The sequence below is a fragment of the Helianthus annuus genome, chromosome 17 (assembly GCF_002127325.2).
Source record: "Helianthus annuus cultivar XRQ/B chromosome 17, HanXRQr2.0-SUNRISE, whole genome shotgun sequence".
Taxonomy (NCBI): Eukaryota; Viridiplantae; Streptophyta; class Magnoliopsida; order Asterales; family Asteraceae; genus Helianthus; species Helianthus annuus.
Genome location: NC_035449.2, coordinates 44,307,811 through 44,377,901, shown reverse-complemented (window position 1 = coordinate 44,377,901; position 70,091 = coordinate 44,307,811). Strand labels below are relative to the sequence as shown.

The 70,091-nt window shown below is 41.1% G+C and overlaps 1 long non-coding RNA gene across 3 annotated transcripts; it reads right to left on the bottom strand.

Annotated features, from left to right (window-relative positions):
* Positions 1 to 24,110: 24,110 nt before the first annotated feature.
* On the bottom strand, positions 24,111 to 32,978 carry LOC118489269. Of its 3 annotated transcripts, XR_004886958.1 has the most exons (4): positions 32,892 to 32,978; positions 32,312 to 32,378; positions 25,325 to 25,391; positions 24,111 to 24,369 (listed from the first exon to the last, which is right to left on the bottom strand). It is a non-coding gene; the product is annotated as an uncharacterized LOC118489269 (long non-coding RNA). The 3 variants fall into 3 exon arrangements; XR_004886959.1 differs by lacking the exons at positions 32,312 to 32,378; positions 32,892 to 32,978 and adding an exon at positions 25,905 to 25,991; XR_004886960.1 differs by lacking the exons at positions 24,111 to 24,369; positions 25,325 to 25,391 and adding an exon at positions 31,098 to 31,356.
* Positions 32,979 to 70,091: the final 37,113 nt, after the last annotated feature.

Sequence of the window (70,091 nt, the reverse complement as noted above, 5' to 3'; positions counted from 1 at the left end):
GGCTGTTGAAGCCTTCAAAATGGGACTGCTTAAGGATTCATTATTCTATGGTGATCTTGTTATGACACCATGCAGGAACCTAGATGAAGTAAGAACTCGGGCACTCAGGTTCATCCGGCTAGAGGATGACAAGAGGATCCAGGAGAGACAAGTAGGATCCTCAAAACAGGAGAAGAAAGGATCCTCCTTCAAGAACAACAAATTCAAATCCTACCATAGAAATGAGAACCAGAATGTGCATGCTGTTGACCAAGAAGAGGATGATGAAGATTATCCTCCAATCTCAGAATATTGTTTTTCCGTTGATAATCATGAACTAATCCTTGCAATGCAGAATCTAGGTGAAAAAGCTAGGTGGCCCAGGAAGAATGATAAACCATCCGGGACTAAAGACAAGTCAAAATGGTGTGCATACCATGAGGATTTCGGGCATCTAACTGAAGAATGCATAGCTTTAAGAAAAGAGATTGGATATCTGTTAAGCAAGGGGCACCTAAAAGAACTGTTGGGAAGAAAAAAGCAAAGGACTCAGGATCCTGAAAGGATCCCTGAAAAGGCTCCAGCACCTCCGGCAAATGCACAAGTGATCAACTTTATTTCCGGAGGATCAGACATCTGTGGTACATCCTTCTCGGCGGCCAAAAGGCATGCAAAGGAGTCAAAAATGGATAATGGAGAAAGACCTATTAGAACATCAAGTGTCTCAGGGGGGAAGATGATAACGTTTGATGAGGATGATCGCATTAACATTCAGGATCCTCATCATGATAGTTTGGTTATTACTCTCTTTATCTCTAACCACTTTGTCCGCAGGATCCTTATCGATGGAGGAAGCTCAGTGAACATTATCCAGCTTGATGTTCTGAAGAAAATGGGTATTCCAGAGTCAGACATCACACCAAGATCCTCCGTGCTTGTAGGATTCAGTGGAGAAACAAAGAAAACTCTGGGGGACATCAAACTCCCAATCTACGTGGAAGGATTACATAATTATCAAAAATTTTGTGTTATTGACTGTTTATCTTGTTGCAATGTTATCCTTGGCAGGCCCTGGATACATGATATGAAAGCAGTCCCATCCACCTATCATCAATGTGTGAAACTCCCTAGCCCATGGGGGATAATCAAGATCGACAGTGATCAGCAGGAGGCTAAGGATTGTTATACCTCATCCATGAAGCCAACCTCGAAGCCAAGGGAGCAATAGCAATTACAGTATCCTCCGAGGAATGTCTTGGAGGCAAGGGAACAAGATGTGGACGAAATCCTCTTGGATCCTAGTGATCCTGAATCAAAAATCTATATCGGATCAGGGATCCTTGGCAAGATGAAAGAAGACTTAATATCCTTCCTCAAAAGAAGAAAATCTACCTTCGCTTGGAAACATGAAGATATGACAGGTATATCTAAGGATATTATTACTCACAAACTTGGCATTGACAGGTCTATCAAACCAATCCATAAAAAAAGGAGGAAGTTTGCACCAGAAAGGAATGCCATTATCCAAGAAGAAGTAGAGAGACTACTTCGAGCAGGTATGATCAGAGAGGTAAAGTATCCAAAATGGTTAGCCAATGTGGTCGTTGTCCAAAAGAAAAACGGAAAGTGGAGGGTATGTGTCGATTTCACCGATCTGAATAAGGCATGTCCCAAGGATCCTTTCCCATTACCCCACATTGACTCCATGGTGGATGCAACAGCGGGGCATGAACTGTTAACCTTTATGGATGCATCATCTGGATTCCAACAAATTCAGATGGAACCATCTGACCAAGAGGATACAGCCTTTATGACCCCAACAGGTTTGTATTGTTATATTGCCATGCCTTTTGGATTAAGAAATGCAGGTGCAACATATCAAAGGCTGGTGAATATGATGTTCAAAGATCAAATTGGACAAACTATGGAAGTATACATAGATGATATGGTAGTCAAATCAAAGAAAGCTGAGGATCACCTAAGGGATTTGGAAGAAGCATTTGATATCCTTGATAATTATAACATGAAGCTTAATCCTTCAAAATGCCACTTTGGTGTTAAGGCAGGCAAATTCCTAGGATATATGGTAACTCAGAGGGGCATTGAGGCAAGTCCGGAGCAAATTAAAGCACTAGTGAACATCAAGTCCCCTGCCAATGCTAAGGATGTGCAAAGGCTAACAGGCAGGATAGCAGCTCTGAACAGGTTCATATCAAAATCCTCAGAAAAATGTAAAGAATTTTACGATATCCAAAGGAAGAACAAGAAGTTTGAATGGACTGAGAAACATGAGAATGCTTTACAAGCCCTTAAAGAATATATGTCCTCAGCACCAGCATTATCAAAGCCCGAAAAAGGAGATGTGTTATCCTTATATTTGGCGGTATCCTCAACCGCTGTAAGTGCTGTCCTTGTTAAGGATCATGAAGGTACACAATTTCCTATCTACTATGTAAGTAAGAGTTTACTTGATGCCGAATCCAGGTACTCACACCTCGAAAAACTTATTCTTGCATTAATCATGGCATCAACTAAGTTAAGGCATTATTTTGAAACCCATACTATTGTTGTTAGAACTAACTTTCCAATTAAGAATGTCCTCAGGAAACCAGAGATGTCAGGAAGAATGGCTAAGTGGGCAGTAAAGCTTAGTGCCCATGATATAAGATATGAGCCAAGAACAGCCATTAAATCCCAAGCATTAGCTGACTTTGTGGCTGATTTCAGTAGTGATCTACAAAAAGAAGCAGAATTGGAAGTCCAGCAGCTGGATGAGACCAAGGATCCTTGGATACTACACACTGATGGATCCTCAAATGTCAAGGGCACAGGGCTCGGGATACTACTAAAATCGCCACAGGGGGACATAATACCCCACTCCATAGCCTGTGAGTTCCAAGCAACTAACAATGAGGCTGAATATGAAGCCTTAATTGCTGGCTTGCAAATTGCTAAGGATATGGGGGTGAAATATCTTAAAGTATATGTAGACTCATTATTGATCACCAATCACTTTAAGGGATCCTATGCTGTTAAAGGTGAAAAACTAACCAAATATTTAGAGGTAGTCAAAAAATTGGCACTTTCTTTTGTTTCTTTCAGCTTAACACAGGTACCAAGGGAGGATAACACGGAAGCTGATGCATTGGCCAACCTAGGATCATCCTTAAAGATTCCAGAAGATATAAGTATCCCTATCATCCATATCCTGGCTCATGCTATTGAAAATCAGGTGGCCATGGAAATAGAAGAAGATACTGCAGTAATCCCTAGTGAAGAAGATCAATCTTATGCAGGATCATGGATCTCACCAATCATGAGATACTTGCAAAACGGGGAGATTCCGATGGGAGAAAATCCTAGAGCTTTCAGGATTAAGGTATCTCAATTTACAATCTTAAATAATGTGCTATATAAACGATCTCTTGCAGGACCATATTTAAGATGTATCGAGGATCCTGAAATTGAAGAAGTGTTGAGAGACTTCCATGAAGGAGATTGTGGAAACCACACTGGGGGCAGGGCATTGTTCTCAAGGATCCTTAGAACAGGATACTACTGGCCAACCATGAAAAGGGATGCTGTAGAATATGCTAGGAAATGTGATCCTTGTCAAAGACACAGCAATATCCTTCATCAACCAGCTGAATTGCTACACCCCATACCATCCTCTTGGCCATTCATGAGATGGGGGATGGATATAGTTGGCAAGCTCCCTAAAGCACCTGGTGGAAAAGTATTTATGCTTGCCATGACTGACTACTTCTCTAAGTGGATAGAAGCTGAAGCCTTTGCTCAAGTCAGAGAAAAAGAAGTTATATCCTTTATCAAAAGAAACATTATAACTAGATTTGGCATTCCCTCTGAAATTGTATGTGATAATGGTTCCCAATTCATTGGAAGTAGAACTACTAACTTTTGTGACAGTTGGGGAATCAAGATGATAACATCAACACCAGTTCATCCACAGGCCAATGGCCAAGCAGAATCATCCAACAAGATCATCATCAACAATCTGAAGAAGAAGCTAGGATCTAAGAAGGGAAAATGGGCAGAGGAGTTACCTTATGTGCTATGGGCTGACAGGACAACTCCCAAGAATGCCACTGGTCAAACACCTTTTTCTTTAGTATTTGGGGCAGAAGCAGTGATCCCAACAGAGATGGTAATCCCAACCGCTAGAACAAGTGCTCGTGATCCTAAAAAGAATGCTACAATCCTGGCTCAGGATTTGGAAACTATTGAGGAAATCAGGGACCTGGCTAGGATAAGGATGGCAAGCTACCAACAAAGAATGGCTGGTGCTTACAACAAAAATGTTAGGATAAGGAAGTTCCAAGTCGGAGATATGGTGTTGAGAAAAACATTCCAAAACACTATTAATCCTGCTGACGGAAAGTTAGCACCAAAGTGGGAAGGCCCTTACTTGATTGAGGCTGAAGCAGGAAAGGGGGCATACAGATTGCTAACCATGGAAGGAAACTTATTACCAAGAGCCTGGAATGCTGTTCACTTAAAGAGATACTTTATGTGAACGTGATCCTTCAAGCATGTGATCCTTACATTGAAGTATCCTCAAAGGATCCCGGTGATGTCAGTGATCCTTACTCTGGTAATGTCCTTATCTTAAAACTATTACATTTCCTTACTTTTTACCAAAGGATAAGGATCTTGTATCCTTCATCCTCTTCTCACGAACCATTTGAGTTATGATAGTTCAGGTATCTACAGTATATCGTCAAAGATCTTCAAAAGCAACGCAGATCCTTGGGTCTAACCCCAGTAATCCTTGGGATTATCCCCAGTTTCCGCCAGCAGCGCACGATGATCCTGATATAGTTCACGTCTTTGGGACCAGTACCCACTTCCGGGGCTGACAACCTCATCGCACTGGCTATACCCAGGATCCTACGTATAATGGTAGACGTACCATACATCCGTTCATAAGGTTTCTAACGTTTTCACGTTAGCTAAGGTTTTGACATTTTCATGTCACTAAGTTTGGATAGTCGCCAGTAAGGGCCATACTCCAGTTTACATACGATCCTTTGGGCTTGTCCCCAGTTATCCTTCGGGCTTGTCCCCAGTTATCCTTTGGGCTTGTCCCCAGTGATCCTTTGGGATCATCCCCAGTTATCCTTTGGGCATGTCCCCAGCTACTAATTTATCTTTTACATTGGCTTAGTCCCAAGATATGTTCCATTTTTCAGGTTCTCGAAGATTAACAAATAAGGATCCTTGATCCTTATCATCCATTAAAATTTCACTTACGGTTATCTTGATTAAAGGTTAGGATCCTAACTTGGATCCTCAGGTATGATCCTTGACTATTTTGATTATACTAACCAACCCCTACACTTTGACAACTAAAACTATGATCCTTGAAAATTTTCAATGATAGGATATTTGATCTAAGATCATATCCTAAATTTATTAAACATGGTTTGCTCAACTCTTGTTACTCTAACAAATATGTTTCTAAAAACTGGGAAATAAGAAGATAAATAAAGGATAACAACACGAGATAAGCCAGAAAGATTAGAGTTATATTATTAACAAAAGGATCTTAAACCCTTTCAAAAAGTTGTCAAAATTGCCAACCCACATTTCTACCAGCAAAACGTGGCCCGTCCACATGGGTTGGCAAAGGGTGTCCATTGTCTATGCGGTCTTAGCAGGTGCAGGAAATTAAAGGCGGCAGGATCACAAAGGCTTCATCCCCCAAACAGGGGATCCCTCCACCATTTGCGATCCTACCTATTGTTCAAAGGATCCAAGATCCTTAACCCTAAAAACTATTGTTCAAAGTACAAACCATAAAATTGTTTCAAACATCACAACCACTACCAAACTCAAAAAATTGGGCTCCGGCCTAGTCTCAAAATATCCATCATTGCCCAATCCTGCAGCTCAAACCTTCGCCGCTTCATCACCACCAGCTCCACTAGCTTCTCCACCCTGACCATTGCCAGCATCACCACCCTCCAGCATTGGGATATCCTCAGCATCATCGTCATCCTCCAACTCTGCTAGCCTTGCCTTCCAACCTTCCACGTCCCATGTGCCTTTGTCAAAGGAAGGATCCTGAGCCTCCGCAGCCATCTGCAGCTGGATCTTATACATAGTTATCGCAGCAGAGACCTTAGCATCCTGGGTGATGTCACGCTTCTCGTAGTCAAAGCTGATCAGTGCTTTGACAGCTTTATCCTTGGTAGCTCGGAGCTCCTTCTCAAGATCAGCTATCTTGAGATCCTTCAGCACACCCATCTGTTGAAGGTCGGCAATCTGGCGGTCTTGATCTTCAACGTGATTAACATAAGTCTCTATTTCGGTAAATCTCTGCAAGAAAAACAGGATATGACGTCAGACACAGGTGATCCTCAAAACCATCAAGATAACCAACAGGGGCAATGATCCTTACCTCATTGACATAGTCGAGAAACTGTTGGCGGAGCAGAGGAAATCCTTGAAGATCCTCCGGAGCCTTCCTCTTCTTTCCCTTACCCCTAATGGGTAATTTAGGGGCTGAAGCAGAGGGACTGGCAACAGAAGTCTTCTTTCTTGAAGACTTGACATTGGCAAGTTCATCAATCCCGAACTTGGAGGCAGACTTGGCAGACTTAGCAGATTTCCCAGCGCCTACACAATCAAAACAAGATAAGTTCCCTTACTAACTAAACAGTCTTACATATAACTTACTTTTTAATAAGGATACTTACTTGACATAGTGGCAGATGCGGAGGATACTTCTTGTGAATCTTGGACGGTGACTTGAAAACTTCTGATTTCAGGATCAAGCTTCTTGAAAGCTAAGACCCTCTCTCTGGCAGCAGGGGTTAACTTGAGATAAGCAATGGAGATAGCTGCACAATAAACAAAAAACAAAGAAAGACATTAGTGATCCTCATCATAAGAGACAAGTCTGATGGTGATCCTTCCAGGATCCTATATCCTACCATGGGTGGCCCACTCCTTGGGCAGATCCTTCCCATTAGGGAGGGTATCCCTTCTCACAAAGAAGAAATGACGCTTCCAGTTTGTATCATTTTTGGTAACCTTTAGAACAGGGTGATCCTCCCCGGCCTTCCGTTTCAGCAAGTATCGATGAGAACCAAACGTGGTAAGATCATAAAGCTCGGCCAGCTCTGCCATCCCTAAATCAATCCCCTCATGCTCGATGATCCTCTCGAAGGTATACAAGACCCTCCAGATCATCGGCATAGCTTGGATATAAGATATGCCGGTCAAAGAAAAGAAAGATTGGGTGAAGGCCGGAAAAGGATACGAATATCCTATGGTAAACGGAGTTGCAGGAAAGACCACCCAGGCGTCTGAAACAAAGTCACTCAAAGCAGTGGATGTGAAGGATTTGAAAACAGCATTCGCCGGAAAGCAATGACGAATCCTATCTACATGAGCATCGGTAAAGCAGCATCTCTCCGTAGGAGAGTCCTTAATGATCCCTTGGCTTTTCAGGGGACTACTCTTCTCGTGATCCTTATGGGGAGAATTTCGGAGCAACATACTTGTGGCGAAACAAAAACAGAGCAGGAAAAGGAAGAAAGAAAGAGAATACCTGATCAATCTTCGGTGGAGATTATAAAGGGAGTATATCCTGAATTTAAATGCAAATCGATCCTTACCCTATCTCCTATTTATAATCATGATTTGCAGGGATGTCACTTCAGTGACGTAATGATCGCAACGGCTAGTCCGGTTATAACGGCTAGTTACCCGAGTTGTCCGTTGAAGATAAGATCAGAACAAAATATAACTCGTTAATTTACAATGAACTCCTTATATTTTGGGGGCAATTGTTAGGGCTGGATTTTTACAATACATGATCCTCACATGTGATCCTAACCAGTGATCCTTGTTTCTTTGACAGATAGTGATCCTCAGCAGAGTTCCAGGATCAGGATCACGGACCATCATAGGATCCTCATGCTAACAGTTGCTTTCGTTGAATTTAATGTTGTTTTGTAGGACATCTAGCAGGATCCGCTCTTAAGCATCACAATTAAAGGACACGTCTTTACAACTATGGCATGTGCTTAATCGGAGATGGACGTTGTGAAGGATATGGAAACATGGCATGATTTAAGGGCGATAATTTAGGCTAGATTTACTTTTATTTCTAAAGGGGTAATGAGCTGATTATTAGTCTTTTTACCTAAAATAGGTCACCTACACTTGTATATATAACACTCTTCCTCATTCGGAAGAACACACAACACAACTCTCACACGCTTAGACACTCGAAACTATAGTGATCCTTGTACTCAGCTCATTATCATCCAAAGTTGTAACTATTTTTCTTATATTGAAGTTTGGTGATCGGTAGTTGCCATCACCCGAGGTTTTTTATGCCGGAGATCATACATTGATCAAGGGCTTTTTCCTCGTATAAATCATTGTGTCTTTGCATATTTTATACTGAAGTGATCCTTTACTTTTTCTACAAACCAAGCATCATACCCCATTTACATAAAGTTTGGTTGCATTATCCTTGTGTGATTTTTGACCAAAACAGGATTCAGTGGGGAGACCAAGAATACTCTGGGGGACATCAAACTCCCAATTTATAACGAAGGATTACATTCTTATCAAAAAATTTGTTTTATAGATTGCTTATCCTGTTGTAATGTTATCCTTGGCAGGCCTTGGATACATGACATGAAGGCAGTCCCATCCACTTATCACCAATGTGTAAAGCTTCCTAGTCCATGGGGGGTGGTAAAAATTGAGAGCGATCAGCAAGAGGCTAAGAACTGCTACACTTCATCAATGAAACCAGCCTCAAGGCCTAGAGAGCAATAGCAATTAAAGTATCCTCCAAGGGATGTCTTGAAGGCAAGAGAGCAGGATGTGAAAGAAATCCTTATGGATCCTCATTATCCTGAATCCAAGATTTACATAGGATCAGGGATCCTTGGCAAAATAGAAGAGGATTTGGTATCCTTCCTTAAAAGAAGAAAATCTACCTTTGCTTGGAAACACGAAGACATGACAGGTATATCTATGGATATAATTACTCATAAACTTGGCATTGACAGGTCATTCAAACCAATCCATCAAAAGAGGAGGAAGTTTGCACCAGAGAGAAATGCCATTATCCAGGAGGAGGTAGAAAAATTACTCCGAGCAGGTATGATAAGAGAGGTTAAGTATCCAAGATGGTTGGCCAATGTGGTTGTTGTTCAAAAGAAAAATGGAAAGTGGAGGGTATGTGTCGACTTTACTGATTTAAATAAGGCATGTCCCAAGGATCCTTTCCCATTACCCCACATTGACTCCATGGTGGATGCTACCGCGGATCATGAACTGTTAACTTTTATGGATGCTTCATCTGGATTTCAACAAATTCAAATGGAACCATCTGATCAAGAGGATACAGCCTTTATGACCCCAACTGGTATTTATTGTTATATTGCTATGCCATTTGGACTAAGAAATGCAGGTGCAACTTATCAAAGGCTAGTAAATATGATGTTCAAGGATCAAATTGGACACACTATGGAAGTCTATATAGATGACATGGTGGTTAATTCTAAAAAAGCTGAGGATCACCTTAAAGACTTGGAGGAAGCATTTAATATCCTTGATAAATTTAATACGAAACTAAATCCTTCCAAGTGTCACTTTGGTGTTAAAGCAGGTAAATTCCTAGGCTATATGGTGACTAAGAGGGGCATTGAAGCAAGTCCAGAGCAAATTAAGGCCATTGTAAACATTAAATCACCTGCCAATGCTAAGGATGTGCAAAGATTAACAGGCAGGATCGCAGCCTTAAACAGGTTCATATCCAAATCCTCAGAAAAGTGCAAGGAATTCTATGACATCCTGAGGAAAAACAAGAAATTTGAATGGACTGAGAAGCATGAAAGTGCCCTTAAAGCTCTTAAGGATTACCTATTCTCAGCCCCCGCTTTGATGAAACCAGAAAAGGGGGATATGTTATCCTTATACCTAGGAGTATCCTTAAAAGCAGTGAGTGCGGTCCTTGTGAAGGATCATGAAGGTACACAACATCCTGTTTATTATGTAAGTAAGAGTTTGCTTGATGCTGAATCCAGGTATTCACATTTAGAAAAACTTATCCTTGCTTTAATCATGGCATCCACTAAATTAAGACATTATTTTGAAACTCATGCCATTATTATTAAGACTAATTTTCCAATTAAGAATGTTCTCAGGAAACCTGAAATGTCAGGAAGGATGGCTAAGTGGGCAGTGAAACTCAGTGCTTATGATATAAGATATGAGCCTAGAACCCCTATCAAATCCCAAGCCTTAGCTAACTTTGTGACAGATTTCAGTAGTGACTTGCAAAGGGAAGCTGAATTAGAAGTCCAACAGCTTGAGGAGACTAAGGATCCTTGGATACTCTTCACTGATGGAGCCTCTAATGTCAAAGGAACCGGGCTTGGAATACTACTAAAATCGCCACAGGGGGACATAATACCCCACTCTATAGCTTGTGAGTTCCAAACTACTAACAATGAGGCTGAGTATGAAGCCTTGATAGCTGGTTTGCAAATTGCCAAGCATATGAGGATCAGGTATCTTGAGGTACATGTAGACTCATTATTAATCACTAATCACTTTAATGGATCCTATACTGTTAAAGGTGAAAAGCTAATCAAATACTTAGAGATAGTCAAAGAGTTGGCACTCTCTTTTGTATCTTTTAGTTTGACACAGGTACCAAGAGAAGAGAATGCAGAAGCTGATGCACTGGCCAACTTATGATCATCCTTGAAGATCCAAGAGGATATCAAAATCCCTATTATCCATATCCTGCTATAGAGGATCATGTGGCTATGGAAATAGGAGAAGATTCTGCGATCATACCTAGTGATGCTCCGCAATCAGGATCCTGTATCCTCCCAATCATGAGATATATCCAACACGGCGAGATCCCTACAGGAGAAAACCCTAGAGCTTTCAAAATTAAGGTATCTCAATTTACAATATTGAATAACATGCTATACAAACGATCTCTTGCAGGACCATATCTAAGATGTATCGAGGATCCTGAAATCCAAGAAGTCTTAAAGGATTTCCACGAAGGAGATTGTGGAAATCACACTGGGGGTAGGGCATTATTCTCAAGGATCCTGAGGACAGGGTACTATTGGCCTACTATGAAGAAGGATGCTGTGGATTATGCTAGAAGGTGTGATCCTTGTCAAAGACATAGTAATATCCTTCATCAACCAGCTGAACTTTTGCATCCTATATCCTCCTCTTGGCCATTTATGAGATGGGGAATGGGTATAGTTGGTAAGCTTCCTAAGGCACTTGGTGGAAAAGTATTCATGCTGGCTATGACTGATTACTTCTCCAAGTGGATAGAGGCTGAAGCCTTTGCTCAAGTTAGAAAGAAAGAAGTGATATCCTTTATCAAAACAAATATTATTACTAGATTTGGTATCCCTTCTGAAATTGTATGTGATAATGGATCCCAATTTATTGGGAGTAGAACTACTAACTTTTGTGACAGCTGGGGGATTAAGATGATAACATCAACACCAGTCCACCCACAAGCTAATGGCCAGGCAGAATCATCCAACAAGATCATCATCAACAACTTGAAAAAGAAACTTGGATCCAAGAAAGGGAAATGGTCAGAAGAGCTACCTTATGTATTATGGGCTGATAGGACAACTCCCAAGAATGCTACTGGTCAAACTCCATTCTCGTTGGTATTTGGAGCAGAATCGGTGATCCCTACAGAAATGGTGGTTCCTACTGCAAGAACAAGTATCCGTGATCCTGAAGGAAATGCTGAAAACTTGGTTCAAGACCTGGATACTATAGAAGAACTCAGGGATTTGGCAAGGATAAGGATGGCCAGTTATCAACAAAGGATGGCCGGAGCTTACAACAAGAATGTCAGGATCAGAAAATTCCAAGTTGGTGATATGGTATTAAGGAAAGCATTTCAGAATACCACCAATCCTGCTGATGGAAAGTTGGCACCAAAGTGGGAAGGCCCTTATTTGATTGAAGCTGAAGCAGGAAAGGGGGCATATCGTTTGCTGATAATGGAAGGCGATTTGCTACCAAGAGCTTGGAATGCTGTCCATTTGAAAAGATACTTCATGTAATAAGGATTCATGATCCTTAGCCAATGATGATCCTTGATCAACGAAGGATCCTCGTTATGGTAATAATTTAACCTAAAACTTTTAACTTTTTATATATTATATACTTAAGGATAAGGATCCTGTATCCTTTATCCTCCTTTCACTTGTTTCTAAGTTTTGCAGAAGGTTTGAGTATCCTTGGCAGAGGATCAGTCTCCACAGAAGTATCCAGTTATTTGGGCTTGACCCCAGTTTTTTGGGCTTGACCCCAGTTATTTGGGCTTGACCCTAGTTTTTTGGGCTAGTCCCCAGTTTGGGCCTGTCCCCAGTATCGTCAGCAGCGCACGATGATCCTTTAGGGGCTGACAATTTCATTGTACTGGCTGTATCCGGGATCCTACGTATAATGGTAGACGTACCATACATCCATTCCTAAGGTTTCTAACGTTTTCACGTTAGCTAAGGTTTTGGCATTTTCATGTCACTAAGTTTAGATAGTCGCCAGTGAGGGCCATACTCCAGTTTACACAAGATCCTTTGGGCTTGTCCCCAGTTATCCTTTGGGCTTGTCCCCAGTTATTCTTTGGGCTTGTCCCTAGTTATCCTTTGGGCTTGTCCCCAGTTTATTGGGCTTATCCCCAGAATTTTTGGGCTTGTCACCAGTCACTAACTTGTCTTATGTGTTGGCTTAGTCCCAAGTAATATTCTATTTCAGGTTTTCGAAGTTAAACAAGCAAGGATCCTTGATCCTTATCTTCCACTAAGGTTTGTCTTTTTTGATTATCCTGATCATAATTAAGGAGTTAGGATCCTAACTTGGATCCTTAGGTATGATCCTCAAATTACTTTGATTTTATCATTTATATAAGTAACCCTTATTCTTTGACAACAGGCCCAATGATCCTAAAACGGCATAATCTTTCTAAAGTTTTTCGACTATAGGATATTTGGTCCTGGATCATATCCTAAAATTATTAAACATAATTTGTTTAACTTTTCTTATTCAAACAAAGTATATAACAACACAGGATAAGTCAAAAAGTTAAAGTTTTATTTATTCACAAAATGTTCAACCCTTTAAGGTTGTCAAAATTGCCAACCCACATTTCTACCAGCAAAACGTGGCCCGTCCACATGGGTTGGCAAAGGGTGTCCATTGTTCATGTGGCCATAACAGTGCAGGAAATTAAAGGCGGCAGGATAACAAGTGGCTTCATCCCTCAAACAGAGGATCCCTCCACCACCTATTATCCTACCTATTGTCTGAGGATCCTTGATCTATAAACCTAGTAACTGTTGTTCAAAATACAACCCATCATTGTTCAACAAAACATCACAACCAAAACAAACTACCAAACTTAAAAAAATGGGCTCCGGCTATGTCTAGAAGTGTCCATCATCGCCCATTCATGCAGCTTACACCTTCGCTGCATCACCTTCACCAGCTCCACCTGCTTCTCTACCCTGATCCTTGCCACTGTTGGTCGCCTCAATTGCCAGAACCTCGTCAGCCTCTTCTTCATCCTCCAACTCAGCCAGCCTAGCTTTCTAGCCCTCCATGTCCCAGTTGCTCCTGTCAAAATTAGGATCCTGAGCTTCTTGGGCCATCTGCAACTTGGTTTTATACATGGCAATGGCAGCGGAGACTTTAGCATCCTCCATGATCTCGTGCTTCTCATAGTCAGCGTCGATCTGAGCTTTAACCGCTTGTGTTTGACATCGTTGAGGTCCTTTTCGAGGGAGGCGATCTTGTGATCCTTGAGCACCACCACTTGTTGAAGGTCCGAGTATTTCTCTTCTAGCTCTTCAACGTTCCCAACGTAGTCCCGGATTTCAGCAAATTTCTGCAAAAGAGAAGATACAATTCAGGATCCCTTACTGTCAGTATGGAAGGATCATGTACCAGAATCACATTTAAGGATCAACTATTCTTACATCAGCAACGTATTCCTCGAATTGATGCTGGATCAGAGGAATGCCTTCAAGGGTACCGACAGCCTTTCTCTTCTTTCCACCTCTTCCCTTTGAAGTGGTTGCTTTGGGGACTATGACGGATGGGCTAGCAGCAGACTTTTTCTTTCCAGACCGGACGGTGTCGAGATCAGTGACGCTAAAGCGAGAAGCAGACTTTGATGACTTTCCAGCACCTACACACCCAAAACAGATAAGTATCCTCATCCTATTTCTATTGAACTATTTATTTAAACGTTTAATTGTACAAAAAACAGGATACTTACTTGACATTGTTACAGAACCTGAGGATACTTCTTGAGAATCCTGGGTAATGGCTTGAAATGACCTTGTTGCAGGATCAAGTTTTCTGAAAGCATCAAGCCTCTCCTTGGTGGCAGGTGATGGTATAATGTGTGAAACAGAGATAGCTGCACAAAAGAAACGAAAACATGTTAGTGATCCTCACCAGAAGCAAGCTTATTTGGTGATCCTTCTAAGGATCCTCTATCCTACCATGGGTGGTCCACTTCCTTGGCAAATCCTTCCCGTTTGAAAGGGTATCCCTCCTGACAAAGAAGAACCTCCTTTTCCAATTGGTATCATTCTTCGTGGTTTTGAGAATGGGGTGTTCTTCAAAAGGTTTGTGTTTGAGTAAATATCGGTGGGATCCGTGGCTCACTAGGTTGTACATCTCTGCCAACTCCGACATTCCCAGATCAATGCCTTCTTGCTCAATGATCCTTTCAAGGGTGATCAAGACCCTCCACATCATTGGCATAGCTTGAATATAGGAGATGCCGGTGAGGGAAAAGAAAGATTAGGTGAATTCAGGGAAAGGGTATGTGTATCCTATGGAAAACGGAATGACTAGGAAAGCTACCCAAGTTTCAGACACGGAATCGCTCAGAGTGGCGGGGTCAAAGGTTTTGAAAACGGTACTCGCCGGAAAGCAATGACGAACTTGTTTTGGTTAAAAATCACACAAGGATAATGCAACCAAACTCTAAGTAAACGGGGAATGATGCTTGGTTTGTTGAAAAAGTAAAGGATCACTTTAGTAAGAAATATGCAAGTGACACAAGGATTTATACGAGGAAAAATCCCTTGATCAATGTATGATCTCCGGCATAAAAACCTCGGGTGATGGCAACTACCGATCACCAAACTTCAATATAAGAAAAATGGTTACAACTTCGGATGATAATGAGCTGAGTACAAGGATCACTATAGTTTCGAGTGTCTAAGCGTGTGAGAATTGTCTTGTGTGTCTTCCGAATGGGGAAGAGTGTTATATATACAAGTGTGAGTGGCCTATTTTAGGTAGAAAGACTAATAATCAGCTCATTACCCCTTTAGAAATAAAAGTAAATCTAGCCTAAATTATCGCCCTTAAATCATGCCAAGTTTCCATATCCTTCACAACGTTCATCTCTGATTAAGCATATGCCAAAGTTGTAAAGACGCGTCCCTTGATTGTGATGCTAAGAGCGGATCCTGCTAGCCATTCCTGCAAAATGACATTAAGTTCAATGAAAGCAACTGTTATCATGAGGATCCTATGATAGTCCGTGATCCTGATCCTGGAACTCTGCTGAGGATCACTATCTGCCAAAGAAACAAGGATCACTGGTTAGGATCACATGTAAGGATCATGTATTATAAAAATCCAGCCCTAACAATTGCCCCCAAAATATAAGGAGTTATATTGTAAATTGACGAGTTGTATTTTGCTTTGATCTTATCTGCAACGGGCGACTCGGATAACTAGCCGTTAAAGTCGGACTAGCCGTTGCAACCTTTACGTCATTGAAGTGACAATCCTGCAGATCATCATTATAAATAGGAGATAGAGTTAGGATCAATTTGCATTTAAATTCAAGAGCTACTCCCTTTATAATCTCGTCCAAAAGATCGATCAGGTATTCTTCCTCTCTTCTTTCCTTCTCTTTCTCTGTTTTTCTTTCTCTTTTCATTCCACCGCGAATATGTTGCTCCGGAATTCTCCTCACAAGGATCACAAGAAGAATAGCCCTTTGAAAGGTCAAGGGATCATTAAAGACTCTCCCACCGAGAGGTGCTGCTTCACCGATGCTCACATCGATAGGATCCGTCACTGTTTTCCGGCGGATGCTATCTTCAAGTCTTTCACTCCCACTGCTTTAAGCGATTTTGTTTCTGACACACGGGTAGCTTTTCCTGCAACTCCGTTCACCATAGGATATTCGTATCCCTTTCCAGCTTTCACCCAATCTTTCTTTTCCCTGACCGGCATGTCTTATATTCAAGCCATGCCGATGATCTGGAGGGTTTTGTATACCCTGGAAAGGATCATTGAGCAAGAAGGGATTGATTTGGGAATGGCGGAGCTGGCTGAGATGTATGATCTCACAACGTTTGGATACTGTCGATATTTGTTGAAACGGAAAGCTGGGGAGGATCACCCTGTTCTTAAGGTTACCAAAAATGATACGAACTGGAAGCGACGATTCTTCTTTGTTAGGAGGGATACCATCCCTAATGGGGAGGATCTGCCCAAGGAGTGGGCTACTCATGGTAGGATAGAGGATCCTGGAAGGATCACCATCAGACTTGTTCCTTATGATGATGATCACTAATGTCTTCTTTGTCTTTTGTGCAGCTATATCCGTTGCTCATCTCAAGTTGACTCCTGCTGCAAGAGAGAGAGTTCTAGCCTTCAAAAAGCTTGATCCTGAGACCAGAAGTTTTCAAGTTGCCATTCAAGATTCACAGGAAGTATCCTCCGCATCTGCCACAATGTCAAGTAAGTATCCTCATTAAAAAGTAGTTCTATGTAGGATTTTTAAATTAGTTAAAGTACTTATCTTATTTTGATTGTGTAGGTGCTGGGAAATCTGTCAAGTCTGCCTCCAAGTTTGGTATTGACGAGCTTGCCAATGTCAAGTCTACAAGGAAGAAGACCCCTGCTGCTAGTCCCTCTGCTTCAGCCCCTAAAGCTCCTATTAGGGGTAAGGGAAAGAAGAGAAAGGCTTCTGAGGATCTTCAAGGATTTCCCCTGCTCCGCCAGCAGTTTCTTGATTATGTTAATGAAGTAAGGATCATTGCCCCTGTTGGTTATCTTACTTGAATATCCTGCTTGAATATCCTGCCTGTATATCCTGCTTCTTTGAGGATCACATGGTCCTGAACTTACCCTTTTCCCTTTCTGCAGAAACTCGCTGAAATAGAAACATATATTGGCCACGTTGAGGATCAAGACCGCCAAATTGCCGACCTCTAACAGATGGGTGTGCTGAAGGATCTCAAGATTGCTGATCTTGAGAAGGAGCTCCGGGCCACCAAGGATAAAGCTGCCAGGATGCTGATCAATTTTGATTACGAGAAGCATGACATTACCCAGGATGCCAAGGTCTCTGCTGCGATAACCATGTATAAGATCCAGCTGCAGATGGCTGCGGAGGCTCAGGATCCTTCCTTCGACAAAGGCACATGGGACGTGGAAGGCTGGAAGGCAAGGCTGGCAGAGTTGGAGGATGATGATGAGGCCGAGGAGATCCCTATGCTTGAAGGTGGTGATGCTGGCAAGGATCAGGGGGAAGCAAGTGGAGCTGGTGGTGATGGTGCAGCGAAGGTTTGAGCTGCAGGATTGGGCAATGATGGAAATTTCTAGACATAGCCGGAGCCCAATTTTTAAAATTTGGTAGTGGTTTTTGTGGTTGTGATGTTTGAAACAATTTATGGTCTGTAACTTAAACAATAGTTTTTAGGGTTAAGGATCCTGGATCCTTTGGACAATAGGTAGGATCGCGAATGGTGGAGGGATCCTCTGTTTGGGGGATGAAGCCTTTGTGATCCTGCCGCTTTTAATTTCCTGCACCTGCTATGACCGCATAGACAATGGACACCCTTTGCCAACCCATGTGGACGGGCCACGTTTTGCTGGTAGAAACGTGGGTTGGCAATTTTGACAACTTTTGAAAGGGTTTAAAATCCTTTGTTAATAAAATAACTTTAATCTTTCTGGCTTACCTTGTTTCGTTATCCTTTATTTATCCTCTTGTTGTCCAATTATTTTAGAAATATATTTGTTAGAATAACAGAAGTTGAGCAAATCATGTTTAATAAATTTAGGATATGATCCTAGATCAAATATCCTATCATTGAGAATTTTCAAAGCAATTTATTTTAAGGATCATAGGTTTAGTTGCCAAAGTGCAAGGGTTGTTCACAATAATGAGTATAATCAACATAGTGAAGGATCATACCTGAGGATCCAAGTTAGGATCCTAACCTTTAATCAAGATAACCGTAGATGAGATTTTAATGGATAATAAGGATTAAGGATCCTTATCTGTTTAACTTCGAAAACCTGAAAAATGGAACATAACTTGGGACTAAGCCAATGTAAAAGATAAATTAGTAGCTGGGGACATGCCCAAAGGATAACTGGGGACAAGCCCAAAGGATAACTGGGGACAAGCCCAAGGATCGTATGTAAACTGGAGTATGGCCCTTACTGGCGACTATCCAAGCTTGGTGACATGAAAATGTCAAAACCTTAGCTAACGTGAAAGCGTTAGAAACCTTAGGAACGGATGTATGGTACGTCTACCATTATACGTAGGATCCCGGGTATAGCCAGTACGATGAGGTTGTCAGCCCCGAAAGTGGGTACTGGTCCCAAAGACGTGAACTATACCAGGATCATCGTGCGCTACTCGCGAAAACTGGGGACAAGCCCAAGGATAACTGGGGTTGGACCCAAGGATCTGAGGTGCTTTTGAAGATCTTTAACGATATGCTGAGGAAACCTAGGCTATCATAACTCAAATTCTCGTGAGAAGAGGATGAAGGATGCATGATCCTTATCCTTAGGTAAAAATAAAGAAACGGAAAAATTTTGAGATAAGGACTTTACCAGAGTAAGGATCATATGCTTGGAGGATCCTGTTCACATGAAATACTTCTTTAAGTGAATAGCATTCCAGGCTCTTGGTAACAAATTTCCTTCCATGGTTAGCAATCTGTATGCCCCCTTTCCTGCTTCGGCTTCAATCAAGTAAGGGCCTTCCCATTTTGGTGCCAATTTTCCGTCAGCAGGATTGATGGTGTTTTGGAATGCTTTTCTCAACACCATATCCCCGACTTGGAACTTCCTTATCCTGACATTTTTGTTGTAGGCACCAGCCATTCTTTGTTGGTAGCTTGCCATCCTTATCCTAGCCAGATCCCTGATTTCCTCAATAGTATCCAAGTCTTGAGCTAGGTTTGCAGCATTTTCTTCAGGATCACGAGTACTTGTTCTAGCAGTTGGAATCACCATTTCTGTTGGGATCACTGCTTCTGCCCCAAATACAAAAGAGAAGGGTGTTTGACCAGTGGCATTCTTGGGAGTTGTCCTATCAGCCCACAGCACATAAGGCAATTCCTCTGCCCATTTCCCCTTCTTAGATCCTAATTTCTTCTTCAGGTTGTTGATGATGATCTTGTTGGATGATTCTGCTTGACCATTGGCTTGTGGATGGACTGGTGTTGACGTTATCATCCTAATTCCCCAACTGTCACAAAAGTTAGTGGTTCTGCTCCCAATGAATTGGGAACCATTATCACATATAATTTCAGAGGGAATGCCAAATCTGGTTATAATGTTTCTCTTAATAAAGGATATAACTTCCTTTTCTCTGACTTGAGCAAAAGCTTCAGCTTCTATCCACTTGGAGAAGTAGTCTGTCATGGCAAGCATAAATACTTTTCCACCAGGTGCTTTAGGGAGCTTTCCAACTATATCCATCCCCCATCTCATGAATGGCCAAGAGGATGGTATTGGATGCAAAAATTCAGCTGGCTGATGAAGGATATTGCTGTGTCTTTGACAAGGATCACATTTCTTAGCATATTCTACAGCATCCCTTTTCATAGTTGGCCAGTAGTATCCTGTTCTAAGGATCCTTGAGTACAATGCCCTGCCCCCAGTGTGGTTTCCACAATCTCCTTCATGGAAGTCTCTCAATACTTCTTGAATTTCAGGATCCTCGATACATCTTAAATATGGTCCTGCAAGAGATCGTTTATATAGCATATTATTTAAGATTGTGAATTGAGATACCTTAATCCTGAAAGCTTTAGGATTTTCTCCCATAGGAATCTCCCCGTGTTGCAAGTATCTCATAATTGGTGAGATCCATGATCCTGAATAAGATTGAGCTTCTTCACTAGGGATCACCGCAGTATCCTCTTCTATTTCCATGGCCACCTGATTTTCAATAGCAGGAGCCAGGATATGGATGATGGGGATACTTATATCTTCTGGAATCTTCAAGGATGATCCTAGGTTGGCCAATGCATCAGCTTCTGTGTTTTCCTCCCTTGGTACCTGTGTTAAGCTGAAAGAGACAAAAGAGAGTGCCAATTCTTTGACTATCTCTAAATATTTGGTTAGTTTTTCACCTTTAACAGCATAGGATCCATTAAAGTGATTGGTGATTAGTAATGAGTCTACGTATACTTTAAGGTATCTGACCCCCATATCCTTAGCAATTTGTAAACCAGCAATTAAGGCTTCATATTCAGCCTCATTGTTGGTTGCTTGGAACTCACAGGCTATGGAGTGGGGTATTATGTCCCCCTGTGGCGATTTTAGTAGTATCCCGAGCCCTGTGCCCTTGACATTTGAGGATCCATCGGTGTGTAGTATCCAAGGATCCTTGGTCTCATCCAGCTGCTGGACTTCCAATTCTGCTTCCTTTTGTAGATCACTACTGAAATCAGCCACAAAGTCAGCTAGTGCTTGGGATTTAATGGCTGTTCTAGGCTCATATCTTATATCATGGGCACTAAGCTTTACTGCCCACTTAGCCATTCTTCCGGACATCTCTGGTTTCCTGAGGACATTCTTGATTGGAAAATTAGTTCTAACAACAATAGTGTGGGTTTCAAAATAATGTCTTAACTTAGTTGATGCCATAATTAATGCAAGAATAAGTTTTTCAAAGTGTGAGTACCTGGATTCTGCATCAAGTAAACTCTTACTTACATAGTAAATAGGATGTTGTGTACCTTCGTGATCCTTAACAAGGACAGCACTTACAGCGGTTGAGGATACCGCCAGGTATAAGGATAACACATCTCCTTTTACGGGTTTCATTAATGCTGGTGCTGAGGACATATATTCTTTAAGGGCTTGTAAAGCATTCTCGTGTTTTTCAGTCCATTCAAACTTCTTGTTTTTCCTTAGGATATCATAAAATTCTTTACCTCTTTCTGAGGATTTTGATATGAACCTGTTTAGAGCTGCTATCCTGCCTGTTAGCCTTTGCACATCCTTAGCATTGGCAGGGGACTTGATATTCACTAGTGCTTTAATTTGCTCCGGGCTTGCTTCGATGCCCCTCTGAGTTACCATATATCCTAAAAATTTACCTGCTTTAACACCAAAGTGGCATTTTGAAGGATTAAGCTTCATGTTATAATTATCAAGGATATCAAATGCTTCCTCCAAGTCCCTTAGGTGATCCTCAGCCTTCTTTGACTTGACTACCATATCATCTATGTATACTTCCATAGTTTGTCCTATTTGATCTTTGAACATCATATTCACCAGCCTTTGATATGTTGTACCTGCATTTCTTAGTCCAAAAGGCATGGCAATATAACAATATAAACCGGTTGGGGTCATAAAGGCTGTATCCTCTTGGTCGGATGGTTCCATCTGAATTTGTTGGAATCCAGATGATGCATCCATAAAGGTCAACAGTTCATGCCCCGCCGTTGCATCCACCATGGAGTTAATGTGGGGTAGTGGGAAAGGATCCTTGGGACATGCCTTATTCAGATCAGTGAAATCGACACATACCCTCCACTTTCCGTTTTTCTTTTGGACAACAACCACATTGGCTAACCATTTTGGATATTTTACCTCTTTGATCATACCTGCTCGAAGTAGTCTCTCTACTTCTTCTTGGATAATGGCATTCCTTTCTGGTGCAAACTTCCTCCTTTTTTGATGGATTGGTTTGATAGACCTGTCAATGCCAAGTTTATGAGTGATAATATCCTTAGATATACCTGTCATATCTTCATGTTTCCATGCAAAGGTAGATTTTCTTCTTTTGAGGAAGGATATTATGTCTTCTTTCATCTTGCCAAGGATCCCTGATCCGATATAGATTTTTGATTCAGGATCACTAGGATCTAAGAGGATTTCGTCCACATCTTGTTTCCTTGCCTCCAAGACATTCCTTGGAGTAATCTGTAATTGCTATTGTTCCCTTGGCTTCGAGGTTGGCTTCATGGATGAGGTATAACAATCCTTAGCCTCCTGCTGATCACTGTCGATCTTGATTATCCCCCATGGGCTAGGGAGTTTCACACATTGATGGTAGGTGGATGGGACTGCTTTCATATCATGTATCCAGGGCCTGCCAAGGATAACATTGCAACAAGATAAACAGTCAATAACACAAAATTTTTGATAATTATGTAATCCTTCCACGTAGATTGGGAGTTTGATGTCCCCCAGAGTTTTCTTCGTTTCTCCACTGAATCCCACAAGCACGGAGGATCTTGGTGTGATGTCTGATTCTGGGATACCCATTTTCTTTAGAACATCAAGCTGGATAATGTTTACTGAGCTTCCTCCGTCGATAAGGATCCTGCGGACAAAATGGTTAGAAATAAAGAGAGTAATAACTAAACTATCATGATGAGGATCCTGGATGTTAATGCGATCATCCTCATCAAACGTTATCGTCTTTCCTTCCGAGACACTTGATGTTCGAATAGGTCTTTCTCCATTATCCATTTTTGCTTCCTTTGCATGCCTTTTGGCTGCCGAGAAGGATGTACCACAAATATCTGATCCTCCGGAAATAAAGTTGATCACTTATGCATTCGCCGGAGGGGCTGGAGTCTTTTCAGGGATCCTTTCAGGATCCTGAGTCCTTTGCTTTTTTCTTCCCAACAATTCTTTTAGATGCCCCTTGCTTAACAGATATCCAATTTCTTTTCTTAATGCTATGAATTCTTCAGTTAGATGCCCGAAATCCTCGTGGTATGCACACCACTTTGACTTGTCTTTAGTCCCGGATGGTTTGTCATTCTTTCTGGGCCATCTGGCTTTTTCTCCTAGATTCTGCATTGCAAGGATTAGTTCATGATTGTCAACAGAAAAACAATATTCAGAAATCGGAGGATAATCCTCGTCATCCTCTTCTTGGTCAACAGCATGCACGTTCTGGTTGTCATTTCTATGGTAGGATTTGAACTTATTGTTCTTGAAAGAGGATCCTTGTTTTTCCTGTTTTGAGGATCCTACTTGCCTCTCCTGGATCCTCTTGTCATCCTCTAGCCGGATGAACCTGAGTGCCCGAGTTCTTACTTCATCTAGGTTCCTGCATGGTGTCATAACAAGATCATCATAGAACAATGAATCCTTAAGCAGTCCCATTTTGAAGGCCTCAACAGCCGTGGCCATATCCAAGTTGGGAATGTCCAAGGATTCTTTACTGAATTTAGTTATATAATCCCTTAATGATTCATTATGACTTTGAGTTACCCTATATAAATCACTAGTTAATCTTTCAAATTTTCTACTACAAGAGAATTGGTTATTGAATAAATTAACTAAATTAGCAAATGAAGTGATAGAGTAAGGGGGAAGACTTAGCAGCCATTTAAGAGCTGATCCAGTAAGGGTGGATCCAAATCCTTTACATAGGCATGCTTCCTTTAACTTTTCTGGGATTGGATTGATCTCCATCCTCTCCCTGTATTGTGCTATGTGCTCCTCAGGATCCGTTGTATCATCATACAGCTTCATAGTAGGGATATGGAACCTTTTGGGTACCTCTGCATCACAAATTGGTGGTGCAAAACGAGATACCTTATGGCTTCCATCTGCAATCTCCGGGATAGGCTTGACTACCCCTGGAACACTTGAGATCATATCCTTCAGCTTCTGTAACTCCCTGGCCATAGCATGATTGATACCTGTATCCTGCACGAATCCATGGTTAGTGGTAAGATAATTATTTAAGGTGTTACCTGTAACACCCTTAATAAATTAACATAATATATCGAAATGTTTCATGATACTTTATAAAATCAGAGTTTACAAAAGGATTTACCGTTTTAAACCATACATACTAGTGTAATTTCCCAAACATGTTTAAGATGGTACAAAATTCATTTAAGAGCCATCCTTACTAATCAACTAACAACTAGCTAAAGGATTCAAAACACCATCAACCAAAAGTATTTATGACATGTTTAAAGTTTAGACAAAATTATATTCATGCGGAAGCTTCAGTTTGCGTGTTCGGTTCTTGACAAGGTGCTTGATCATCATCCGAGAGAGATTTATTTGTACCTAGGGTCAAACACTAAAAACCGTTAGTTTCGACTTAGTATATAATGTATAAACAAGTTTGACAACACGAGTGGCCCTAAAAATACAAGTTTTTCCTGGGTTCCACCGTAAATTACGGTGTCACCGTAAGTTACGGTGGACCTGGAATGATTATGGTTCTACCGTAACTCAGGAGGTTCTCATCGTAACAGTTTGAGCTCCACCGTAAATTACGGTGGAACCGTAATTTACGGTGGGCTCTGCACATTTACTCTATTGCTATTTTTCAACTTTACAAGTTCGTAACTTTTTATTCGCTTATCCGATTTAACCGATTCTTCTTACTATGAGTCCGTAATAAAACCTCGGACTTGATCATGTAAATTTTTACATTTCGGAAACCGAGATACCCACAATTTGGTTCCCAAATTTCCTTATTTCCGTTATTCGACCCAATAGTATGAGTGCATAACATCTCTTGTCATTCTTAAAACCTTTTCAACATATTTACCCAACTACCCGGGCTCACATACTTGGTGTTTTCATGCCAATTCCTTGGCTTTGCATTTCCTCTAAAACTATTACTTGATTGTTCGGAATTCAAGCATTCCGTTTCAACAATCCCTTTTTCCTTTAACATCATTGTTCGACCCATATCCCGGGTTCTTATACTTAGTTTCACTATCACCAAATCATTAGCATGGTGCAATTTATCATTTATCTAGATATGAGACTTTCAAGTCGCTACTTCCGTGACTATTTTTAAAACATCATTTTGACCCGTTTTGCCATTTAGTGAAAACCATCACTTCAATGGCTAATCCAACTAAATACCGAGTTCTTGTTTTGACCCGTTTGATAGTCGAGTGCACTTCGGCACTTAGCGACACACCAAACGCATCCTTTATTCTACAACGTCAATTACATTTCAAACCAAAGTAAATAAACTTAATTTGACGAGACTAAAGTCGCGTACCTTCAAAGCACACCTTTTCCGCGGATATCACCTCCGGCGTGTCCACTCGATGTCCCGGATTCCTTGCCTAAAAGAGTCCAATTCATTAAAGATTAGAGCTCTTTTTCATAAACTTTAACGCATTCATTCATTACATATGTAAATCTGCGTTTTTAACAATCTTTAACATTTTAAATCCTCATTTAGGCGTTTTATCAAACACCTTGCGGGTCAGATTTTTACATGATCTAAACCAAGTTCATAACTTGAATTTACCACTCAAATTAACTTCAATTAAACATTATACACATATTTTAATATCAACAATTTCAGAGATTATCTCACAAATTTCAATTTTCACTAGAACAAGAGTCTTAATCCTAATGTTTATCAAGTTCTACCAACTTACTAATCACCCACTATAGTGATTTTGATTTCTACAACTAACATGCAAGATTTTTAACAAGAAACATCTAGGGTTTGTCCCTAGACTTCACATTACTTCCAATTTCATGTTTTACAACACATAATCAAGCTCAACCTTCGATTTCAATCTCATGTAAGAATTTGATTTGTATCAAAATAACCTAATTTGACATACCTTATGACCTTCTTGACGAGGAGATCACAATTCTATGTTCAGATTTTGATTACAACGTGATTTGAGCCTTCAATTTAGAGTTTTTGTTGATGTTAGGGTTTGGAGGTGTGGGTGTCGCCCCTCTCTGTTGTTGATCGACCAGACCCTCAAATTTGGAGGTGTTTGGTTTGATTTCTTACTATTAGTAATTAGAGTTTCATATTTAACAACTTTAGTCCCTCCACTCTTATCTAGTTTATATTTTTGGCCCTTTTAACTTATTCAAATGTTACTACAAGATTTTTAACTAACTAGGTTATTTATCCTAGTTAGCTTATTTCTTGTTTATTATGTATTTTATAATTCTAATATATAGTCCTTAAATTTCGGGATGTTACAAGTCCACCCCCCTTAAAGAGGGTTTCGTCCCCGAAACCGAATTACGTACCGAATAGCGTAGGGTAGAGCCGTTGCATTTCTTCTTCGGACTCCCACGTAGTATCCGCACCCTTCCGGTGTTCCCATTTAACCTTTACTTGGTTGATCCTTTTGTTTCTCAAACTTTTCACTTTACGATCTAGGATTGCAATTGGCCTTACCGCGTAGTTAAGGCTGTTATCCACTTCAATATCGTTGTAGTGGACACGAGCAGTTTCGTCCGCTAAACATTTACGGAGATGTGACACATGGAACGTGCTGTGTACCCCGCTCAACTCCTCAGGTAGCTCAAGGCGGTATGCTACCTTTCCAACCCGTTCCACAATTTCGAATGGCCCGATAAATCTTGGGCTCAACTTTCCTCTTTTTCTAAATCGAATTATCCCTTTCCACGGTGATACTTTCAACATTACCTTATCACCCACTTGAAATTCTATTGGCCTCGTTCGTTTATCCGCATACGATTTTTGTCGATCTTGAGCTGCTTTTAAGTGTGTGCGGATCAAGTCGATCTTACAATTTGTAGCTCGGATTATATCAGTCTGAGCTAACCCCCGTGGACCAACTTCTCCCCAACAAACCGGGGTTCGGCACTTTCTACCATATAACATCTCGTATGGAGCCATTTTAATACTCGCGTGATAACTGTTGTTATATGAGAATTCGACTAAGGGTAAATGGACATCCCAACTGCCCCCAAAGTCGATAATGCAAGCGCGTAACATATCTTCCAACGTTTGGATTGTTCTCTCACTTTGCCCATCCGTTTGGGGATGGTAAGCAGTGCTAATAAACAGCTTGGTTCCCATTTGCTCTTGGAAACCACGCCAGAAATCAGACGTAAACCGGGTATCTCTATCAGACACTATGGATATCGGTACTCCGTGACGCGTCACAATCTCATTGGTGTACACTTCGGACATCTTTTCTGATGTATAAGTCTCCCGGATCGGAATGAAATGTGCACTTTTTGTCAATCGATCCACAACTACCCATATGGCGTCAAAACCACGGCTGGTTTTTGGAAGTTTAGTCAGTAGGTCCATCGTAATTTGTTCCCACTTCCAAACTGGAATGTCTAATGGTTGCAGCTTACCGTATGGTTTTTGATGCTCTGCTTTGACTTGTAAACAAGTCAAGCACTTCTCCACGTACTTCACGATATCTCTTTTCATTCCGGGCCACCAATAATTTTGTTTTAAATCATTATACATCTTGGTCGCCCCCGGATGTATCGAATATCGAGATTTATGGGCTTCGTCAAGTAAAAGTGCTTTGGCTCCACATGTATTGGGAACCCAAATCCTCCCAAATCGAGTTTTTAATCCTTGGTTGCCGTCCTCCAAATCTTTTAACTGCCCTACTATTCTTTCCTTTTTCACATTCTCTTCTTTCATTGCTTCATCTTGGGATTTTCGAATTTGGTCGAGCAATCCCGATGTCACAATTAGTTGCATCGATCGGACTCGAATAGGCGCATAATCTGTCTTTCGGCTTAACGCATCCGCTACTACATTAGCCTTCCCGGGATGGTAATGTATATCACAATCAAAATCTTTTACCGTCTCCAACCACCGCCTTTGCCTCATATTTAATTCCTTCTGATCGAAGAAATACTTTAGGCTTTTGTGGTCGGTAAAAATAGTGAACCTTACCCCGTACAGATAATGCCTCCATATTTTCAAGGCGAACACCACCGCCGCTAACTCGAGGTCATGAGTAGGATATCTCTTTTCGTGAGTTTTCAGCTGCCTTGAGGCATAGGCTATAACCTTGCCTCGTTGCATCAGAACGCAACCAAGCCCAGAATGCGAGGCATCCGAGTAAACTATCATGTCATCCGTTCCATCCGGTAATGACAATACCGGTGCTTGTGTCAATTTTTCCTTAAGCGTTTGAAACGCCTTTTCTTGGTCCTCACCCCAAATAAATTTCTCCTCCTTGCGGGTTAGTTTGGTCAGTGGCATGGCAATTTTGGAGAAGTCTTGTATGAACCTTCGATAATAACCCGCAAGCCCCAAAAAGCTTCTGATTTCCGAAGGATTTCTCGGTGGATTCCATTTCGCCACGGCTTCTATTTTCGACGGGTCTACTAATACCCCGTTTGCGTTGATGACGTGCCCAAGAAATTGCACCTCTCGCAACCAGAAGGCGCATTTTGAAAATTTTGCATACAACTTTTCCCTTCTGAGCGTCTCCAAGACTTCGTACAAATGTCTTGCGTGTTCCGCTTCGTCCTTTGAGTATATTAAAATGTCGTCAATAAAAACTATTACCGATTTATCTAACATGGACTTGCAGACCCGGTTCATGAGGTCCATGAAGGCCGCGGGCGCATTTGTTAACCCAAAGGACATCACCAGGAATTCGTAATGTCCATATCGTGTACGGAATGCCGTCTTCGGTATATCTTCCTCCTTGACTCTCAACTGGTGGTACCCCGATCTAAGGTCGATTTTGGAGAACCATCTAGCACCTTGTAATTGATCGAATAAATCGTCAATCCTTGGAAGTGGATATCGATTCTTCACCGTGAGTTTGTTCAACTCGCGGTAATCGATGCACATACGCATACTCCCATCCTTTTTCTTAACGAATAACACCGGCGCGCCCCACGGTGACACACTCGGGCGAATAAAGCCTTTGTCGAGGAGATCTTGAATTTGAGACATTAACTCTTGCAATTCGGAGGGTGCGAGCCGATACGGTGCCTTGGCCACGGGTTTCGCGCCCGGAATCAATTCGATCCCGAACTCTATCTCCCGTTCCGGCGGTACTCCCGGTAGGTCTTCCGGGAACACATCGGCGTATTCGCGCACTACAGGCACGTCTTCAATCCTTAACGATCCTTTGTTTGGTTCATTCACGTATATCATGAATGCTCTACATCCGTGCTTCATGAGCTTGTAAGCTTTTATCATCGAGCACATAACCGGTTTTCCTTCCTTCTCACCACGTATGACAATCGACTTTCCACTTGGAGATTTTAGTTTTATCTCCTTGCGGAAACACATGACTTTCGCATTATGTCGGGATAGCCAGTCCATTCCGACCACTACTTGGAACTCTCCCATGGACATAGGAATTAAATCTATCGGGTATTCCTCATCATCTATGCTTATCTTACAATCTCGACATATATCACATACAAGGAAACTTTTGTTGTCACCTATTTCTACCTCTAAAGGCATAGGTAATTTTGTTAGTACAAAGGAAGGATGTCGAATAAGTCCATGTGAAATAAAGGACCTATTCGCACCCGTGTCAAATAGCACATGAGCAGGAATTGAGTTTATGGCAAATATACCTGAGACCACATCGGGTTCCGTTTTCGCCTCCACTGCCGTTAGCTGGAAAGATCTAGCTTTTGCTTTTGGTGCTTCAGTGTGCGCACCCTTGTCTTCCTTCTTTCCGGACAATTCCGGACACTCGGATTTCTTGTGACCCGGCTGATAGCATTTGTAGCATACCGAAACTTTCCCCGGGCACAATACAGCCGTGTGCCCTGTCTTCCCGCATATAGGACACGGCTTGTCCTTAAACCGGCACTCACCCTTGTGCCCTTTCCCACACACTTTACAGCTTGGCGTGCTATTCTTTCCTTCTTGCTTCTTTGACGAGTCACTCACGCGTGCCTTTTTCGTGGGACTTGGATTAACCACTTGCGTCCTTCTTTCACCCCTCTCTATTTGTTTTTTCAACTCTATCTCTCTTTCCCGAGCGGCGTTGATGATCTCGGTGAGGGTTTCGTATTTTGAGGGAGTCATGAACTCCCGATATTCCGCGCTTAGCATATTATAATAATAATACACCTTCTGCTCTTCGGTCGTCACCAATTCATCACAGAACCTTAATTTGTCAAGAAAAGTTCCCGTGATTTTATCAATGGACTCGCCCTTCTGCCTAAGCTGGATAAATTCCTCTTTGATTCGATTAATAACCGCCTTGGGACTGTGATGTTTAAGGAAGGGTACCTTAAACTCATCCCATGTCATCGCTTTCGCTTCTTCAATACCGATTTCCTTTGTCTTATTATCCCACCAGTCTTTTGCTTGTCCTCTCAGTTGACCCGTGCCATACGCCACGAAGTCATTTGCGTCACAGTGGGTTCTCTCAAATACCCCTTCTATATCACTTAACCACCTTTGACACACTATCGGATCCACTTCTCCGTTGTAGAGTGGTGGTTTGCATGCCATAAATTCTTTGTACGAGCAACCCTTACGCTCTACTAATTTCTCCTTGGCTGAACTTGCACTATCCTCCAATTTCTTTATCCTTTCATCCACCACTGATAACACCGTGGTTTGGATTTTATCGATAAAACCCGACAAACTATTCTCGATTGCTTTTCCTACCTCTTCGGCAATTACTTCTCTCATTTGTTCGGTGACTCTTGGCACCGCTTCGTCATTTCCTTTATCCGTCATCTTTGAAACTGAAATGTTTACATTTAAACGTTAAACATTTCGTTTATAACATTGCTTCTTTTAATTTGGTTTAGTCAAGTTCTCAACTTGCTTTAACTGTTTAAATTTAGTGCACCTCCCGGGTTTAAGTGTGTTAACACACTTTTCCCATGCACTTTAATTTTCTTCCCATTCATATATAAGACATAATTTGTTAACATAATAAGTTAATTCTTACCGGACGATCGATCAAGCTTGAACCGAACACTTTTGTTGACAACCTTAAGCTCTGATTACCAACTTGTAACACCCTTAATAAATTAACATAATATATCGAAATGTTTCATGATACTTTATAAAATCAGAGTTTACAAAAGGATTTACCGTTTTAAACCATACATACTAGTGTAATTTCCCAAACATGTTTAAGATGGTACAAAATTCATTTAAGAGCCATCCTTACTAATCAACTAACAACTAGCTAAAGGATTCAAAACACCATCAACCAAAAGTATTTATGACATGTTTAAAGTTTAGACAAAATTATATTCATGCGGAAGCTTCAGTTTGCGTGTTCGGTTCTTGACAAGGTGCTTGATCATCATCCGAGAGAGATTTATTTGTACCTAGGGTCAAACACTAAAAACCGTTAGTTTCGACTTAGTATATAATGTATAAACAAGTTTGACAACACGAGTGGCCCTAAAAATACAAGTTTTTCCTGGGTTCCACCGTAAATTACGGTGTCACCGTAAGTTACGGTGGACCTGGAATGATTATGGTTCTACCGTAACTCAGGAGGTTCTCATCGTAACAGTTTGAGCTCCACCGTAAATTACGGTGGAACCGTAATTTACGGTGGGCTCTGCACATTTACTCTATTGCTATTTTTCAACTTTACAAGTTCGTAACTTTTTATTCGCTTATCCGATTTAACCGATTCTTCTTACTATGAGTCCGTAATAAAACCTCGGACTTGATCATGTAAATTTTTACATTTCGGAAACCGAGATACCCACAATTTGGTTCCCAAATTTCCTTATTTCCGTTATTCGACCCAATAGTATGAGTGCATAACATCTCTTGTCATTCTTAAAACCTTTTCAACATATTTACCCAACTACCCGGGCTCACATACTTGGTGTTTTCATGCCAATTCCTTGGCTTTGCATTTCCTCTAAAACTATTACTTGATTGTTCGGAATTCAAGCATTCCGTTTCAACAATCCCTTTTTCCTTTAACATCATTGTTCGACCCATATCCCGGGTTCTTATACTTAGTTTCACTATCACCAAATCATTAGCATGGTGCAATTTATCATTTATCTAGATATGAGACTTTCAAGTCGCTACTTCCGTGACTATTTTTAAAACATCATTTTGACCCGTTTTGCCATTTAGTGAAAACCATCACTTCAATGGCTAATCCAACTAAATACCGAGTTCTTGTTTTGACCCGTTTGATAGTCGAGTGCACTTCGGCACTTAGCGACACACCAAACGCATCCTTTATTCTACAACGTCAATTACATTTCAAACCAAAGTAAATAAACTTAATTTGACGAGACTAAAGTCGCGTACCTTCAAAGCACACCTTTTCCGCGGATATCACCTCCGGCGTGTCCACTCGATGTCCCGGATTCCTTGCCTAAAAGAGTCCAATTCATTAAAGATTAGAGCTCTTTTTCATAAACTTTAACGCATTCATTCATTACATATGTAAATCTGCGTTTTTAACAATCTTTAACATTTTAAATCCTCATTTAGGCGTTTTATCAAACACCTTGCGGGTCAGATTTTTACATGATCTAAACCAAGTTCATAACTTGAATTTACCACTCAAATTAACTTCAATTAAACATTATACACATATTTTAATATCAACAATTTCAGAGATTATCTCACAAATTTCAATTTTCACTAGAACAAGAGTCTTAATCCTAATGTTTATCAAGTTCTACCAACTTACTAATCACCCACTATAGTGATTTTGATTTCTACAACTAACATGCAAGATTTTTAACAAGAAACATCTAGGGTTTGTCCCTAGACTTCACATTACTTCCAATTTCATGTTTTACAACACATAATCAAGCTCAACCTTCGATTTCAATCTCATGTAAGAATTTGATTTGTATCAAAATAACCTAATTTGACATACCTTATGACCTTCTTGACGAGGAGATCACAATTCTATGTTCAGATTTTGATTACAACGTGATTTGAGCCTTCAATTTAGAGTTTTTGTTGATGTTAGGATTTGGAGGTGTGGGTGTCGCCCCTCTCTGTTGTTGATCGACCAGACCCTCAAATTTGGAGGTGTTTGGTTTGATTTCTTACTATTAGTAATTAGAGTTTCATATTTAACAACTTTAGTCCCTCCACTCTTATCTAGTTTATATTTTTGGCCCTTTTAACTTATTCAAATGTTACTACAAGATTTTTAACTAACTAGGTTATTTATCCTAGTTAGCTTATTTCTTGTTTATTATGTATTTTATAATTCTAATATATAGTCCTTAAATTTCGGGATGTTACATTACCTCCCATCGGGTTCAAGTTAGGAACATTGGGTGTGAATCCATATTGCTGGGATTCTGGGATAATGGATGGACCAGTGGAAGCAATGGTCTGCATTGGAATAAATCTCCTTGATGGACATCTAGGCTTCCTGTTTGCAAATTCTTCAAGGATCCTGCTATCTGTAGGGATTCTTGAATCTGGGATGATCCTGGGATGAAGGAGGATCCTTGAACCTGGGATGATCCTGGAACAAAGGAGGATCCTTGAACCTGGGATGTTCCCGGAACGAAGGAGGATCCTTGAACCTGGGATGATCCTGGGACAAAGGAGGATCCTAAGCTCATGAAGGATCCCAAATGCTGGGCGTAGGATCCCGCCGGTTGGAAATATGATCCTGATGCCTGAGTCATTGTTGCTGGGCTGAAATGCACTCCTCTTGATCCACCCATATATTGAATGTCTGGGACCTCTGATGGCTGAGAAGTAATCATTGGAGTATCAAAATTCAAAGATTTGGGCATTAGTGGGGAATGATCCTCTGCCGTTTTCTTTTGCCTTTTGAGATCTCCGATTTCTCTAAGGATCCTGTCATTAGTTTCATCCTGCTGCTGCATACGATCCCTCATCTGCAAAATCAAAGTAAATATATCACTAGTACTGGGAACAGAAGAAGTTAGAGCAGAAGATGATGGTTTAGAGGAGATAGAAGTTGGTCTCTTCTCAGCATTTTTCTGAGATCCAGCTGGTGGTGGAGGCAAAGGTGGAATGCCAGTAGATGAATTGACTGCCGACATCGCTGTGGATGTATTCTTCAATGATGAAGCCATGTAACTCTTTGAAATGATTTCGAACAGAAAGTTTTCTTATGAATGAAGCACCAATTGCCCCACGGTGGGCGCCAAACTGTTTTGGTCAAAAATCACACAAGGATAATGCAACCAAACTCTAAGTAAACGGGGAATGATGCTTGGTTTGTTGAAAAAGTAAAGGATCACTTTAGTAAGAAATATGCAAGTGACACAAGGATTTATACGAGGAAAAAGCCCTTGATCAATGTATGATCTCCGGCATAAAAAACCTCGGGTGATGGCAACTACCGATCACCAAACTTCAATATAAGAAAAATGGTTACAACTTCGGATGATAATGAGCTGAGTACAAGGATCACTATAGTTTCGAGTGTCTAAGCGTGTGAGAATTGTCTTGTGTGTCTTCCGAATGGGGAAGAGTGTTATATATACAAGTGTGAGTGGCCTATTTTAGGTAGAAAGACTAATAATCAGCTCATTACCCCTTTAGAAATAAAAGTAAATCTAGCCTAAATTATCGCCCTTAAATCATGCCAAGTTTCCATATCCTTCACAACGTTCATCTCTGATTAAGCATATGCCAAAGTTGTAAAGACGCGTCCCTTGATTGTGATGCTAAGAGCGGATCCTGCTAGACATTCCTGCAAAATGACATTAAGTTCAATGAAAGCAACTGTTATCATGAGGATCCTATGATAGTCCGTGATCCTGATCCTGGAACTCTGCTGAGGATCACTATCTGCCAAAGAAACAAGGATCACTGGTTAGGATCACATGTAAGGATCATGTATTATAAAAATCCAGACCTAACAGAACTCTGTCTATTTGTGCGTCAGTGAATCAGCATCGTTCTTTCATGGAATCTTCGATGATCCCCTGGCTTTTAAGCGGACTGTCTTTTGTGTGATCCTTAGCCGGGGAGGATCTTAGCATCATTTTAGTCATGATGGTAGAGAAGAATATGAACAGGAAAAGAAAACGTAAAGGGAGAAGAGGAAGAGAGATACCTGCTTGATCTTCGAATGAGGATTTAAAGGGAGTCTTTCTCGAATTTAAATGCAAATTGATCTCTATCCCTAACTTCAATTTATAATAATGATCTTGCAGGGTAGTCACCTTTGTGACGTCAGGATGGTAACGGCTAGTCCGCTTATAACAGCTAGTTATCCGATTGATTTGTTGCGGATAAGAACAGAAAATACAACTCGTTATTTTCACATTTACTCCCTGTATTTTGGGGGCAATTGTTAGGGGAAGATTTTCCTGTGATCAGTGATCCTCAATTGCTATCGGGTTTAGGGATCCTTAATTCTGTCTGAATTGGTGATCCTCAGAGAGTATTATAGGATCAGGATCCAGGATCATTATAGTGATCCTTACACTAACGATTGTCTGCTTTGAATATGGGATTGTTTTGCAGGAGTACGTGCTTGGACTTAGTCATGGCGATATTCCTGGAGCATATTCTCTTTTATTCCACACGTGCTTGACCATGGTGAATGTTATGGAGATCGTGGGGAGAGGGCATGAATTGCGGATAGTTAGTTATTTAGATATTTACTAAATTTAAAAGGGGATAGCGAGCTAGATTAGAACACTTGGCTATTTTTGGCTAAAACACACACACTCATACTGCTCTCATCAGTTTACAACACTTTGCTCGGCGATTACACATCATTGTTACACATTTCACTCTAGTGATCCTTGTAACTAGCTCGCTATCATCCGAAGTTGTAACACACATTTTATTTTATTTGAGTTGGTGATCGGTAGTTTCCATCACCCGAGGTTTTTTATGCCGGAGATCAACTCTTGATCAAGGGCTTTTTCCTCGTATAAATCTCTGTGTCACTTGTTCATTGTATTTCTGAGTGATCCTTAATATTGTTCATTGATTCAAGCATTACACTTCACACATAAATATTTGGTTGCATTATCCTTGTGTGATTTTTGACCAAAACACCTGACATTTCAGGTTTCCTGAGAACATTCTTAATTGGAAAGTTAGTTTTAACAATAATAGCATGAGTTTCAAAATAATGGCTTAATTTAGTAGATGTCATAATCAAAGCAAGGATAAGTTTTTCTAAATGAGAATACCTGGATTCAGCACCAAGCAAACTTTTACTTACATAATATACAGGATGTTGTGTACCTTCATGATCCTTAACAATGACTGCACTACTGCCTTAGAAAAGACTGCCAAATATAAGGATAATATATCCCCCTTTTTCTGGTTTCATTAATGATGGAGCTGAGGATAGGTAATCCTTAAGGGCTTTGAGTGCATTCTCATGCTTTTCAGTCCACTCAAATTTCTTGTTCTTTCTCAGAATGTCATAGAATTCCTTGCATTTCTCTGATGACTTTGAGATAAACCTGTTCAAGGCTGCAATCCTTCCTGTCAATCTTTGCACATCCTTGGCATTGGCAGAAGACTTAATATTCACAATCGCCTTGATTTGCTCTGGACTTTCCTCTATGCCTCTTTTTGTTACCATGTAGCCTAGAAACTTGCCAGCCTTTACACCAAAGTGGCACTTGAAAGGATTCAATTTCATATTGTATCTATCAAGGATATCAAATGCTTCCTCCAAATCTCTAATGTGATCCTCAGCTTTCTTGGACTTAACCACCATGTCATCAATATAGACTTCCATTGTGTGTCCAATTTGTTCTTTAAACATCTATTAACTAGCCTTTGGTAGGTAGCACCTGCATTTCTTAGTCCAAATGGCATAACAATATAACAATAGATACTAGTAGCGGTCATAAAGGCTGTATCCTCTTGATCAGATGGTTCTATCTGAATTTGCTGAAATCCAGATGAAGTATCCATGAAAGTCAACAACTCATGACCTGCGGTAGCATCCACCATGGAGTCAATGTGGGGTACTGGGAAAGGATCCTTGGGACATGCCTTGTTTAAATCAGTGAAATTGACACATACCCTCCACTTTTCATTTTTCTTTTGAACAACAACCACATTGGCTAACCACTTTGGATACTTAACCTCTCTAATCATACCTGTTAGGGCTGGATTTTTATAACACATGATCCTTACATGTGATCCTAACCAGTGATCCTTGTTTCTTTGGCAGATAGTGATCCTCAGCAGAGTTCCAGGATCAGGATCACGGACCATCATAGGGATCCTCATGCTAACAGTTGTTTTCATTGAATTTAATGTTATCTTGCAGGAATGTCTAGCAGGATCCGCTCTTAGCATCGCAAACAAGGGACGCGTCTTTACAACTTTGGCATATGCTTAATCAGAGATGAACGTTGTAAAGGATATGGAAACTCGGCATGATTTAAGGGCGATAATATAGGCTAGATTTACTTTTGTTTCTAAAGGGGTAATGAGCTGATTGTTAGTCTATTTACCTAAAATAGGTCACTCACACTTGTATATATAACACTCTTCCCCATTCGGAAGACACACAACACATTTCTCACACGCTTAGACACTCGATACTATAGTGATCCTTGTACTCAGCTCATTATCATCCGAAGTTGTAACCATTTTTTGTTATATTGAAGTTTGGTGATCAGTAGTTGCCATCACCCGAGGTTTTTTATGCCGGAGATCATACATTGATCAAGGGCTTTTTCCTCGTATACATCCTTGTGTCACTTACATATTTCTTACCAAAGTGATCCTTTACTTTTTCAACAAACTAAGCATCATTCCCCGTTTACTTAGAGTTTGGTTGCATTATCCTTGTGTGATTTTTGACCAAAACAGTTTGGCGCCCACCGTGGGGCAATTGGTGCTTCATTCATAAGAAAACTTTCTGTTCGAAATCATTTCAAAGAGTTACATGGCTTCATCATTGAAGAATACATCCACAGCGATGTCGGCAGTCAATTCATCTACTGGCATTCCACCTTTGCCTCCACCACCAGCTGTATCTCAGAAAAATGCTGAGAAGAGACCAACTTCTATCTCCTCTAAACCATCATCTTCTGCTCTAACTTCTTCTGTTCCCAGTACTAGTGATATATTTACTTTGATTTTGCAGATGAGGGATCGTATGCAGCAGCAGGATGAAACTAATGACAGGATCCTCAGAGAAATCGGAGATCTCAAAAGGCAAAAGAAAACGGCAGAGGATCATTCCCCACTAATGCCCAAATCTTTGAATTTTGATACTCCAATGATTACTTCTCAGCCATCAGAGGTCCCAGACATCCAATATATGGGTGGATCAAGAGGAGTGCATTTCGGCCCAGCAACAATGACTCAGGCATCAGGATCATATTTCCAACCGGCGGGATCTTACGCCCAGCATTTGGGATCCTTCATGAGCTTAGGATCCTCCTTTGTTCCAGGATCATCCCAGGTTCAAGGATCCTCCTTCGTTCCAGGATCATCCCAGGTTCAAGGATCCTCCTTCGTCCCAGGATCATCCCAGATTCAAGAATCCCTACAGATACCAGGATCCTTGAAAAATTTGCAAACAGGAAGCTTAGATGTCCATCAAGGAGATTTTATTCCAATGCAGACCCTTGCTTCCACTGGTCCATCCATTATCCCAGAATCCCAGCAATATGGATTCACACCCAATGTTCCTAACTTGAACCCGATGGGAGGTAACACCTTAAATAATTATCTTACCACTAACCATGGATTCGTGCAGGATACAGGTATCAATCATGCTATGGCCAGGGAGTTGCAGAAGCTGAAGTATATGATCTCAAGTGTTCCAGGGGTAGTCAAGCCTATCCCGGAGATTGCAGATGGAAGCCATAAGGTATCTCGTTTTGCACCATCAATTTGTGATGCAGAGGTACCCAAAAGGTTCCATATCCCTACTATGAAGCTGTATGATGGTACAACGGATCCTGAGGAGCACATAGCACAATACAGGGAGAGGATGGAGATCAATCCAATCCCAGAAAAGTTAAAGGAAGCATGCCTATGTAAAGGATTTGGATCCACTCTTACTGGATCAGCTCTTAAATGGCTGCTAAGTCTTCCCCCTTACTCTATCACTTCATTTGCTAATTTAGTTAATTTGTTCAATAATCAATTCTCTTGTAGTAGAAAATTTGAAAGATTAACTAGTGATTTATATAGGGTAACTCAAAGTCATAATGAATCGTTAAGGGATTATATAACTAAATTCAGTAAAGAATCCTTGGACATTCCCAACTTGGATATGGCCACGGCTGTTGAGGCCTTCAAAATGGGACTGCTTAAGGATTCATTGTTCTATGATGATCTTGTTATGACACCGTGCAGGAACCTAGATGAAGTAAGAACTCGGGCACTCAGGTTCATCCGGCTAGAGGATGACAAGAGGATCCAGGAGAGACAAGTAGGATCCTCAAAACAGGAGAAGCAAGGATCCTCCTTCAAGAGCAATAAATTCAAATCCTACCATAGAAATGACAACCAGAACGTGCATGCTGTTGACCAAGAAGAGGATGATGAGGATTATCCTCCGATTTCTGAATATTGTTTTTCTGTCGACAATCATGAACTAATCCTTGCGATGCAGAATCTAGGAGAAAAAGCCAGGTGGCCCAGAAAGAATGATAAACCATCCGGAACTAAAGACAAGTCAAAGTGGTGTGCATACCACGAGGATTTCGGGCATCTAACCGAAGAATGCATCGCATTAAGAATGGAAATTGGATATCTGCTAAGCAAGGGACATTTGAAAGAATTGCTGGGAAGGAAAAAGCAAAAGACTCAGGATCCTGAAAGGATCCCTGAAAAAGCTCCAGCCCCTCCGGCAAACGCACAAGTGATCAACTTTATTTTCGGAGGATCAGACATCTGTGGTACATCCTTCTCAGCGGCTAAAAGGCATGCAAAGGAAGCTAAAATGGATAATGGAGAAAGACCTATTCGAACATCAAGTGTCTCGGAAGGAAAAACGATAACGTTTGATGAGGATGATCGCATTAACATCCAGGATCCTCATCATGATAGTTTAGTTATTACTCTCTTTATCTCTAACCATTTTGTCCGCAGGATCCTTATCGACGGAGGAAGCTCAGTAAACATTATCCAGCTTGATGTTCTAAAGAAGATGGGTATCCCGGAATCAGACATCACACCAAGATCCTCCGTGCTTGTGGGATTCAGTGGAGAAACTAAGAAAACCTTGGGGGACATTAAACTCCCAATCTACGTGGAAGGATTACATAATTATCAAAAATTTTGTGTCATTGACTGTTTATCTTGTTGTAATGTTATCCTTGGCAGGCCCTGGATACATGATATGAAAGCAGTCCCATCCACCTACCATCAATGTGTGAAACTCCCTAGCCCATGGGGGATAATCAAGATCGACAGTGACCAGCAAGAGGCTAAGGATTGTTATACCTCATCCATGAAACCAACCTCGAAGCCAAGGGAGCAATAGCAATTACAGTATCCTCCAAGGAGTGTCTTGGAGACAAGGGAACAGGATGTGGATGAAATCCTTTTGGATCCTAGTGATCCTGAATCAAAAATCTATATCGGATCAGGGATCCTTGGCAAGTTGAAAGAAGACATAATATCCTTCCTCAAAAGAAGAAAATCTACCTATGCATGGAAATATGAAGATATGACAGGTATATCTAAAGATATCATCACTCATAAACTTGGCATTGACAGGTCGATCAAACCAATCCATCAAAAAAGGAGGAAGTTTGCACCAGAAAGGAATGCCATTATCCAGGAAGAAGTAGAGAGACTACTTCGAGCAGGTATGATCAGAGAGGTAAAATATCCAAAATGGTTAGCCAATGTGGTTGTTGTCCAAAAGAAAAACGGAAAGTGGAGGGTATGTGTCGATTTCACTGATCTGAATAAGGCATGTCCCAAGGATCCTTTCCCATTACCCCACATTGACTCCATGGTGGATGCAACGGCGGGGCATGAACTGTTAACCTTTATGGATGCATCATCTGGATTCCAACAAATTCAGATGGAGCCATCTGACCAAGAGGATACGGCTTTTATGACCCCAACCGGTTTATATTGCTATATTGCCATGCCTTTTGGACTAAGAAATGCAGGTGCAACATATCAAAGGCTGGTGAATATGATGTTCAAAGACCAAATTGGACAAACTATGGAAGTGTACATAGATGATATGGTAGTAAAGTCAAAGAAAGCTGAGGATCACCTAAGGGACTTGGAGGAAGCATTTGATATCCTTGATAATTATAACATGAAGCTTAATCCTTCGAAATGTCACTTTGGTGTTAAAGCAGGTAAATTTCTAGGATATATGGTAACTCAGAGGGGCATTGAAGCAAGCCCGGAACAAATTAAAGCATTGGTGAATATCAAATCCCCTGCCAATGCTAAGGATGTGCAAAGGCTAACAGGCAGGATAGCAGCTCTAAACAGGTTCATATCAAAATCCTCAGAAAGATGTAAAGAATTTTATGATATCCTAAGGAAAAACAAGAAATTTGAATGGACTGAAAAGCATGAGAATGCTTTACAAGCCCTTAAAGAATATATGTCCTCAGCACCAGCATTAATGAAACCCGGAAAAGGAGATGTGTTATCCTTATACCTGGCGGTATCCTCAACCGCTGTAAGTGCAGTCCTTGTTAAGGATCACGAAGGTACACAACATCCTATCTACTATGTAAGTAAGAGCTTACTTGATGCCGAATCCGGGTACTCACACCTTGAAAAACTTATTCTTGCATTAATTATGGCATCAACTAAGTTAAGACATTATTTTGAAACCCATACTATTGTTGTTAGAACTAATTTTCCAATCAAGAATGTCCTCAGGAAACCAGAGATGTTCGGAAGGATGGCTAAGTGGGCAGTAAAGCTTAGTGCCCATGATATAAGATATGAGCCTAGAACAGCCATTAAATCCCAAGCACTAGCAGACTTTGTGGCTGATTTCAGTAGTGATCTACAAAAGGAAGCAGAATTGGAGGTCCAGCAGCTAGATGAAACCAAGGATCCTTGGATACTACACACTGATGGATCCTTAAATATCAAAGGCATAGGACTCGGCATACTACTAAAATCGCCATAGGGGGACATAATACCCCACTCCATAGCCTGTGAGTTCCAAGCAACCAACAATGAGGCTGAATATGAAGCCTTATTTGCTGGTTTACAAATTGCTAAGGATATGGGGGTTAGATACCTTAAAGTGTACGTAGACTCATTACTAATCACTAATCACTTTAATGGATCCTATGCTGTTAAAGGAGAAAAACTAACCAAATATTTAGAGATAGTCAAAGAATTGGCACTCTCTTTTGTTTCTTTCAGTTTAACACAGGTACCAAGGGAGGAAAATACAGAAGCTGATGCATTGGCCAATCTAGGATCATCCTTGAAGATCCCAGAGGATATAAGTATCCCCATCATCCATATCCTAGCTCCTGCTATTGAAAATCAGGTGGCCATGTAAATAGAAGAGGATACTGCAATGATCCCTAGTGAAGAAACTCAATCTTATTCAGGATCATGGATCTCACCAATCATGAGATACTTACAACACGAGGAGATTCCTATGGGAGAAAATCCTAGAGCTTTCAGGATTAAGGTATCTCAATTCACAATCTTAAATAATGTATTATATAAGCGATCTCTTGCAGGACCATATTTAAGATGTATCGAGGATCCTGAAATTCAAGAAGTGTAGAGAGACTTCCATGAAGGAGATTGTGGAAACCATACTGGGGGCAGGGCATTGTTCTCAAGGATCCTTAGAACAGGATACTACTGGCCAACTATGAAAAGGGATGCTGTAGAATATGCTAAGAAGTGTGATCCTTGTCAAAGACACAGCAATATCCTTCATCAGCCAGCTGAATTTCTACATCCTATACCATCCTCTTGGCCATTCATGAGATGGGGAATGGATATAGTTGGCAAGCTCCCTAAAGCACCTGGTGGAAAAGTATTTATGCTTGCCATGACCGACTACTTCTCCAAGTGGATAGAAGCTGAAGCTTTTGCCCAAGTCAGAGTAAAGGAAGTTATATCCTTTATTAAGAGAAACATTATAACCAGATTTGGCATTCCCTCTGAAATTGTATGTGATAATGGTTCCCAATTTATTGGGAGCAGAACCACTAACTTTTATGACAGTTGGGGAATTAAGATGATAACGTCAACACCAGTCCATCCACAAGCCAATGGTCAAGCAGAATCATCCAACAAGATCATCATCAACAACCTGAAAAAGAAATTAGGATCCAAGAAGGGGAAATGGGCAGAGGAATTGCCTTATGTGCTGTGGGCTGACATGACAACTCCCAAGAATGCCACTGGTCAAACACCCTTCTCCTTAGTATTTGGGGCAGAAGCAGTGATCCCAACAGAAATGGTGATTCCAACTACCAGAACAAGTACTCGTGATCCTGAAGAGAATGCTGCAAACCTAGCTCAAGACTTGGATACTATTGAGGAAATCAGGGATCTGGCTAGGATAAGGATGGCAAGCTACCAACAAAGAATGGCTGGTGCCTACAACAAAAATGTCAGGATAAGGAAGTTCCAAGTCGGGGATATGGTGTTGAGAAAAGCGTTCCAAAATACCATCAATCCTGTTGATGGAAAATTGGCACCAAAATGGGAAGGCCCTTACTTGATTGAAGCCGAAGCAGGAAAGGGGGCATACAGATTGCTAACCATGGAAGGAAATTTGTTACCAAGAGCCTGGAATGCTATTCACTTAAAGAAATATTTCATGTGAACAGGATCCTTCAAGCATATGATCCTTACATTGGAAGTATCCTCGAAGGATCCCGGCGACATCAGTGATCCTTACTCCGGTAAAGTCCTTATCTCAAAACTTTTCCATTTCCTTATTTTTACCTAAGGATAAGGATCATGTATCCTTCATCCTTCTCTCACGAGAATTTGAGTTCTGATAGTACAGGTATCCTCAGCATATTATCGATAGTCTTCAAAAGCATCTCAGATCCTTGGGCTTCTCCCCAATTATCCTTGGGCTTGTCCCCAGTTTTCGCCTGTAGCGCACGATGATCCTGGTATAGTTCACGTCTTTGGGATCAGTACCCACTTTAGGGGCTGACAACCTCATCGTACTGGCTATATCTAGGATCCTACGTATAATGGTAGACGTACCATACATCCGTTCCTAAGGTTTCTAACGTTTTCACGTTAGCTAAGGTTTTGACATTTTCATGTCACCAAAGTTTGGATAGTCGCTAGTAAGGGCCATACTCCAGTTTACAAACGATCCTTGGGCTTGTCCCCAGTTATCCTTCGGGCTTGTCCCCAGTTATCCTTTGGGCTTGTCCCCAGTGATCCTTTGGGATCATCCCCAGTTATCCTTTGGGCTTGTCCCCAGTTACTAACTTATCTTTTATATTGGCTTAGTCCCAAGTTATGTCCTACTTTTCAGATTTACGAAGACTAAACTTTTAAGGATCCTTAATCCTTGTTATCCTATTTCACTTACGATTACCCTGATCAAAGGATAGGATCCTAACTTGGATTCTCAGGTATAATCCTTGACTATACTCATTATTCTGAACAACCCTTACACTTTGACAACTAAGCCTATGATCCTTGAAATAGACTACCTTGAAAATTTTCGATTACAGGATATTTGATCTAGGATCATATCCTAAATTTCTTAAACATGATTTGCTCAACTCTAACAAACATGTCTCTAAAACAATTGGAAAATAAGAGGATAAATAAAGGATAACAAAACAAGATAAGCCAGAAAGATTAGAGTTATTTTATTAACAAAGCCCTTTCAAAAGTTGTCAAAATTGCCAACCCACGTTTCTACCAGCAAAACGTGGCCCGTCCACATGGGTTGGCAAAGGGTGCCCATTGTTTATGCGGTCATAGCAGGTGCAGGAAAGTAAGAGCGGCAGGATCACAAAGGCTTCATCCCCCAAACAGAGGATCCCTCCACCATTTGCGATCCTACCTATTGTCCAAAGGATCCAGGATCCTTAACCCTAAAAACTATTGTTTAAGTTACAGACCATAAATCGTTTCAAAACATCAACAACCACAAAAAAAAATTGGGCTCCGGCCAAGTCTCGAAATTTCCATCATCGCCCAATCCTGCAGCTCAAACCTTCGCTGCTCCATCACCACCAACTCCACTTGCTTCCCCCTGATCCTTGCCAGCATCACCACCTTCAAGCATTGGGATCTCCTCGGCTTCATCATCATCCTCCAACTCTGCTAACCTTGCCTTCCAGCCCTCCACATCCCACGTGCTCTTGTCAAAGGCAGGATCCTGAGCCTCCGCAGCCATCTGCAATTGGATCCTATACATAGCTATTGCGGCGGAGACCTTGGCATCCTGGGTGATCTCCTGCTTCTCACAATCCATATTGATCAGCATTTGAGCAGCTTCATCCTTGGTAGCCCGGAGTTCCTTCTAAAGATCAGCTATCTTGAGATCCTTCAGCACGCCCATTTGTTGGAGGTCGGCGATTTGGCGGTCCTGATCCTCGACATGGCCAAGATAGGTTTTTATTTCAGCAAGTTTCTGCAGAAAGGGAAAAGATAAGTTCAGAACCAGGTGATCCTCAAACAAGCAGGATCTACAATCAGGATATACAAGCAAGAGCAATGATCTTTACTTCATTAACATAATCAAGAAACTGTTGACGGAGCAGGGGAAATCCTTGAAGATCCTCAGAAGCCTTTCTCTTCTTTCCCTTACCCCTAATAGGTGCTTTAGGGGCTGAAGCAGATGGACTAGTGTCACACCCCGATTTCCACGTGTCTCACCGGTGGGCCCGGTGGGGGATTACCGTGATGATGTTGGCAACAATATAGTCAAACCACACAATTATATAATGCACAGCGGAAGCATAAGATAAATATATAAATTTCAACCTCTGATTGTAATATCAAATGTATTACAGGGGTTGAATATATCCACAGTGGATCGTAAATAAACATAAAGTATTTGTTCCATCAGATACTGCAATCAAGCTTGCGAGACTTATCACGACGCTAGGGAGCTAATACCAGCCAATTTTCGTTTAGGTACCTGCACTTAATCTTTTTGGGGAAAATACATCAGTTTACACTGGTAAATACATTCAACTGACACATTTGAAAATGTTTATTAAAATTGATTTGAATGCACAAGGCACAAACTCTTTTATAACTTGGGAAAATTATAATCAAATCTTGTGAACGTTTTACATGTTCTTTTATGCGTTCAGTAGCCCGGGTCGTGCCGGGTTAAAGATTTATAGACACACCACGTTTGCGTAAAACCGTAGTATAAAAACCAACGGCTACGTCTTTTAATTTAATGTCGACACTTTATACCGGGTGTACGCCTACACCGGGATGTCGATGGTCGTGGCCATTTCGTAAAATGATGCCAAGGATATCCGGGACAACAGTCATTAAACCCCCCAAAGGCTTATAAGCAACAAAACTGTTTAAATGAGCCGATCATATTTAATCAATTAACCACCTAAGCGATGGAATTATATAATGCTCAATCAAGCGGTATTAATATACCGTAACCCAAGCCCATATAGGGGAAATAAGTTAAAGTATTTACCTTTGCAAGTATTAATCCTTAGTTAGATTAAATCACCGATAGCTTTTACTGGGGCTCCTAATCTGGAACGAAGGTTTTAATTAACCTCTTGGAATCCTAACGAGTCGTTATAATGGCCGTAGCCTAGACCGGTTGGTTCCGATATATATAGATATGGTTTAATCGCGCGAAAAGGCGAAAACCGAGGATGGAGTGTGATTTTGACCCAACAAGTTCAGAGACTTGTTTTATATTGGTTAATGGTTCACACTCTGGACTTTGGGGTTCAAATGATAATATTTGACCCGTATCGGCTAAATTATGAAAACTAGTTTCATAAGCCGAACCGTGCGCGCAATAGGCGAAACGGTTAACCATAAGTGTCCTACGCTTATTTCCTAAGTCAATATGCCTTAAAAGTATTTTGGTATCAGTAGGATACCTTCCGTGACGCCCGTAACGAGTTTATGTTAATATTATTCCCCGAAGGGGCTTTTCGGTCATTTTAAAGACTTTAAAAGGGCTTTTCGAGTTCTACAGGAAATCTGAGTTTCCCGAACAGCTTATAAAGCTTAAAATACTTTATTTATTATTTAAAATCAGTAGCAACTGGAATCGGGTCAAATGACTTTGTAGAACTCATGTTTTGGCCAAAAAGGGCATATTCGGTATTTTCCGAACCGTAGCCATAACCGCAGGTTATGAGCGAGGTAAAATTTATTAAAAATCTTTAAAATTCCCAAAATATTATTTTAATACAGTAGGTAAAAGTTTTGGTGACGAAATCTTGGTTTAGATAGGTGTTATGCTAATTGCGCCGTTAATTACTAAAGTTTACTTTAGTTGCGCTTTTTAGCATAACTCTCATTCTAGACCTCGGATTGACGTGAAACTTTAAGGACATGCTTATAATTTAATAAGCAAGGTTTTGGTCCGTTCACGTGTCCGAAATACTCGTTTTAATTTTAAAAGGCCGTTACGGTCAACTTTTAGGCGAATGACGGAAATACGTAAAAGACTCGGATAACTCATGAACCGACCACAGAGGCTTATACCAATATGTGACCTGGTCCTAAGAGAGTCCTAAGGTATATTTATACCTCACTAAAACGGGTCAGAACTGAAGTCAAAGCAAAAGTCAAACTTTTGCGACATTCGGCTCCGAACCGGTTCAATATAGCAAATGATCGATTCAAACGAGCGCAAACAAGTTTATATACTTATTATCATGTTTTATGATTATCAAAACAGGTTCCATAACATATACATTACAGATTATGCATAAATTGCTAAAATAGCTTTCTGTTGACTTTTTAACCGCACGTTTGACTCGATATTTGACATAGTTAGAGTGGTGATCAGGGGGAACCATTTTAGAGGTTTATTACCCACATAAATACCAACTCATAACCACTTTTGATTCGTCATAAGACTGAACCATTTGCAAGATATTGTAATGACAACCGTTAGTTACGACGGTTGCGTTTATGAGCTATAACTATGGAAATGCAAGACCATTTTGATTGTGAACGACTTACAGAAGTGTGTTCTTGCTTATAGAGCAGAGAAAGATGCTTGGAGCTTCTTAGAATGATCAGTAGTTGTGTTTTGAGTTGTGTGAATGTTGTAACTACAACATTGCTATTTATAGTGCAAACCAAGCTCCAAGATCATTACACACAACTCTACAAGTGCCCTTGGATGAATGGCAGGTGTATTAGAGGGTTATGGGTCGAGTATAGGGTGCCCATGCCCCATTAATTGGTGTTTGGTCGTTCAAATGGTCCAAAGGTCAAGTAGTTACAATAATTCTGCATCTGGGCGTCTAATGCGGCCCGCATGGAAGTTCCATGCGTTTACAAGGCGGGCCGCCTGGGTTCTAACTACCAGACGCTTAATTGAGGAGGCTCGCGGCCCGCCTCAACTTAACCCAACATGCAATGCGGGCCGCGTGGGGTTAAGATTTCAGAAATTTTAAATCTTTTGTCATGATTACAGAATCCAGGTAATTAATAACGAAATCTTTCGTAATGATTTACCTGACCTTTCGGGTTCGAAGGGGTAACTTTGCGGTTTGGCCCTCGGTTATTTACCGATAGGGGCCTCGTGTTATTTACCCGCGTTGTTAAGTCCCCGTTTATTTTATTAATTGTTCAGAAAGCCTTAACTTTCATTATTGACGCTTTTAACCCTTCTCATACGAATTTGAGTATAACTCTTTCGTTTTAAGACGGAACTTCGCGGAATTTATACAGTATATTCTAGTGAGCGTATAATACTGTTACGAAGCCTTGGGAACGTTAAAGGGTCACTCAGAAGTAATATTAAACATGTTGACACAGTTAACCCCTGTAGCTCGTAATCTCTCACTTTCTTCCGCGTTTCGCTTCCGTATGATTTATGATTTATTCGTTTGAAGGTACAAGCATTTATTTAGGGTTATTATACAGTATATTTACCCTTGTTGACATTTATAACCCTCGAATTTATATACTTTCAAGGTTTGTCAAAATTAGTCCTTTATTTATTATGGATGCCACGTGTAATCAAATGACACGTGTTAACACATCATTGGACACAAAAATTCGAGGTGTTACATCCTCACCCCCTTAAAATAAATCTCGACCCGAGATTTACTCAAATAAATAGGGGTATTTTTCTTTCATTGTAGCTTCGACTTCCCACGTATATTCAGGACCTCTACGAGCATCCCATTTGACTTTTACAATCGGTACGTGCTTTCTGCGAAGCTTCTTCACCTGTCGATCTTCAATCGACAAAGGTTTTTCTATAAATTTTAAGCTCTCATCTATATGCACATCTGTGTGTGGAATCACCAATGATTCATCGGCGAAGCACTTTTTGAGATTGCAGATGTGGAACACATTGTGAATTCCATTGAGCTCTTCAGGCAAGTTCAACTTATAGGCAACTGATCCGACCCGTTCAATGACCTCAAAAGGTCCTATGTATCTCGGACTCAGTTTGCCTTTCTTGCCGAAACGCATCACCCCCTTCCAGGGTGATACCTTAAGTAATACTTTTTCACCTACTTCGAAGTGAAAATCCTTACGCTTTGGATCAGCGTAGCTCTTCTGCCTATCGCGGGCAGCCTTGAGACGTTCCCGGATCTGGACAATTTGTCCGTTGTCTGGAAAACAATCTCTGGTCCTGACAGTTGGACCTCCCCTACTTCCGCCCAACAAACAGGCGATCTGCATTTCCTACCATATAATGCCTCAAAAGGCGCAGCCTTTATGCTGGTGTGGTAGCTATTATTGTAGGAGAATTCGATCAGGGGTAGGTTTTTATCCCAGTTACCACCTAAATCGATCGCACATGCACGAAGCATGTCTTCTAGCGTTTGGATAGTGCGCTCACTTTGACCGTCCGTCTGTGGATGGTAAGCCGTACTAAAGTTTAAACGCGTGCCCAAAGATTGCTGGAAACTTTTCCAGAAATGAGATGTGTATCTAGTATCCCTGTCGGAGATAATAGACACAGGTGTGCCGTGTAAGGCTACAATCTTATCAACATAAAGTTGGGCTAACATATCGGAGCTATACGTCTCCTTGATGGGTAGAAAATGAGCTGATTTAGTCAGCCTATCGACTATGACCCATATTGTATCGTTTCCTTTCCTGGTTTTGGGTAACTTGGTTATGAAGTCCATAGTTACGCATTCCCACTTCCACTCGGGAAGTTCAGGCTGTTGTAGCAAGCCAGACGGCTTTTGGTGCTCGGCCTTGACCTGAGCACAAGTCAAGCACTTTGCTACGTGGGCGGCTACAGACTTTTTCAAGCCTATCCACCAATAATTTGCCCTTAAGTCTTGGTACATTTTGTCAGCACCAGGATGGACTGAGTATTTGGAACTACGGGCTTCCTGGAGAACAACATCTCGTAGTCCTCCATAAATCGGAACCCATATACGTCCGTTCAGCCTAAGAATTCCATCCTTGCTAAGAGTCAACTGCTCCTCAGTTACTCCCAGCTTTTCATTAGGATAATTAGCTTCCAACACAGCCTCACGCTGCGCAGCTAATATCCTTTCAATTAAATTGTTCTTGACCTCAATGCTCTTGGCATTGATTCGAATAGGTTTTACCCTTTCCTTTCTGCTCAAGGCATCGGCGACCACATTCGCCTTGCCGGGATGGTACCTGATTTCACAGTCATAATCATTCAGGGTTTCCATCCAACGGCGTTGCCTCATGTTCAACTCTTTCTGGTTGAACAGGTGCTGGAGGCTTTTGTTATCAGAATAAATCACAAATTTAATGCCATAAAGGTAGTGCCTCCACAACTTAAGTGCAAACACAACGGCACCCAACTCCAAATCATGGGTGGTGTAATTCTTTTCATGCACCTTTAATTGCCTTGAAGCATAGGCAATCACCTTGCCCTTCTGCATAAGCACACACCCCATGCCTGTGTGTGATGCATCGCAGTAAACTACGAATTCATCTGTACCTTCCGGTAATGTCAACACAGGTGCGTTGCTTAGCTTTTGCTTCAGTATTTCGAAGGACTCTTGCTGCTTTGGGCCCCAAATGTACTTTTCTTTCTTCTTGGTTAGGGAAGTCAAGGGCGCAGCAATCCTCGAGAAATTTTCAATAAATCTCCTGTAGTATCCTGCTAACCCCAGGAAACTACGGATTTCGGTAGGCGTCTTTGGCTCTTGCCAGTTCATGACTGCCTCTACCTTAGCGGGATCCACTTGGATACCACGCTCACTCACAACGTGACCTAAAAACTGAACCTCTCGCAGCCAGAATTCACATTTCGAGAATTTAGCGTAGAGTTTCTCACGCTGTAGTAATTCGAGAATGCAACGGAGGTGCTTCTCGTGGTCAGCTTGGTTCTTGGAATATATAAGGATATCGTCGATGAAGACTATGACGAATTTGTCCAAGTATGGCTTGCAAACGTGATTCATGAGATCCATGAACGCAGCCGGTGCATTTGTGAGCCCAAAAGGCATCACTAGGAACTTGTAATGACCATAGCGAGTCCTAAATGCAGTCTTGTGTACATCTTCATCTCTGACCCTTAGTTGATGATAACCCGACCTCAAGTCGATCTTTGAGAAGTAGCTCGCTCCTTGCAGCTGATCGAATAGGTCATCGATCCTTGGTAAAGGATATCTATTCTTTATGGTAACTTTATTTAGTTCTCTATAGTCGATGCACAACCGCATCGATCCGTACTTCTTCTTTATAAACAGGACTGGTGCTCCCCAGGGAGATGAACTAGGTCTGATAAAACCTTTCGCCAGCAGTTCATCCAACTGGGTCCTTAGTTCTTTCATTTCCGTCGGAGCTAATCTGTAAGGTGCTCTTGCTATCGGAGCTGCTCCAGGAATGATGTCAATTCTGAACTCCACTTGTCTATCTGGTGACAAACCAGGTAGTTCTTCGGGAAAAACCTCGGGGTATTCAGAAATGACAGGAAGATCCTCGATCTTCGGCTTTGGTTCTTCAATTATCACCTGAGCCATGTAAATTACACAGCCTCTGTTCAAACACCTTGAAGCTTTCAGCATAGATACGTCTTCGGGCAATCCGTAATGCGTATCCCCTCGAATGGTAAGAGATTCACCACTCGGAGTCTTTAAAACTATTTGCCTTTTGCCGCAAATGATTTGGGCCTGATTACGGGATAACCAGTCCATGCCTAGCACAATGTCAAAACCCGCTAATTTGAAGGGAAGTAGAGATAAAGGAAAAGAATGGTTCCTAACGGACATTTCACATCCTTCTAGAACAGTTGAGACGGTTTCTATCGTGCCGTCTGCTAACTCTACTTCGTATTTCACGTCAAGGGTTTTGATAGGCATATTTAGTAGTTGGCAAAATTTCTGGTCTACAAAGGACTTATCAGCGCCAGAATCGAATAGTACTCTTGCAAATATATTATTTACGAGAAAAGTACCTGTAAGCACATTGTCGTCCTTAACCGCTTCCTTTGCATCCATGCGAAAAACTCTCGCATTCGATTTCTTCGTCTCTTCCGCCTTCTTGGCATACTTCGGGCAATTACTCTTTATATGCCCCTTTTCATTACAATTATAGCAGGTTGCATCCTTTATCTTTTTGCACTCTACGGTCTTATGATCCTTGGACTTGCATAGCCCACAGGATGGAGTCTTTTGTTGCGACTGTGAACCAGACGCAAACCTACACTTCCCGGAGTGAGGTTTCTTGCAGACCTTGCAGTGAGGTCTTCCATCAGCTTGCCCCTCCTTCTTTGCCTCCGACCCTTTCTTGCCTTCACCGTTTCCACGGTGCTTTTTCCCAGACTTTCGTGAGGTATCATCCTCACGTTTTCGCTTTTCAGCCTCCTTGCTCCTTTGTGCCCTCGGACGGACAGCATCAAGTGTAAGAGACAAGGAGAGGTCAGTAACTGACCTGAAGGTCGTCGGCCTAGAGGCCTTCACACTGGCCTTGATCGCCGGCTCTAAGCCCCCAATGAAACGGGCAATCCTTCGAGGTTCTGGTGTCACAAGATATGGCACCAGGCGTGACATGGTGTTAAAGCTGGTCAGATATGCTTGACAATCCAAGTTTGTCATCACTAGTGAGACAAAATCCGCCTCAATCTTCTCAACCTCATGTTGAGGGCAGTAGTTTTCTTTTATGAGGGCAATAAACTCCCCCCATGACATTTTGTATAAGGCAGACTTACCTGAAGCCTGCACCAGAGCTCTCCACCACGCCAGGGCCTCGCCCTTGAATGACTGGGACACAAACTTAACCACGTCCCTCTCAGCGCACCCGCTGATGTCCACAATCGTGTCCATCTCGTCTAGCCAGGTGATACAGTCAACCGCACCTTTCTCCCTTGTAAATTCACGGGGCTTACATGATACAAAGTATTTGTAGGTGCAACCCTTAGCACTGGATGCATCAGTATATTCTCTATCGCGATGAACGCTGTGCTCAGTGGACGAGTGTTTGTCGTCCTCTTTCTTGGGTTCAGAGGGTGGTTTGGAGTGTGTCTTTGGTTTAGAGGGTGGTTTTGACACGGTTCTGCCTTGGGACTCAGTATGTTGACGATCAATAGCTGCCTGAACAGCATTGTCAATCAGAGCCTTCAGTTGTGCGCCTGTCAAATGCACTGACGCATTGTCATAGTAATCTTCATTTGTGTGGCTGTTCTCTCCATTGGGATCCGCCATTGTAACTTGAATCTGTTACAGAAGATAACAAAATTTTATTCAGGAGATTATTATATAATTGTCTTTTATGACAATTTGTCAACCATGGTACAGAGACCATATTTGGTTAACTTATTATTTCATTACATATTAGGATTTGAATATATCCTATTTCAGCTATATAAATAGTATTGGCGGCATAAAGCCTAATCATGATGATGTTTTATAATATTAGCCGAGATTTCAGAGAATCAAAGGCATAGAGAATTGAACCGTAGTTCTTTTATCTCTTTCTGACAGAGAGTCATAGACTACCACTGCCTTTTGTCTTTATAAGACAATTATTATGGCCCATAGGCACTACACCTCTAATGGATGTTTTAATATGGTTGGCCCGTAGGCACTACATCTCAAATGGATGTTTTTAATAAGGTTGGCCCGTAGGCACTACATCACTAATGGATGTTTTTAATATGGTTGGCCCGTAGGCACTACATCACTAATGGATGTTTTTATAATACTGGCCCGTAGGCACTACATCACTAATGGATGTTTTAATATGTTGGCCCGTAGGCAATGCATCACTAATGGATGTCTTTATAATACTGGCCCGTAGGCACTACATCACTAACGGATGTTTTACTAATATTGATCACCTTCATTGGTGATTTATCCCATGATTTATAAATCATTTAGTTGGGTTTTGAAATCCTTAAAGGATTATTGTATAAGAATGACGTGCGTGATTTTAACGAATCACATCTGCCATGAATGTTAACATGCGTACAGAGGTTAACAGGGAATCAGAATCTTTTCAATTAGGTCGTACCATCTTGACTGGATCTTAGAAGACACCAAGCTAGGTTTCACCTTTTAAGATTCTTTATTTAGGCAGATCAATATAAAAGGAATGGTTTTGATTTATTTTATACATATTAAAACAAAACTCATAACATACATTCCAAAATCTCAAATACAATTACATATTGCCCTAAACGGGTCTTTCAAATAGTACATACCTCCAGAGAGGTTTTTAAAATAAGTGACAAGTCCACGCAGGGACTAATACAAGATAGATGTCCATGCAAGGACTAAAGATAAGTCTACGTAGGGACTGAAATACGATAAGTTGTCCACGCAGGGACTTATTTCAAAGTAGAAATTACATTAGCACTACTATTAAGGGCTAGTGGTCACGTTTCTTCTTTTTGCCCTTTAGTAGGTTCGCCAAGCCCTTGAGAAATCCTCGGTGGCTTTTCTTTTCTTCCTCGAACTCTCTCTCCACACGATCTAGTCGATGGAGTATTTCTTCCTGCTCAGGAGGAGAGAAACGTGGTTGTGGCGCTTGATGCGGAACTGGAGGTCTGGGAGGTATTGGATACCCATGAGCTGAGTAATCCGGTGGTCCCATGTTTCCATGTGCTCCGTCAGGGTAGCGCGCATTATATCTAGCCGACACCACATATGGGTCGCGCTCATAGCCGTAGTTGTATTGTGCTTGTGACGGTTCGAACGGGTTATAAGCCGTTGGACCCGTGTAAGCTGGTATGGGTTGGTCATACCCAAACGGTGGCGAATTTCGTGCAGCTGGTGCGGAGTTCGCCTCCTGTATAGGACTTGAAGGTCCTTCTTCTTGTAGTGGCGGATAGTGGCTACTACTAGAATGTCGAGGAGTGCTGAAGTGGATACCCCCTCCTCCTCGTGTAGACATACGAGCATTTGTCCTCCTACGCCTCGGCGGATCAGGTATTACTGGTTGTGCCGGTGGCGGAGGTGGTGGCGTAACTGCCTCAAAGCGTGAATCCTCAGAGAGATCCTGTGGATGTCTCGGTTGTTGAGATGTCTGTTGAGGTGGTGTGTAGTACCACTCATGTCGGTCAAACATCGCTTGGAAACTGTCAGGTCCTTGATAGGGCGTTCCATGGAAGGATGACCCATCAGAAACTTCTATCGGATGTGTGGGCGTACCACGAGCTGGTTCAGTAGGATCCTCATCTTCCTCCATGGGATCTTCAGAAAAGTGGTCTTGTGGACCAAGTGGAACAAATCCTGAAGGTTCCTGTATGTAGTCAGCCGGATTAAACTGACCTATGTAGTAGGGAGTAGGGTCGTCATAATTCCGGTGCGAAACCGAACGTTGTAGAGGTACGAAGGAAGGCTGTGGGTTGTTGGGATCATTTTCTGAGTCTGGCCCAAAGGAGTGCCGGTAGGATGGCGTCGAGCTGTGCGAAGTGGAATGCCTCGCGGGTTCGTAAAGATCTCTTCGTCGTTGTGGCTCTTCGCTCCTTGTCATCGAAGGATGTCTTGTACCAGATGGTCCAGCTTCTTTATCGTGATGTGTCACGATTTCTCCTCGGCCTCTTCTTCCCCTTCCTCTTCCTCGGAATATAACAGGTGGCATTTTCCTGCTCCAAAACTTATAAAAAAATCGAATCGAAAATAAAGACAAAAAGGAGTATCAAATCCGAATTTGTCCTAAGTTCTTGTCTAGACTCAAGTATGTGCAATTGTGTCATTGAGATTAAACACAATAGGATAGTGTTTAATTCACTCAATGTTGGCTCTGATACCAACCTGTCACACCCCGATTTCCACGTGTCTCACCGGTGGGCCCGGTGGGGGATTACCGTGACGATGTTGGCAACAATATAGTCAAACCACACAATTATATAATGCACAGCGGAAGCATAAGATAAATATATAAATTTCAACCTCTGATTGTAATATCAAATGTATTACAGGGGTTGAATATATCCACAGTGGATCGTAAATAAACATAAAGTATTTGTTCCATCAGATACTGCAATCAAGCTTGCGAGACTTATCACGACGCTAGGGAGCTAATACCAGCCAATTTTCGTTTAGGTACCTGCACTTAATCTTTTTGGGGAAAATACGTCAGTTTACACTGGTAAATACATTCAACTGACACATTTGAAAATGTTTATTAAAATTGATTTGAATGCACAAGGCACAAACTCTTTTATAACTTGGGAAAATTATAATCAAATCTTGTGAACGTTTTACATGTTCTTTTATGCGTTCAGTAGCCCGGGTCGTGCCGGGTTAAAGATTTATAGACACACCACGTTTGCGTAAAACCGTAGTATAAAAACCAACGGCTACGTCTTTTAATTTAATGTCGACACTTTATACCGGGTGTACGCCTACACCGGGATGTCGATGGTCGTGGCCATTTCGTAAAATGATGCCAAGGATATCCGGGACAACGGTCATTAAACCCCCCAAAGGCTTATAAGCAACAAAACTGTTTAAATGAGCCGATCATATTTAATCAATTAACCACCTAAGCGATGGAATTATATAATGCTCAATCAAGCGGTATTAATATACCGTAACCCAAGCCCATATAGGGGAAATAAGTTAAAGTATTTACCTTTGCAAGTATTAATCCTTAGTTAGATTAAATCACCGATAGCTTTTACTGGGGCTCCTAATCTGGAACGAAGGTTTTAATTAACCTCTTGGAATCCTAACGAGTCGTTATAATGGCCGTAGCCTAGACCGGTTGGTTCCGATATATATAGATATGGTTTAATCGCGCGAAAAGGCGAAAACCGAGGATGGAGTGTGATTTTGACCCAACAAGTTCAGAGACTTGTTTTATATGGGTTAATGGTTCACACTCTGGACTTTGGGGTTCAAATGATAATATTTGACCCGTATCGGCTAAATTATGAAAACTAGTTTCATAAGCCGAACCGTGCGCGCAATAGGCGAAACGGTTAACCATAAGTGTCCTACGCTTATTTCCTAAGTCAATATGCCTTAAAAGTATTTTGGTATCAGTAGGATACCTTCCGTGAAGCCCGTAACGAGTTTATGTTAATATTATGCCCCAAAGGGGCTTTTCGGTCATTTTAAAGACTTTAAAAGGGCTTTTCGAGTTCTACAGGAAATCTGAGTTTCCCGAACAGCTTATAAAGCTTAAAATACTTTATTTATTATTTAAAATCAGTAGCAACTGGAATCGGGTCAAATGACTTTGTAGAACTCATGTTTTGGCCAAAAAGGGCATATTCGGTATTTTCCGAACCGTAGCCATAACCGCAGGTTATGAGCGAGGTAAAATTTATTAAAAATCTTTAAAATTCCCAAAATATTATGTTAATACAGTAGGTAAAAGTTTTGGTGATGAAATCTTGGTTTAGATAGGTGTTATGCTAATTGCGCCGTTAATTACTAAAGTTTACTTTAGTTGCGCTTTTTAGCATAACTCTCATTCTAGACCTCGGATTGACGTGAAACTTTAAGGACATGCTTATAATTTAATAAGCAAGGTTTTGGTCCGTTCACGTGTCCGAAATACTCGTTTTAATTTTAAAAGGCCGTTACGGTCAACTTTTAGGCGAATGACGGAAATACGTAAAAGACTCGGATAACTCATGAACCGACCACAGAGGCTTATACCAATATGTGACCTGGTCCTAAGAGAGTCCTAAGGTATATTTATACCTCACTAAAACGGGTCAGAACTGAAGTCAAAGCAAAAGTCAAACTTTTGCGACATTCGGCTCCGAACCGGTTCAATATAGCAAATGATCGATTCAAACGAGCGCAAACAAGTTTATATACTTATTATCATGTTTTATGATTATCAAAACAGGTTCCATAACATATACATTACAGATTATGCATAAATTGCTAAAATAGCTTTCTGTTGACTTTTTAACCGCACGTTTGACTCGATATTTGACATAGTTAGAGTGGTGATCAGGGGGAACCATTTTAGAGGTTTATTACCCACATAAATACCAACTCATAACCACTTTTGATTCGTCATAAGACTGAACCATTTGCAAGATATTGTAATGACAACCGTTAGTTATGACGATTGCGTTTATGAGCTATAACTATGGAAATGCAAGACCATTTTGATTGTGAACGACTTACAGAAGTGTGTTCTTGCTTATAGAGCAGAGAAAGATGCTTGGAGCTTCTTAGAATGATCAATAGTTGTGTTTTGAGTTGTGTGAATGTTGTAACTACAACATTGCTATTTATAGTGCAAACCAAGCTCCAAGATCATTACACACAACTCTACAAGTGCCCTTGGATGAATGGCAGGTGTATTAGAGGGTTATGGGTCGAGTATAGGGTGCCCATGCCCCATTAATTGGTGTTTGGTCGTTCAAATGGTCCAAAGGTCAAGTAGTTACAATAATTCTGCATCTGGGCGTCTAATGCGGCCCGCATGGAAGTTCCATGCGTTTACAATGCGGGCCGCCTGGGTTCTAACTACCAGACGCGTAATTGAGGAGGCTCGCGGCCCGCCTCAACTTAACCCAACATGCAATGCGGGCCGCGTGGGGTTAAGATTTCAGAAATTTTAAATCTTTTGTCATGATTACAGAATCCAGGTAATTAATAACGAAATCTTTCGTAATGATTTACCTGACCTTTCGGGTTTGAAGAGGTAACTTTGCGGTTTGGCCCTCGGTTATTTACCGATAGGGGCCTCGTGTTATTTACCCGCGTTGTTAAGTCCCCGTTTATTTTATTAATTGTTCAGAAAGCCTTAACTTTCATTATTGACGCTTTTAACCCTTCTCATACGAATTTGAGTATAACTCTTTCGTTTTAAGACGGAACTTCGCGGAATTTATACAGTATATTCTAGTGAGCGTATAATACTGTTACGAAGCCTTGGGAACGTTAAAGGGTCACTCAGAGGTAATATTAAACATGTTGACACAGTTAACCCCTGTAGCTCGTAATCTCTCACTTTCTTCTGCGTTTCGCTTCCGTATGATTTATGATTTATTCGTTTGAAGGTACAAGCATTTATTTAGGGTTATTATACAGTATATTTACCCTTGTTGACATTTATAACCCTCGAATTTATATACTTTCAAGGTTTGTCAAAATTAGTCCTTTATTTATTATGGATGCCACGTGTAATCAAATGACACGTGTTAACACATCATTGGACACAAAAATTCGAGGTGTTACAACTAGCAGCAGGGGTCTTCTTCCTTGTAGACTTGACATTTGCAAGATCATCAATACCAAACTTGGAGGCAGACTTCACAGATTTCCCAGCGCCTACACAATCAAAATAAGATAAGTACTCTAACTAATTTAAAAATCTTACATAAAACTACTTTTTAAATGAGGATACTTACTTGACATTGTGGCAGATGCGGAGGATACTTCCTGTGAATCTTGAATGGCAACTTGAAAACTTCTGGTCTCAGGATCAAGCTTTTTGAAGGCTAGAACTCTCTCTCTTGCAGAAGGAGTCAACTTGAGATGAGCAACAGATATGGCTGCACAAAAAAACAGAATATTAGTGATCCTCAAGGAACAAATCTGATGGTGATCCTTTCAGGATCCTCTATCCTACCATGAGTAGCCCACTCCTTGGGCAGATCCTTCCCATTAGGGATGGTATCCCTCCTAACGAAGAAAAATCGTCGCTTCCAATTCATGTCGCTTCCAATCGTCGCAAAGCTTTTGTTTCAAAGTCTGAAACGCTTCCTCTTGTTTGACTCCCTAATCAAATGGCTTGTTCTTCTGAGTTAGAGCAGTTAGAGGAACTGCAATCTTCGAGAAATTTTCTATGAAGCGGCGGTAATAACCCGCCAGACCAAGAAAAGAACGAACTTCAGTAGGGGTAGTAGGTGTATCCCAATCCTTAATCGCACTGATCTTGGAGGGATCTACATGAATACCTTGTTCGTTGACAATATGTCCTAAGAATTGAACTTCTTTAAGCCAGAATTCACACTTGGAGAATTTGGCGAAAAGTTGTTCTTTCTTTAGGAGTTCCAATGTAAGACGAAGATGTTGCTTATGATCAGCTCGCGTCTTAGAATATATCAAAATGTCGTCAATGAAAACGATGATGAACTTATCTAAATAAGGCTTGCAGACCCTATTCATTAAGTCCATGAAAACAGCAGGAGCATTAGTCAAACCGAATGGCATGACTGTGAACTCGTAATGTCCATAACGAGTACGGAACGCTGTCTTTGGAATATCTTCTTCATGCACACGGAGCTGATGATATCCAGATCGAAGATCAATCTTTGAAAAGTATGAAGCACCTTGCAATTGATCGAAGAGATCATCAATGCGAGGTAGGGGATATCGATTTTTGATGGTAAGCTTGTTAAGCTCACGATAATCGATACACATCCTAAAAGATCCATCCTTCTTCTTTACAAAAAGAACGGGAGCACCCCAAGGTGAAAAGCTAGGACGGATAAAACCTTTGTCGGAGAGTTCCTGCAGCTGTTTAGACAACTCTTGCATCTCGGACGGTGCAAGACGATATGGAGCTCTGGCAACGGGATTTGCACCAGGTACGAGATCAATACGGAACTCGACTTGGCGTGCTGGAGGTAGACCAGGTAAGTCTTCAGGGAATACTTCGGAATAATCCCGAACGACAGGAATATCTGAAATAGGCTTACCCTTGCCTTTATCTGCTGTAACATGTGCTAAGAAAGCCACATAGTGCTTTCGCAGATACTTCCGTGCTTTAAAACAAGACATGAGTTTGAGACCACCGGCAGGCTTCTCACCACGAACTTGTAGGATCTCGCCTGTCGACAGCGGTATACGAACAATCTTCTCAGAACATATTATCTCTGCGCGATGCTTAGATAACCAATCCATTCCCACAATAACGTCGAAGCTTCCAAGTTGCATTGGCGTGAGGTCAATAGGAAAAATATGGTCGTTAAGATTCAACTGGCAGTTGCGTAAAACAGAATTTAGAACAATGGGTTCACCACTGGCAACCTCTACTGTCAAAGGTTTACCTAGTTTCGTTCTAGACACGCGAAGCATTGTCTCGAAAGACAATGACACGAAACTCTTGTCGGCACCCGAATCAAAAAGAACAGATGCTGGCTGATTATTAATAAAGAACGTACCGTTCACCACTTCGTTGTCTGCTTGTGCTTCTTGTGCATTCATGTTAAAGACTCGACCTCGAGCCTGTGGCTGATTTTGGTTTGCATTCTGGTTCTGGTTGGCTAGCCTTGGACACCGATTTCTGTAGTGGGTCAGATCCCCACAATTATAACAAGCACCTGGTGGGTAGTTTGGTCGTGCAGCCTGACCCTGTTGTTGAGCAACCTGTTGGGCAGGGTTCTGGACTGCGCGGTTCTGAGCAAACCGACAAACATCGGCAAGATGACCCGACTTCCCACAGTTAGTACAGAAACGGCACTGATATTGTGGCTGGTGGTGACTGTTGCATCGATTGCACAAAGGTGCACTTCCTGAGTAGGGTTTCTTTGCTGGAGGCTGGTTGGGAGCTGCCTGGTTTGTTTGGGCAGTGACAGCAAAATTTTGGGAAGCCTTACGCTTCTTTGACCTCTTTGAGGAACCAGAGTCCTTTCCCTTCTTGTTCTGATCTTTCTTACTATCCTCCTTGTCAGCCGACTGCTTCTTGCCCTTGTCACCCTTCCTGTGTAGTTTATTCTTTCGGATCTGCGACTCAGTCAACGTCGCTGATAACTCGATCGCCTGACGAAGTGTGGTAGGGTTGCTACCAGTAAGGATGTCTTGTACTGAGTCAGGTAGGCCGTCGATGTATCTTTCGATGGCCTTATCGAGTGGGGTAACCATATTCGGGCAAAGAAGACTCAGCTCCTCAAACCTATCTGTATAAGCCCTGTGCTCGCCACTATCTTGCTTCAACACATCAAATTCCTTCTCTAATGCTCGTTGCTCATGACGAGGACAAAACTCCCTCATCATAAGAGCTCTCAGTTGAGCCCATGTCTGAGCTAAAGCAACTTCTGCACCTTGATCTCTCATAACCCCATTCCACCATGTTAGAGCCCTCTTCTGAAACACGCTTGATGAAAACTCGACTTTGCGATTATCCGGACACTGCACATGGCGAAAAGTGTTCTCGATGCTCTCGAACCACTGAAGAAGCCCAGTTGCTCCTTCAGAACCACTAAACTTGAGTGGCTTAGCCTGGTTAAAATCCTTGTATTTGCATGTACCATTGTTGTTGTTGGCCTGGTTCCATTGAGTAAAGAGATTCGGAAATTGAGCAGCCATCTGCTGCGCAATGATCTCTGCCAACTCGGCAGTAGCTATCTGGTTGTCGCGTCGAGGAGGCATTCTAGAAGAGAAAAACACGAAATGAAACGAGTGAGATGTTTGGATGAAGAGAATGAGATGAAGCAAAAGCAATCAAAAGCAAAGATGGCGGTTATGCATTGCAAAGCAAATAAGCGACATGAAATGTCTAGTCAAAGTAAATGGGTCAGAATTAGTGTATCGCGAAGACATGCTCGCCTATAAGTGAACACTCACCCCAAGAGTTCCCAGGTAAGAGTGACTGGTCCGATTATGTGGATTTGTACGAACACTCTAGCCTTAGACAGAAAACTCAGGGTACAGGCATTCACCCTTCCAGTTCGCACGTGTTCACACTATTAACCCAACACTTTGACGGGATTTTTGAAAATCCAAAGGGGTTCAAAACCTTATAATAGGGGGTTCAAAACCTAGTAATCAATCATCCTAGAACAGATGATTAATTTTCAAAGCGGATTCGGAACCGAAGTTCCCGTTGTGGTTATCACCTAAGGATAGGTGATGTGCATGTTTTAAACTCTAAACACAAGATAACTTGTGTTAGGGTCCTAGAAAGTTATAGTCTAGGTCAAAGCATTACTAATAACCTAATTCCCTATAACCATTGGCTCTGATACCAACTCTTCTGTCACACCCCGACCGCGTATAACATGCAACCGCGGCGGAAAACGTCGGGGAGTGTTGTGAACAGAATTAAATTGTTTCATAACCATGGCATACAAGTTGTATTTTATTTATAAACAAAGGTGTTACATTGTCTTGGAAATAGAGTACGGAAATCAAAACATAATTAAGCTAGTTCAAACTTCATTTTTAGGCTCTAAGGCACAGGTCCGCCCTAGAATCATGATCATCGTCCTATGGAATAGCTCCTGAAAACACATGTGAAAGTAGGTACGTCAGCATAAAAATGCCTGTGAGATACATAGGTTTTGTGAAAATGGGATTCATGACTTGAGTTTTAAAGAATGTTTAATAACAGTCAGTCATGAACCTTGTAATTTGTTTTGCTTTGTAAATCATTTGAAAAACGATAACATCAAACGATATGTATAGATAAATGCAAGGTTAAACGAATAACCAAGTAAAGTGAGTTGAATAAGATAAGTTGTTTGTGAAAATAATGTCTTGTGAAGAATATGTTACTTATGTAAAGTGTAATGTGTCTAAACTGAAATGACTTAGATAACGCCACAATATGTAATATTATACAAACATTTATATATAGGAAGTACCAGCGGCGTATCCACCATGTTTGTATCATATTACATACGCCCCGTTACTTGAATCATTCACCCAAACCAATCCACCATGTAAATTGTTCATGTGTAAACCAAATGTCAAGTGTTATTGTAATCCATGTCAAGTGTTTATGCTCAAGTGTAAACCACCAAATGTATATGTCAATGTCGACGTGTTTATGTTCAATGTAAATCATGTAATGTGAAATCCCAAAATGTATGGTAAGCGAAAAGTATCAACTTAAACCATATGCACAAAACAAGTCGTTGAAGTAAAACGTGGTTTAAATCAGCGTTATGTTCTGCGGAAAATGCATGCTCAATTGATATTAACATTTATGTGGTATTGTAAACTATGCATACATCCAAGCCTTGAGACTGTGGCGATAAACCCTTAAACAAATTAATGGTTTATCTAAGTTATGTATATCGAATTCGGTCATTCCTTCCAGTCCTATCAAACCCAGGACTTCAGGAATGGGAGTTGTCAATTCCTATGGTACCACTACCTACTAACGAACGGCGTAGCTAATGTTAATGAATGTATTGTCCCATGTTAAACAAACCAAATGTCATAACAAAATGAAGGCATGTGATGTAAACAATTGTACTAAGTATGCTAAGTAAACATACGAAGCAGAAATGTTCATGTAAATCAATGTGTCCATATGCTGAGTAAACATATGCAACTGAAATGTTCATGTAAATCGATGTGTCCATATGCTGAGTAAACATATGCAACAGAAATGTTCATGTAAATCAATGCACTAAGTACGCACACAATGGGCATACATAGCATAAAATGTAATGAAATCGTGTACTATAATGTACTAACAACATAGCAGGCATATGATGTGAAAACATGGAAAGCATGAATGTAACAGATAGGCACATGTGTTTCACCCCAAAACAGTTTGGAAAACAGTAAAAGATGGGGTTCTATGTACTCACCTGAGATTGCTTTGAATTCTTGTATAATAACCGGATAATGCGAAAGATCACGGGATATCAAACGGCACCTAATAGGTAGCTATGTTAATATACCGGACCAAATCGGAAGGATCGGACAGTACGCGGGTTCGAAAACCAAACGAGTATGGAGACTCGTGTAATATGGTTTAACAAAGCCTACATACTAAAATGAAACTTAACCTAAGTGCTTACGGTCCATCACGACCCGTTTAGGTAGCTTATGCCACCTTACGCGTCGTTCGCGTAGAACGCGTTCGGAACGCCTAACATCGTGACCACAAGGTATAACCTCGGAAGGTTATAGCTATGGCCACCTAATGTGTTTGGTCAGGTCCTAACGACCGACCAAATGGGTCGGGTTCGAAAGGATAAGCGATGGTTTAGATCGCTTACCTTACGACCCTATATAAGCACTATACTAAACGTGACGAGCTAAGCATGTTAGAACATGCTTAACTAAGTTTGAAAACAGGTTTGACATCAAAACAAACGGCTTTGATGCCCACGAGTAGTTTGGTTACAAAATATGCAAGAATGCACATTTTGGCCGAAACTACGACTCGTTACTGAGCCTAGATAACGTGGTGATCAGTAGGTATAGTCACTACGGACTATAACCATCGTGATCACGCTCACGTTATGAAGTTCCATGAACTTCGCATCGACCATAGGCTGGTCAATGCAGAAAGTCAACAAAACGTTGACTTTCGGACTCGAAAAGCGAATAAAAGAGCGAAAGAAGACTTACGGAGGTCCCCGAGTGCTAATCAAGATCCAATAGCTCAGGTATGAAGCATAAGCATCAACTTAGAGCATTTAGATCTGATTTGTGGGTTTTTACACAAAAGGGGGGGGGGGTATTTATAGGAAAGGTGGAACCGTTAGGATCGTTTTATCGAATAACGTGCTTTGATCTCGTGCGTACACGTGTCCAGGGGTTAGATTCAGTGTATTTGACCCTTGGCCCTTCATTTGGGTGAAAAGGCATCGCCCTTTGATCGAACGAAAGGCCAGATTCTGCATTAAATGCAGAATCTGCTGTCAGACATGTTCACGCGGCCCGCGTGAAAGTGGGTGCAGGTCTTACGCGGGTCGCCTAGCCCCGTCTGATCTGCACCACTTGCAGAATTTACGTATTCAGCCCCTGTTGCGTTTTTAAGCTATTTCCAGCCCCTTTAAGACCTGTAAAGTCACCTTTAAGGCCCTAAAATGATGCCTAAACATTGTGGACATGAAACATGCTCAAAAATGTGTCGGATGTCGGTTCGTTTGGCCGTACGATCGCGATGTTCGCTTAATTACGACGGAATGCGCATAAGCGTGAAAGACGATCCAAATGACGCGACGAATGGATTTTTCTCATGCCAAACACTAAGGCATAATATAAGGATGCTTACATAAATTTTTGGAAGTCCGGATGTATTTAGAACGTAAGTTATGCGCAAAAGTGCAAACTTGTGCACTTTTTGACACTTTTAGTCCCTGAATGATCCAAAAGTTTGTTTTAGCATACCAAACCCCTCAAAGCCTATTTCTAAGCTATGTAAAGGATATTTATGGTATGTTTAACTTATGGACATGTTCCGGAATGTTCGTTACAGTTCAAATTGGCATACTTTCGCAGTTTGTCATGTTTAGTCCCTGTAAGCGAATTAACTTGTTTTTGCTATACCAAAGCCTTCAAAACTTATTTCTAAGTTATGTAAAGGTTATTTAAGGTATGTTGAGTATATGTTGATGTTCCGGAGTATTTGTCGCATTAAACTGAGTACGTTTACGCACCAGTTTGCGTATAATGCTCCAGAAAGCGATGTAGAGTTTGAAATTGAACGAAAGTCAAAACACGAAAAATGTAAAACACAATGAAACAAACATTGGGATCAAATAACATTATTTTATTGATAATTGAACTGTTCATGATGATTACAAGCACAAATGTTACATCCTTGATGATCCCTTGACCCTTCAAGGGACTATTCTTTTTAGGATCCTTATGAGGGGAGTTCCGTAGCAGCATACTTGCAGAATGTTGAGAAACAGAGAAAGAGAAAACAGAGTAAGAGAAGGAAGGAAAGAGGAAGAATACCTGATTAATCTTCGGACGAGATTATAAAGGGAGTATCTCTCGAATTTAAATGCAAATTGATCCTAACTCTATCTCCTATTTATAATGATGATCTGCAGGGCTGTCACTTCTATGACGTAAGGGTTGCAACGGCTAGTCCGACTCCAACAGCTAGTTATCCGATTAGCTCGTTGCGGATAAGATCAAGCAAAATATAACTCACTTATTTACAATATCACTCCTTATATTTTGGGGGCAATTGTTAGGGCTGGATTTTTATAACACATGATCCTTACATGTGATCCTAACCAGTGATCCTTGTTTCTTTGGCAGATAGTGATCCTCAGCAGAGTTCCAGGATCAGGATCACGGACCATCATAGGGATCCTCATGCTAACAGTTGTTTTCATTGAATTTAATGTTATCTTGCAGGAATGTCTAGCAGGATCCGCTCTTAGCATCGCAAACAAGGGACGCGTGTTTACAACTTTGGCATATGCTTAATCAGAGATGAACGTTGTAAAGGATATGGAAACTCGGCATGATTTAAGGGCGATAATATAGGCTAGATTTACTTTTGTTTCTAAAGGGGTAATGAGCTGATTGTTAGTCTATTTACCTAAAATAGGTCACTCACACTTGTATATATAACACTCTTCCCCATTCGGAAGACACACAACACATTTCTCACACGCTTAGACACTCGATACTATAGTGATCCTTGTACTCAGCTCATTATCATCCGAAGTTGTAACCATTTTTTGTTATATTGAAGTTTGGTGATCGGTAGTTGCCATCACCCGAGGTTTTTTATGCCGGAGATCATACATTGATCAAGGGCTTTTTCCTCGTATACATCCTTGTGTCACTTGCATATTTCTTACCAAAGTGATCCTTTACTTTTTCAACAAACTAAGCATCATTCCCAATTTACTTAACGGAGTAACGGGAAAAGCTACCCAAGTATCGGAGACAAAGTCACTTAAAGCAGTGGGAGTGAAAGATTTAAAGATAGCATTCGCCAGAAAACAATGACGAATTCTATCAACGTGAACATCGGTGAAACAACACCTCTCATGGGGAGAATCCTTGATGATCCCTTGACCCTTCAAGGGACTATTCTTTTTAGGATCCTTATGAGGGGAGTTCCGTAGCAGCATACTTGCAGAATGTTGAGAAACAGTGAAAGAGAAAACAGAGTAAGAGAAGAAAGGAAAGAGGAAGAATACCTGATTAATCTTCGGACGAGATTATAAAGGGAGTATCTCTCGAATTTAAATGCAAATTGATCCTAACTCTATCTCCTATTTATAATGATGATCTGCAGGGCTGTCACTTCTATGACGTAAGGGTTGCAACGGCTAGTCCAACTCCAACAGCTAGTTATCCGATTAGCTCGTTGCGGATAAGATCAAGCAAAATATAACTCACTTATTTACAATATCACTCCTTATATTTTGGGGGCAATTGTTAGGGCTGGATTTTTATAACACATGATCCTTACATGTGATCCTAACCAGTGATCCTTGTTTCTTTGGCAGATAGTGATCCTCAGCAGAGTTCCAGGATCAGGATCACGGACCATCATAGGGATCCTCATGCTAACAGTTGTTTTCATTGAATTTAATGTTATCTTGCAGGAATGTCTAGCAGGATCCGCTCTTAGCATCGCAAACAAGGGACGCGTGTTTACAACTTTGGCATATGCTTAATCAGAGATGAACGTTGTAAAGGATATGGAAACTCGGCATGATTTAAGGGCGATAATATAGGCTAGATTTACTTTTGTTTCTAAAGGGGTAATGAGCTGATTGTTAGTCTATTTACCTAAAATAGGTCACTCACACTTGTATATATAACACTCTTCCCCATTCGGAAGACACACAACACATTTCTCACACGCTTAGACACTCGATACTATAGTGATCCTTGTACTCAGCTCATTATCATCCGAAGTTGTAACCATTTTTTGTTATATTGAAGTTTGGTGATCGGTAGTTGCCATCACCCGAGGTTTTTTATGCCGGAGATCATACATTGATCAAGGGCTTTTTCCTCGTATACATCCTTGTGTCACTTGCATATTTCTTACCAAAGTGATCCTTTACTTTTTCAACAAACTAAGCATCATTCCCAATTTACTTAGAGTTTGGTTGCATTATCCTTGTGTGATTTTTGACCAAAACAATACCTGCTCTGAGCAGTTTATCTACTTCCTCCTGGATGATGGCATTACTCTCAGGTGCAAACTTTCTCCTCTTTTGATGTATGGGTTTGAATGACCTGTCAATGCCAAGTTTATGAGTGATAATATCTTTAGAAATACCTGCCATGTCCTCATGCTTCCAGGCAAAGGTAGCTTTTCTTCTCTTTAGGAAGGATACTAAATCCTGTTCGATGTCATTGAGGATCCCGGATCCTATAAAAACTTTGGATTCAGGATCCTGAGGATCCATTAGGATGTCTTTCACATCTTGTTCTCTTGCCTCCAGGGCATCTCTTGGAGAATACTTTAATTGCTATTGCTCCCTGGGTCTTGAGGCTGGCTTCATTGATGAAGTGTAACAATTTTTAGCTTCTTGTTGGTCACTTTCTATCTTCACCATACCCCATGGAGTACGGAGTTTGACACACTGATGATAAGTAGATGGAACTGCTTTCATGTTATGTATCCATGGCCTGCCAAGGATAACATTGCAACATGATAAGCAATCTATAACACAAATTTTTTAAAAGAATTAACTCCCTCTATGTAAATGGGAAGTTTAATTTCTCCCAAAGTGTTCTTGGTTTCTCCACTGAATCCCACGAGAACTGATGATCTTGGGATAATTTCTGATTCAGGGATGTTCTTCTTCTTGAGGACATCAAGTTGTATGATGTTTGATGTGTGCAAAATGCAACATATAAATTACATCAAATGAGGCATAAAACTAAGCTTTTTTTTAGTACTAATGTTGGAAAAAGTGTGCTTTTGTCTTCCTTTTGTATTTTCAGGATTAAATGAGCTC